General features: G+C 39.9%; 2 long non-coding RNA genes across 3 annotated transcripts; one reads left to right on the top strand and one right to left on the bottom strand.

Annotated features, from left to right (window-relative positions):
• Positions 1-21,860: 21,860 nt before the first annotated feature.
• Positions 21,861-35,416, bottom strand: LOC308189290. 2 transcript variants are annotated; one of them, XR_013946254.1, is made up of 4 exons: positions 34,919-35,416; positions 34,782-34,848; positions 25,145-25,233; positions 21,861-23,868 (listed from the first exon to the last, which is right to left on the bottom strand). It is a non-coding gene; the product is annotated as an uncharacterized lncRNA (long non-coding RNA). The 2 variants fall into 2 exon arrangements; XR_013946255.1 differs by having other exon boundaries at positions 34,782-34,835.
• Positions 35,417-37,920: 2,504 nt separating this feature from the next.
• LOC308189289 lies at positions 37,921-41,365 on the top strand. The gene is made up of 2 exons (XR_013946253.1): positions 37,921-38,972; positions 39,183-41,365. It is a non-coding gene; the product is annotated as an uncharacterized lncRNA (long non-coding RNA).
• The last annotated feature ends 30,724 nt before the right edge of the window (positions 41,366-72,089 follow it).

Genomic DNA, 72,089 nt, shown 5'->3' with positions numbered 1-72,089 from the left:
GCTAGTTCAGTTCATACTCCACCTAGCTCTGATTTAGAGAAAAATATAAGTGGTGAAGTACAATTTTCTGCTATGAGCCATCCATTGCTTGAAATTGGTGTTTTGGGTTGCTCACAAAATAGTATGCATTTCTAGGACACTATTAGAAAAAGAAGTGGATAGTACATATGTTTAATGCTAATCAAAATGGGTTAGTAGAAGTCAGATCTTGTCAGACGTAGTTGCGGAGGTTTTGGTTATTTAGAAGATGTATACAAAACATTGCAGGTCTGCATGAGAAAAGCAGCTGTATTGATAGGGCAGACTTGGATTTTTGCAAGGCAGTTGACTTAATACCACATGACATTTTGATTTCCAGTCCCGCATTACATGGAATTAACAGGTCACACATTACGAGGATTAAGAAGTATCTCACTGACAAATTTCAAAATGTAGTCTTTTAATGGGGAGGTTTCGTTCAATGTAGGGAGCTTTCTCAGCAGAGTCAGAAACAGTCTTCACCTAATACATTTTTGTATTGTTTTCAGCAGACCAGGCCATGAGATAAAATCTTTGCTTTTAAGGCTTGCATATGACACAGTGTATTTTAGCACAGTAAATAAACAAGATATATTACTTCTGCAGTGATTTGATTTGGCTAAATGATCACTGTCCAACAAGCTGCATACTAAATTCATTTTAATGCAGTCAAATGCAAATTAATACCTCTGGGAACCAAAAGCTTGTAGGAATGGGCACTGTCTCAGAAAGCAGAGACTTGGGGAATGACAAAAAAAGCGATTACCCTGAATAATCACCCCTAACATGAGATCTCAGTGCAATGCTGTGGGAAGGACTCAGCACAGTCCTTGCATGTTTCCAAAATACCAAGCACAGTTCTGGTGCTTGCACTTTAAAGAAGATGAGAAAATATTGGAGAAAATCCAAATAGTTTGCAAGTCAAGCACACATCTTGAGATGGCAGGCTTAAAGAGCTGGACATATTTCACTTACTCAAGAAAAGGTTGAGATGGAAAAGATAACAGCAGTGAGCTGTTTCAGTCTTGCTGACAGAAGTACAACTAAATCCAGTGACTGGAAGTTTAAGGTTAGATGTAATCAACCTTGAAATCAGATGCAATTTCCTAGCAGTAAAGGTAATTAAACTCCAAGAGTTTACGAAGGGAGGTGGTGCACTTAACCGTTGCTTGATATTGTCCTAAAAACTGGTTGTCTTTCTTAAATATGGGCTTTACTTTGGTTTCTAGGAGATCTTCTAATGGCCAGAGCAGCTTCAAACAGGGAGGGAAAGGGTCACATCAGGCTAGATCCCCTGGTGATCCCCTGAGCCCAACATCCATTAGAATGACGCATCTGTGCAACTTCTTCCATTATGGTTGAAACAAGATGGCTTGAATTACACCCTGCCCACTCAGACATTTGCAGGTTGGCATTAAGGTAATTGAGTATAATCAAATTCCTTACTCAAGGGCCCCAATTGGCTGCCTACAGAGGTGAGGAAGAATCCCTGCCTGACTCCTCCCAGAGGATATTTGTCCTGATATATTCTGCAGTAGAAGTTTTTACCTTCTGTTGAAGCATGGATTATTCATTTTGCTGTAGCCGGGAAGAGAGTAAACCAATGCAGAAAATTATTTTAGACATCTGATGCTTGAGTCTGAATTCAACCAAGCCCAAGAGCAGTAGAGATTTTTCTAGCTCACATAGGCAAGCATGGTGGATTTTTGAGTGTATTATCTCTGTGATTGTCTGAGCATGTAAGGCCTAATCAGTTCTCAAATATTGCAGAGGTCTCAGATACTGCTTTAGACACAAAACAGTTTGGCTTCTCAAGGACTAAAATACAATGGACTAATGAAAGTAGGTGTCTCAACCTTGAGGTACATATACAACATTTAATAGCCACTGGCACAAAGGACAGCAGACTAGGCAATCTGATGATCTTTCTTGGCCTGAAATTGTGAGGAAATATAAAGCTGTATATAACACAGTAACAGCCCTGACTTTTCCAATGCCCCCAGGAATACCAGGAAGCAGGTGTTCACACCATGAGTCACAATGCCAAACAGACTCTAGTACAACTGGTCGGGGACAGACAGATCTACAAAGAATTAAAAAACAAAGCAACTCCTGCCAAAATTAAAACAACAAACAAAATAATAATAATAATAACAATAATAATAACAATAATAACAATAACAATAATAATAAATAATGTATATGTATATATAACTGAATAAACATAAATTATCTGTTCCTGTATGTACTAATATGACTAGTGATAACTTGTTTTAAACCTCTTATCCAGACAGTCAAAGAAAGAACTGAAAGAAAACCAACTCAGACTGGTGAAACAGGATAGAAAGCACATTTACATGTATCATGCCAGTACATACGCAAATTTCCATGACTTATTATTTCTGAATAATATATTTATAAAATGAGAATGTTGTATTAATCACGAGTAAGTGTAATTAAGAGTGTGACACTGCAAATTATCCGTAAACAAAATGAATAAATGATGGTGTTGTAGATCCCTAAAATGTTTACACCTGGCAGCCTGGAACAACACAATAAGTATAGCTTCATATAATTCTCATCATCACAAGATCATGGATGCCTTTTGTTGCTGGAGGGTAATAGACAAGGACACATTATAGCCTCAGCTCATCAAGATATTCTTCTTCGTTTAGATTTATTACAGGTTTCTCTTAAAATACAGATGTATTTAAGAAATGGGTTCGTCTCCTTGAGTATATGTACAGACTGTAAATGAGGTTTCCCAAACAAATCCTTTGTTGCATAATTCTGTCATTTTTTAATAGCTAGATGGAAAAAAAAAAGTTAGTATAAATGATGTCCCATCATTGTTTATGATGGGACATATAAGAAGCAACCAGCACTATCCCAGACTCAATTTGTAGGGCATCTGGGCAACAAATGAGAAACTGTGCTGGATTTATTATGTTCCTGATACAGAAGAAAAAGAGATTTTAAGAAAGTAATCCAGCAACAACTAACAATAACCTGTAACATATTCTTTCTAGACTTGACATGTGAGACACTGTTCAGGGGGCAGTGAAGTTATTTCTCACTTTATGTAAGAAAGTTATGTTTATGTAAGAGTGCTGCAAAAACTTGATTGTTCTGGAAGAACTCTCATGCTCTCATATCCCAGGGTATGTTATATTAAGTCTTTCAAAATAATCAACTTGACGTTTCAGGTTGTTTTTTTTTTTTAATTATGCCTATTAATGTTACGTAGAAAACTGTTAGCCAAATTCATTGATACTGTGTGTATTTACTGAACATGCATATTTTATCTTACGATATTTTACATTAATAGAAAGAGAAGTATGCTGTGTCCCAGAGAAGCTGCCAACCTAAAATCCTGATCCTGCAGATATTTTCACATCTCCTCTATATTACGCACCAAGAGTACTGCCGTTGACTTCAGCTGAGCCTTTTAAAGGATTTAAAGTTAAGTGTGTGTCTTTTGCTGACTGACAATTTAGCAATTCATACAGACAAACTAATAGAACAAAATATGTAAGTTAAATGATCCTTCATGCTCAGTCACTTAGTTTCCATCTAGATAAAATAAGAAGGTATATGCAATTTACTTTTAAAGTAATTCTTGCTCACCAGATGAAGAGTGCTATATAAAAGCTTCTGTTACTTTAAGATCACTTTTTTTTTTTTCCCAGGCAATTTGTTAAAAAAATGTGCTTTCATCTTCCATGAAATTGTCTTGCATTTATTCAAAATCAGGTAATAACAGAATGGAAATATATGTTATGGTGCAATAACAGGTATGATGGGGAAGGTGACCTGATAGTACCATATATATCCTATGTGTGAAGATTTCCTTCTGTTCACGTGTCTGATATCAGCTATCAGACATTCCTTGCTATTACTGTTCTTCAGTGTTGGATACTAGGGAAAACAAAGACTGAAACCCTAAGGAGGCATGCATTTTTTTTCCCACTTGAAAACTAAGCTCTGAGAAAAAGCTGACAGAGATTTTACATAGTCTGTGGTTCTCATAAATATTCTTCAACATCCTCTGATTTAGAAAAATTCAACAGAAGAAAGTTTAATGGGAGCCCCCTGTTGCATTAAGATTTGCTAGTGCAATCTGGATGGAGCAGCACTACAAAAGAAACAGAGGTCCTGGGAAAATGAGAAGTGTGAACTCTGTCACCATGCTTTTAGGAAAGGAGTCAAGTATGACTTTCCCCAGAGAAGCCTAGTAAGGGAATTTCTGTTACAAGGCACTGATCTTAGGTAAATTGCCAAAGCTGAAGAAGACAAAGAAGACGAAGAAGAAGATGAAGATGAAGAAGATGAAGATGAAGAAGAACAAGAAGAAGAAGAAGGAGGATCAAGTAAGCAGAAGTACTTGAAGTGTAATTGCCTCCTTTCTTCCATCTGTCAATAAAATCAGACTCTTTGCTCTTAAGTAGCTGAGTGCACAAATTACAGCTAGAGGTCTTGTTAACCGTTGTGCTGAAAGGCACTTATGGCTGTCAACCAGAGGGTGTTTAACCTGAATGAACATTAGACCCACCTAAAATCAGTGGTCTGCCAAGAACACTTTCAGGCCCAGTGGAGTATCCAAACCTGTTAGTCAGAACTCACCACTGATCGCAGGGGTGTAATTGCCCCAGATGACCAACAGACCAGAGCAAATACATCATGGGTTCATGGTTTGTCTGGTTGCAGGGTTTATTGCTAGAGGTACAAATGATCTATGTCATCTCTCTCTCTGGAAAACAGCTGGAGCTTAGACCCTCTTTATTTTATTATATCTTAAGGAAGCCAATTATCCTGTGATATATTCATTTAAATTAATTTAAATTATAAATAAGTAAACAGAATTAGACCAAGGATTTGGCCTGACTTGTCAGTTTGGAGGAAACAATGAGACAAGGTCCCCAAATAATAATGCTCCCAGTACTGGTTCATAGTCTTGTGATCATAGTCGTATTAGAAATGCCTAAAATCATCAGAATTAATTTTAAAATGGTCTCTGGAAAGCAGCTGAGCAGTAAGAGAATGAGAGAGAGAGAGAAAAGTGAGGACATTAAAATGGACTGATTAATAAAATATGAATACAGACAAAGCTGTGCAGCTGGGGTTTTACACTAGCATTTAAAAATAGCAATACATATTATTCTACCTCTGGACTTACATCACTTAAAATCTTTTAGAAACATAATAAAATTACCAAAGAGGGACCATTTTGAAAAGCTCCCTAGAGTTACGCGCAATAATTAAAAAGAGGTTCATTGTAAATCCTTCTGTCTAGTTCAACAGTATTATCTGCTTACAGACAGCCCTCAGAGGGTAAAGTCGCAGCCTTGATCTGGCAAAATTATTGCCCGGTGATGATGCATTGTTTGTGCTTACAGTAACTCAGCATGAGCACAGTAACAACGGATCTTATATATGGATGCTACAGTGTTGAAGGAAAAAATATCAACTTCATCATTGATTATATTAATGAGACATTTCTGAAATAGCATTATTTGTCTAAAATGGAGGACAGATCAATTTCAAAAGTCAAGGAGAACAGGCAAGGGAACTTGGAGAGTCAGCTGTACTTCAATTTTCCATGTTAGGAAAAATATTACCATTCTCTAGATTATACAGAGGCATTACAAAATTAAACATAAAAATGAATGAGGGAGCTGAGTAGTTGAAATCAGGTTACCAAGATGATAAAATCACTGCATACATATGTGTTCAGAAGGTCACGATCTTAGGAATAATATGATTCTGTAAAAACAGAGCATAAATTAATATTTTAATTCCTCTGGAAATCTGGAACTGTGTACTTAAAAAAAAAAAAACTGAATTTGAAGTTCTTATTAGTCATCACTGAGGCAAGACGTGTATCTGTGTCTGACATACAAAGAAGCAGATTTTTGAAGCATCATACGACTGTTTCCTGTTGCGCATGCAATATAGAATTACATTTTGGAATAGCATCCACACTAATGCAGAAGGCTGGCACAAACCTGTGCAATTTTCTTTCATTTAAGCCTTCAAGACAGAACTGAAATGATATCTTGATCTCTTCCTCACCCTAGTGTCAAGGAGTGATTTTCATCCTATTCCTTTTTTCCCTGTCCTTTATATTCATGAGCACTTCCTAAATGTGGTGAGAATTCTCCTCTCCTCATGGCGACATTGTACGTGCCAATCTTGCGTGTGTTTTCAAGGGTGAATAAAAATGTGGCCTCTTACCACAGAACTGTAATGAAACAACATATTCGTTTCTGTGAGAGCTGCACAGGCACTTCCATGCTTCTTACAGTTTAGTTTGAATTGTTGCTTTCATTATGAACCTATTAGTTCAGGGCTTTAACAGAGCCAAGCAGCTCTGCTCCGGGCTACTATTTGGCACACAACACCACCAGTACAAGAGTAATGGTTTGTTTGGACAATTTAATAAAATTCAATATCTCAACTGTTGCCAGGCTCAAAGACAAGCAAAAATGCATGTGGATGTTTTCAGATTTTGCAAACTGTATTCAAATTGCACAAAACATCTTTTCCTTTGAAAACTAACTACAGAAAGAAAAGATGAGAGTTCCTAATTGGAGGTAATTGCCTTGCCAGATTAAGCAAAAACTGTATTACAGTATTGGCTGGCATCCTAAAGGGTAAAAATAATGTTCAAAGATAGTACAGTAAACAATTGTAATTACAACAAATTTGGTTTTATGTATCTGCTGATAACTGAATTACCACAATGTGAGCCATCTGACATGGTGAGATGTAATGGTGAATTGCATGCTGTGGTCCTTTGTAAAGTATTTTGAGGTGCGTCAAAGAAAGCAGTTTACACACCTAAGTATGTGTAATTGCTATTGATTAAGAACGAGGTAATTCAGTAGCAAATTAAACTTTTTTTGGTCATTGCAGATCAAGTACCCGTCTTCTAATATACTTATTAAGGCTAAAATGATTTCAAGGGAGAGGAGTTTGAAAACTGTTGCAATATATGCCTAAGAAATATCATATACTTCATACATTTTATTGGAAACATACTTTACATGGGTTTTGTTTGTTTGTTTGTTTGTTTTTTCCTGTGGCAGTAAAGTAACCACAAGACTACTTGTTCAGAGTCAGTCTGAGTTACAGGTGACCAACCAGGTCCTGCTGAGGGCTGATGGGCAGCCCTAAAGAACACGTCTCCTGGGTTCTGGGGCCATCCAGAAGGATCTTGACAAGTCTGAGTGGTGAGCCTGTGCAAACCTCATGAAGTTCAACACGGCCAAGTGCAAGGTCGAAGCAATCCCAAGCCCAAATACAGGCTGAGTAGAGAAAGGATTGAGAGCAGCCCCGTTGAGAAGCTCAATGTGAGCTGGCAACGTGCGCTTGCAGCCCAGAAAGCCAAGCGTATCCTGGGCTGCACCTAAAGAAGCATGGCCAGCAGGGCGAGGGAGGTGATTCTCTCCTCTGCTGTGCTCTTATGAGATTCCACTAGAAGCACTACATTCAGCTCTGGGGTCCCCAGCACAAGAAGGACATGGACCTGTTGGAACAAGTCCAGAGGAGGGTCATGGTGATCATTAAAGGGCTGGAGCACCTCTCTTATGAAGACAGTCTGAGGGAGTTGGGGTTGTTCAGCCTGGAGAAGAGAAGGCTCCAGGGAAACCTTATAGCAGCCTTCCAGCACCTAAAGGAGGCCTGCAAGAAAGCTCGGGAGGGACTTTTTACAATGGCATATAGTGACAGAACAAGGGGTAATGGCTTTAAACTGAAAGAAGTTAGATTTAGATTAGATATTCAGAATAAATTCTTCACTGTGAGAGTGTTGAGGCACTGGCACAGGTTCCCCAGAGAAGCTGTGGATGCCCCATCCCTGGAGCTGTTCAAGGCCAGGTTGGATGAGGTGTTGAGCAACCTGTCCTAGTGCAAGGTGTCCCTGACCATAACAGAGGGGTTGGAACGAGGTGATCTTTTAGGCCTCTTCCAACACAAATAATTATGTGATTCTGTTTCTATAGTCTTTGCTGCACATTGCTGGCATGGCTGTATTGCAGCATACATGGACAAATGCTTTCTCCTGACATCCCCGCAGACAACATGTGGGATGAAGGAAAAGAAACTCCTCCAGCTAAACTTTTTCAAAAACCTGAGCTTCACATCGCTTTGGCATTCACATACAGGCTCCTTTACAAATGCCTGGCAATTACACTCATACCTATTTTTGGAGTTGTCTAACACACTCCAAGAAGCAGCAAGGAATGGAAAAAAAGAAAAAGAAAAAAAAAGAAAAAAAAAGACTACCATGTGTAACTCTCTTTAAAATACAGCACTGTAGTTGCCATATCTTACTACTTCTTGTAAGATAAGTGGTGGCATTCATGAGATTTTTTTTTTTTACAGGCACTGATTCTAGTTATGTTTTTTTCCTCAAACTATATACATTTCCGTTTTTTTGGGGAATGGGAAACCAGGAGGTTGTGGGACAAGAAAAACACCGTTGGACAGAAGATGGAATATTTCAGAAACACTAGTTCTGTGATGCACTTGCCTGGGACAAGCGTATGACCTGAGGAGCAATACATAGTGCTGTAACGTTTCACATGACATGAAGCCCAAAAGGGCTGCTGAAGGATTGTGACTGCACCACAATTTAACAAGGATTGTTGCATTTTGACTATTTCTCCGAAAGGGACAGAGATTCCCCTTAGTTAACACACAATGTGTTGTGCTATCTGTAGACACTTTGTTAATTATTAACACTGTTTGATAGATACCCCTAAAAGTGCATATTTTCAAACCCTATGTTTCAATACAATCAACACAAGTGAATCGACACTTGGAACTACCAGTTGCAGCCTCAGTCTTTTTTTGGCCCTATTAGAACATGTGTTGCAATAGTCCAGATAGGGTCTTCTCCTCTGTAGGGGTCCCACCCCACCATATGATAGAGAAAGGTCCCCCTTTCTCTCTATCATATGATAGAAAAGGACTAACTAGAAAATGGAAGTGAGTCTGTGATGCAGAGGAGGCACTTGGAAGAGATCCTTAATTTTCATGCTGTCTGGGATGATAGCAGAGCTTGGCCAACATTTGCAGTTGTTCTGGGATGTATCACAATGAACAGAGATTAATCATTATTATTCAGCGTCTGCTTCAGTATCCTCAATATCCTATAAAATTCTGTGCTTTACCTAATTGGGCTAGAAGGAGAAACAAACCAATAAATCTGTTTTTATTATGATTATGTTACCAGTCTGGCAGTAAATGAATGTTAAATATAATCCCTGTGAATACTAGATAATCATCTTCCAATCATAAGAGTAGGTATTAAGAAGCAGACTGTGTACAGAGTTGTAGTTCAAAAAGATTCTTTTTCTTAATGTAAGAGCAATTAGAATAGCCATTTATTATTAATCATTAGTGCCACCCATTGCCCTCAGGGCCAGAGGCTGCCAGTGTAGTTGGAGCAATGCCTAGCCCCTTTTGAACGTGGAACAGCAATTGGAAACACATTATACAAATACATATAAAACAAGTTTTTCTTTTCCGGTAAGCTTCCTAGTGGGATGAAATTGGTCAGCTTTAACCCAGTATGCCCTAATTTGTTTGGGATCTTAGAAATGCCCTTCTCATCCATGTCCTAGTGCCCCTGTGGAGACCAGCAGAGAGACAGTGCTACAGTACCCTCTTTGTAAAGGGAGGTGCTGGTTGAAATCCTCCATGGTAGGTTTAGGTCCTGATTTCAGCCAAGAGTTTTTGTTTGTTATGTTTGAGGCATGCTGCTGTGCCCTCATTTTCCCCATCACAGCTGGGGGGGCTGCAAGATGTACGTTTATGGGTACCTTACTTGTATGCCCACCCTGCAGATACTTTTTTACTAATGTTGGGATAGATGCTTTGAGTTGTTTTTGGCACCAGACATCTAGAGATGTATTTTGAAAATGTAAATGTAACTAACAGCCTCGCGAGGTTAGCAGAAAGAATGAAGACTGCAGAAAGAAGACCAACTGCTATTTAGTAGACACCTTGTCTCTGTCCTCACTGGTCCAAACTGAATCACCTGGCAGGAGACCTGCACCGCAGAGATTTGCTGGCACACAGGCAGCTGTACAGCAAGGTGCCCAGTGTCCAGGCAATTGATCTCCACATGCTCCCACCTGCATTCACAAACCAGATACGGGAGGGAATGAACTCACACAATCCAAACAAACAGAAGCCTGTGGGCTAACAACAAGCATCCTCAGTACTCATGACAGAGAAACAACTCTCTATTTTTGACTGGGTCATTATCTTATTTAATATGCATCTTCCCAGACAGGTCAAAGCCATTTTCTGGCTGAATTAGGCAGATGCAGGTGGCTTGTGGTCATCTTATTCTTACTCTTTCTCCATCAAAATTCTTTGAGATAGGGTTCTGTAAGACCCTATTGCTACTTATAAACAGCACCACAAGTAGAACAGATACTGGGATACCAACTAGATAAAAAGAGCAGCCCTGAACAGCCATTTTACATCTATAGCAGAGAAGAAAGAAGTGCTATATTACTATAATAGTTGCATACAAAAACATTACAGCTTGCATATTTAAAACATTTAAATTCAACAACTTTGCATTTCTAACAAAAAAAAAAAAAGAGGGGGGGCGGGATTTGCAGGGCTTCCAATACTGAGATTTCAAGATCAGCATTTTCCAATGGTGAGATTATTGTGAAATTGTTAACACTGATATAAGACAAGATGCCTGATAGTGTTCTAGGCTAAGTTGTATGAAGGGAGGTATAATTATCCGTAACATCGGTGGCTGCCAGCTCAGTTCTGTATGTTCAGTAACTTACTGCATGAAGTGTTTCATTTTAAGAGGCAGGCTGAGGACAAATTAATTATTTAAACAATATATTTTATAATATATACTCAAATCTCAGAATTAAATGTTCTATCTTAACTGTGCATGACTGATTTGTGAGGATTTGTTTTTTCATGACTGCCCTAATTATCATGAGCTTTTTGTTTTTCCGTACAGCTATAACAGAAATAATGATTGATGGGGAAAAGCCCTTAACACTCAACCTTTCAGGACTGTCAAAATTTATGGGCTGATGCTAAGCCTGTACTAGTTTTGTAAAACATTGAGCATATTTTCAGATATAATAAGAAAAAACACAGAGTTGAAGTAAAATATATTAATAACCTGAAAAAGTGAGCATATCAGATAGGTTTTACCTTGTCTGATATATGTAAAATGTAACAATTCAATGGCAGATCAAGCATTACATTTTATTTTTTGCCAGCTGTAAGAATAAAGAGATAAATTACAGTATGAACCCCCCCAAAAACACTCATTCGTAATATTAATGGGTTCTCTGAGAGAGAATCTTTGCAGAAAATGAATGTTAGAAACGATCAGTCATCAAAATGGGGTCATGAAACACAAACCTTCAGAGAAGGGCTCGGTATGCCTCACTCTTACAACAACCTCCCAGGAAACCAGGCTGCTCCAAGTATTTATGTCTGAATTGGTATCTGTTTGCAGGCTTCAGATCAGCGAGGAGGAACTATAGTGCCTTCTTGTTTTTTTTCAGCCCTATCTGGCTGCCACCGTGCTTGAACTGTCAAGGAACAAATGCTCCGACTTCAGCTTGTGTGCTCTCTTCTCCGCTTTCTGACAACGCCTCTCAGGTTCATAGACGTGCCAACTCAATTGTAATGATTGTCACTAAAACTGATGCGCTGAATTAAAGGTGGAGATGTATGTTAAAATTGCTTTCCCTATTCATGAGAAGTGCCAAGCCCCTGAAAGAAATTTCAAAGGAATAAGAGCATCTGTAAGGTGGTATTTTGGGCAAGTACAAATAATTTTTTATATAAAGCAAGCACTTTTCATTCTGATTTTCTCATCAGAGGAGAGCAAGAAACCTGAACTTGCAAACTGACAGAATCTTACCATTAAAACTGTCACAATCAGAAACCTAATAGCTTTGCAGAAAAGCAGTGGGATTGGATTGCATAAAATAGGATCACTCCATTTTTAGTTCGCTATACAAATATATCCAAATATATTCTACATTCATATATTATTTTCTAAGGGTTTATCATTAATAAAGATGTAAGTCAGCAAGCAAAAAACAATGTCTTCAGGAGGAATAGTTTCTCATGAACGGAAAACATTTTATACATGAATATCCATCCCAGGGGTCCAGCACCTTTCGTCAGGAAGAGCTTGTAATTGGTTTCACTATGAAAAGCCTTTGGGATCTCTTTTAAATGAGTTTTAGTGGGTAGCCTCTATCAATCCAAGTTTCCCTAAAGTACAATTTTCAACCCCTCTGTTTCTTTCGAAGGGTTTGTTTATTAGAGACAGAGAGAAGGAGGGAGGGAGAGAGAGACAGAAGAAGGTATAGCAATTAATGCTGTTTAAATAAATGTCAGTTCCAGCTGACTTAACCTACACCGAGGGACAATTCTTTTCAGAAGGTTACTTTTGCTATATGCAAATTTCAGAGCCTAATTTTATGAGATCATGTCTGGAAATATTTCCCTAAAATTCTGTAACTAATACCTCACTATCCATAGCTCATCTGTAGTCACATCCCTCCTCAGCACCTCCTGACTAGAAGTCTGTTTGGTCTCGTACTTGTCCAGCAATGTAACCACTACTATGAGCTGGTATGGCATCTGACTGGCAATAAGCTCTTGATCAGTTGGGAGGCAATTTATCTGAGATGTATTTTAGGCTCAGGACTTTGTTTTTCCAACAGTTCAGTAGTTGTCTGCCCTGGTGTCCAGGCAGAAATTTGGATAAGCGTGGCTCTAGTCCAGAGGAGTCTTTAAGGAGTGTTTGAGCTAAAGGCTTCCCTTGTGTAGTACCCATGGTTTAAACTTCCTCTGAGATAGCTCAGCCCAAACCCCAGCACTCCTTGGAGAAGAACCTATATGTGTCTTGCTGCCTGGCCAGCACTGGCCCAAGCTGGAAAGGCCACACTGTAGCCTAGGCTGCCAGCAAATACCCTGAATTTAGCTCTGAAGCAGAGCACAGCTGCACTGAACCAAGGCTGGGCTACAGCCAGCCGCAAAGGAAAGAGCAGGGCTAACACAGCTCAGTGGGATTACGCCTACTCTCAGATCCTGGCCTCTGTGGTGACTACATAAGTATCCTTTCCGGAACCAGAGTTTTTTCTTAACGGAGAAAATGATCAAAAAGCTGGTGCTGTGGTTGTTATGCACTGACAGCACTGCAATGGGTACTCTAAGCCCTTGTCCACAACCATGCTAGAAGTCTTCCATCAACTGGAGACTGAAACAATGCTGATTTCTATTGGATCCAGACACACCAGACGACTTTAGGTAAATCAATGAATGTTTCAAAATAGATGCAGTACTTCACTTTCTTGCATTTAGTACATCCAGCTGAAGTCAGTGGAAGCTGAATTAACTCATGTATTTTTAAATGACTTATCACGCATTTACTCCATGAAGTGCATCTTCTACTGCTCTGTCCCATGGAGGTACAGCACAATGAGGACAGCACTCAGAAAAGAAGGTGGGTGTCCAAACTTCCCATTGCCTTTTATCACTACCAAATATGTCTGGGCTACGATGTTACCCATACAAGTTAATGCAGTGCCACTGATTTCAACTGGTCTATGTTGAGTTACCTAAGGCTAAGGTGTATAGGATGTAAGGATAAATGAGCAATTGTCTGCATGTAATTTTTAATTGAAATGTTAATGCAATCTCCTGTGTGGCAGACAACATTTAAATCAGATTTTCTTCAAATTTGCTGTTGCTGGAAACATATACCAAAATAAAAAACAAACAAAAAAAAACAAAGCAAAAAAAAAAACACCACCACCACCACCAAAACCACAAACAAGATCTTGAATCTTAACTCGGATAGGAAAATTCACAGACCGTTCTCTTTAATTAATTTAAACATCACTAATTTAAACCTCTAAGCTCTCTTGAGTAATTCCGGTAATAGCACTTAAAAATAATGCTCCTGTGAAAAGCTCTGCTAATTCAGAAAATGATCAGAATTAATGTTGCTCATTTCACACAGAAAAAGAAGATTGTCTGCATTGTGGCACATGCAGAAAGTTCTACTCTATTAGAAAATAAGATCATAAATAAGAGCATTAATACTGGCTGAAACAAACTAGGTATTTAAATATTGAGTAGTGGGTCTTATGAAAGCCTGAAGGGATTGGATTGAAAAAATAAAAGATGTGTACCCACAATGGGAGTGAAAACTATCCTTCATGATTTTAGTGGATAACTAGTTGAGTAGCAACCACTTGCACATTTTATCATTGCTATAAATACTTTTTTAATTTTTATTAAATTGATGCCATAATGGCCAAAATTCTCTTCCTAACATGACAAGCAGCTGCTGGCCAACTTGGATTTTTACTCTCTTCAAATTTCTCACAGATCAGCTTCCAGGTAGCTCTGATTTAATCCTACCCACTGTAAATGCCTCTGCCTTTGGACCAGTAAGCAGAAGTGCTTTTTATTTAACCTACCAAGTGTTTTTTTTCCTATCAAATGCCGTTGTGTGGCTCTGTTTCATTGAGACCCCACATGAATACAGTTTCTGCAAGAGCAACGCCATGCAAAGGAGAGCTAAAGCATTATAAATTTTTCTTGCAGTGACCAATGAAATACTGAAAGCATGTCTTTCAAGAGAAGCCCATACTCTTTTGCCTTGACGTGAGTTCAGCATATGCAGTGTAACTGACCTGATGATGCTTTGGATTCTCTTATCAAAGGTCTGTTGTTCTTCCCAGGGTATAATACAATTTCATTGGTGCATCGGGAAGAACCATTCAGGCAAAGAGCCAGCCTGTAGGCATGTATGATTAGATGTTCTTGGCTGATTGTCAATGCTATTTGTTTGTGAAATTAAATATATAGATTTACATCTGGAAGAAGGATTGCCTATGAGTGTACTTAATAAATGCAACCAGCTAGTTACATGACATTTCAGTTGCACATACTCAAAATACTAAGTATGCTATTAAAATATCCCTCAGCTAGATTCACACACACAAAAAGAAAAAAAAAAAAAAGAAAAAAGAAAGAACATTAATTGTTTCACAAGTTGGTTTGATATGAAACAAGATGTATAAAAATAACTTCTGCAGCATTGTAACTACCTGTTGCCTATTACAACCATGCAAACTCAGCCAAGGCACATCCTTCCTTCTTGCATGACACTTGTTTTTGTCCCCGGTCTTTTAGGGGCTGGTAACATGGGTTTATTCCTTGGTTTTACTTACAAGTCATCACCACCACAACCATGATCAGCGCTGTTCATTTGTTCTCTATTTATTTCTTTTCATGGGCTCCTGATATTTATTAGCAACCTAGAAAGAGCCTAGACTACACCATGGAGAAAGTATCACAGATAGGAAGAAAGTAGGTGGGATTCCGGAGGGAAGAGCAAGATGGCTAATGTAATTTATCTCTAGCTTTAAGTGTGTAAATATGGTATACAGGCTACCTGTCTGGCACTTCTTCCATAACTTAAAAATCAAAATAAAATTCTGACCTTTACTTGTTTCTGTAGAAATCAGCAAGAAGTCATAAAGGCATATGTGTATGTATGTGTGACACTTTCTTTTTTCAACCTATTTACATTCACATGTAGTGGTGAAAAAATAACATTTGAAAAGAAAAAACAAGGTCTGGGGTTGTTATTGCTTTAACATATTGCAGCATTCTTCTCACTTTCTTCATTTACTTCTGGAATTGATTTTTGTTTTGCTTTTCTTTCCAATATTAACTACAAAAAATAGATGCTATGGGGGAAGCAAGATAAACAGGAAGAACTCTGATTTTTTTCCTCACTTAGACTACCAAGATTACATTTCTATTGGTTTGCATTTGAAATGTGTAGGTTTTCAAGGGCTTCTCAGAGCAAAGAAACAATAAACAACAACAAAGTAAGTATCTTTCCAAAGCACTTAGTTGCAAATGGGATGTGAGTAAAGAATTAGTGTTCAATTTAGATTTAAATCTCAGAATGAAAAAGTAATAAAAATTTTCTCTTTTAAGTATATTTATATTTATATCTTGCCAAGAACTTAGGTCCAACTAAACAAATTCTGACACTAGATTCACAGTTGATTTAGACTGATGCTGATCTATTGCCCTTTATTTAAAACAAAGCCAGCTGAGATCCTGGAAAGATGAATAATATATGCTTGCCTTGTTGTATTATGAGATTACATGTGACCTAGCACTCACAGATTATGTTTAGATATTAATTTTTGAAAGCTTTACCTGGAACCTAACCTTTCCTGATTTGCACCTGATTAATTCCAAGTCTGACACTGAAAAAATTTCCTAGGCAAAATTCCCATTAACATTTTCAGTTAGCTCTGAGATAGTATTTAAGAGTTTGGATACAAATTTGCAGAGGCGTTTAGGTAATTAAAGACGTAGTTAGGCACCAAGTATGATTCCCAAAAATGCCTACACAGGATCTGGGGCTAATTCACATTGGAAAGTAATGAGATGTAGGCATCAAACAGACCTGATGTTTTTGAAACCCCACTGGGCACTTCCATGCAATAGTAGGTGCCTAACTGCCTTCAGAGTTTTTACTGTTATCCTTCCATCTGGAATTACTTTAAAATATGGCTCTTGGGCTAAGAGAGAAGAAAGAGTGAGTTGTAATTTTATAAAAACAGATAAAAGAAATGAAAAAATAAAATAAAAAATAATAAAAATAGATGGGCCAAGCCATAAATATGTGCTATGTAACTTCTGGATGTTCACATTTTAAACTACTATCTAAGCAAAATCTCATGAGCTGTGAGGCCAGGAGGGTATAATATATAACTAACAGAATAGATTACCTACCTCTACAAGACTGTTTATAAGAACGCATTTGATTTGTCTTGGCATTTGAAATATATTTATAGCACATGAGCTCCTTTTTCATTGCAAGCTGAGTACAACTATGTGAGCTATTACATTTTTCTCCTGCTGAAATCCAGAGAAATGAAATTGCTGCCTTGAGCCATGTTTTGAACTACTAACCACTGTCACTTGAACCTAGCAAAGCTTTAAAACTTACACTGCAAGACCTCTCCCGAAACTACAATATCCATCCCACAACCCACTCTAAGCCTCTGAGTCATCTGCTGATGTGAACAGACTTTTTTTCAGGTTGCCCAAGGTATTTGCCTTTCAAGTCAGATCATCGCTGAGTTCATAGCATGTTGACCTTACCTGAGTACAAAGTAGATCCCTAATTAGTATTTAAAAGAAGTGCTAGTGTGCCTGAAATATTTACGTGCCACAACGATATACGTGAAACAGCCCCAAGTATAAGGATCTGACAGATGAATCTTCTTGTGTCTCTGTGCAATGAGATAAACAAGTCTTAGCCTTTCAGGTTTTTTAATCGAACAAATAAAATCAAGAGAGATTTCTTTCATTCTGTAATTGTATGTATGTCAGTGCCATGCCTTCCCCAGTTCATTTGTTGTGATTTATATTTTCAGAAAGCGTATGGTTGTGCTGCATGAGAAATGTCTCTGATGAACTGAATTCTCTGACTGCAGTAATTCTATATGAGCTCAGTGTCTTAATCTGCTGATGATTTCTTGTTTTTGTAAAACCACTGCGTACAGCCACTGCATTATTTATAGTAATTAATTTTGGTCTCATCCTGCAAGTTCTTCATTGTGTGAGAATTGCCAGAAAACACTTTTTTTTTCTTTTTTTTTTTTTTTCAGAGAGTAAGACAAAATAATAAACCGCAGTCAAGTCTCTATTTAAAGATACTGCTATAGGTCAAACTCTGCTTTAGTTGTGTAAGTTTGGATAAAGCATCATGAAGTTCAGAGGATAAAGGAATAACTTCTAACATTTCAACAAGACTCCTGTAAGCACTAGCATTAATATACCAAATTGACTGAAAATACAAGGTGGCTGGAAGTCTACTGCTTTTATCTGCAGATATCTCTGATGAAGGTTAATGAAGGACTTTCAAGGAGGAGGTAAGAAAAGCAGAGTACAAGGACTAAAGGAGCAGAGGTGAGCCTGAGTTAATTGGCTGGGAAACTATCAAAGCTGGGCTCTGGAAAAGTATACTGTAACTGCAGTGTTAATACTGTGTGCTGGCAACAGATGGCCAGCAGCCAGTACTTGTGTAGCAAATTAGTGAAAACCAACTAAACTCACCTGTGGCCAGATCATAACTGGAAAAGGGTCAGCAGCACGGTACCTACTGTAGCAGGGCACCCATAACCACTTCAAATCAGAAGCCTTCTCAAAAGTAACTAAAAATGAGATTCAGGGTGTCAGGATTAAGGCAATTGCAGGCAAGGTGTTAGAAGCAAAATGTGTCCCAAGAACATAGCACATTGTATGTGAATTTTCTTTATGTAGAGATGCAGAAGAGCTAACATACCAGATTGTCTACTTTCCTCTGAACACAGCACTGCTCTTCACCCATCCTTCCCAACCTTAGGTACTGGGCAATCAGCATTAATTTAAGCACATCAAGCAATGAGATGTGTAGCTTTTCCATTGCAGGACTCCATTCCTAGCCTTCCAGACCTCTATAAAAGGAAACATTTTAATATATATGCCAAACTAATGCAGCATGTGATTTTGGTAGTGTGCCACTTTGTTTCTCAAATTGACAAGAATTATTTTTGAATTCAAAAAAAAAAAAAAAAAAGGAAGAAGAAGGAAAACCCATGTGTAAAATGCAGTTTGAAGACAACGTTTTACTTAGGGGAAAGCTCATCTTACAGGTCAGTATGGAAAAGTATCTGCCTGCACCAAGTACTTGTTTGGAATTGGAATGACTGTCTTCCCCTGCCTTTGAATTTTAAAGGTGACAGCAGCAAATAACCCACTTCATATGTTTAGCTTTGGCATCATTATATTGCTGAAGGTAGAAAAAAATGACAACATTGGAAACAGAAGGTTGCAGGCACAGCCCATTCTGTTAAGTATACTGTGCTGGGAGATTTTTGGCTTATCTAATAAGACCTTACATTCATCTTAATGGTCTTAAAAAAGATGTGCAGGTGGTGGGTTGTGTTTTCTTTAATGGAAGGAAGGAGAAACAGGGCACAAAGGATGCCCCTGGGAGACCACCATCCAGTAATGTTAGAGAGGAAGAAATGGTACATCCATAACCCTTGTGATGGAAGGGAGTGGCTGATCCTGACACAGAGGGAAAAGCAGAGATACCTGCAGGGCTTGCGTCAGAAAGATATGCTGTTGTAGGAAGTCCTGAAAATGGGGACAGTGAAGCATGGCACACCAGCTTTGGGGGGTGGTAGGTAGTCTCTTGTGGCTGCAGGAGGAACAAGGTCCTTTTGGATCTGCTTTACATGAGGCACTTGCTTGTCTCCTAGCAGTTCAGTTCTGGTTTTGTACAGCTCACTGTGCACAATTCTGCATAGTCACCAATGGTCACATTAGCCAGGGACCACGTGTTGTGTACAGAAGCTCTCTCAGTCACAGGCACGCAAGCCAGGCAGTCTTGCCGTTTTTCCATGCAGCTACTGTTACAAGATCCCAAAACACATGAGTTATTTACTCATTATTGGCTGCCCAGTCACAGGCATGGTGCTTTCCAAATAACACGACACCAACCCCTCCCTGCAGAACATATGATCCAAAATAGGAAAGATCTAGTTGGAACAGGGGTAAGGGATACCAAATACAAGCAAAGGGCTCAAGGCAATTAGCAGCCATCACTCTCTTAAAATACTTTTGCTACTGTTGTCATGACACAGCAAGTTTCCGTTCTCCCATTGCCTTCATATCACATCACCATTCAGTTCAGCCTTCCACCTGCTGGAAATCCCAATTACAGCTTTTCATACAGCTCAGACAGTGTTTTTATTTCTCATCAAGATAAACACAAAGATCCTGCAGTAATAATGTGTCTTTTCCATGAAAGCTCGTGCATAATACCAGCTGGATGAGAACTTCAGGACTGCTGTACAAGGCAGCCATCTTAATTGTTTATGTGGCAATGACTATCTAAATGACAGATGAGATTTCTTGTTTGATTGAATATCTGTTTATGAATTAGCCTCTCCTTTCTATCTATTAGGAGTTACTACATGAGCAGGTGCCATCCCACAGTGGCCAGTGAGCGAACTGCCTGGCCATGGTTAATGTGTCAGGCAGTGCTCTGTGTATTCACAGAGAATTGCTTCTGTTTGAAAAAAGTTAATGGGCCTCACTGTCTGAAATATGACCGCTTTCTCAGCAGTAGTGGAAAATGTGCTGCAAAATATCTCAGTAAACAGACTGACCTATTCTCCTGGGCAAGATGCTGAGAAAGTGGGTTAAACAATGTGGCTTGTCAGATGTGTTAATAGATGAGCTGTGCTCTCAGTACTGATCCTAAGATGCATACTCAGAGCAGATGTCACTTTTAAAGCCACTAATTGAACATGACTATAGCTGATAGCACTTTCCTACCTCCTCTGCCTACCCTCAAAGACTCTGTCCTGTTTGTTTATTGGAAGTATTCATTCTTCCCCAAAGATTCAGCGGGGACTGCATCTCTCTGCCAACAGGGCCTTTTATGTGGAGCTATTACTCTGCATTTGCCTCTCATACTTGCTTGATCCAGCCAAGTGAATCATCACGTCTGTGCAGCATTTCTCTTAGCAGAGGATGGAGTACAAATCATGACTAACTTTGCATTTGGTTATACAATGCCCCAGGGCCATGAAAGCAACGTAGGGGAGGTCTACATTCAAACCAACTCAGCATATCTGACCTTATATACTACAGTATATACTTTCAGAGCAACAAACTACTCTCGGTAAACTGTTGAACAATTAGTGTTCACAAGGAAATGGACAGAGGGAAAGAGACTTCAAGGAAAATAGCACTGGTTGAAGTGAGACATTTCGGGAAAACATCCCTTCACAAGGCCTGATAACATGAGATAAGGATCTTCCGCACATTGCAGGACTCCAGCCATGAGTTATGACTTCCATATATTTTATATGCAGACCCACCCAGACGTAAGCTCATGCTCCAAGAAACTGCTTAGCACTCAGAACATCAGTGGCAGCCATCAGGATCACAGAAGTTAGTCCTAATAGAAGCTCGTCTGAAATTAAACACTTTAGTTTAAATGTATTTCTAGAAGCAAAAGATAAAATTTGCTTCTACGGACTGATTTTTTCGAGCCTGCTGGAAACTGGCTGACAGTTCTTCCCATGAGGCTTTCATACTGCAGGTAACCCCAGAAACACCACATTTCAGCAAGATGGCTGCCACCAGCAATATGTCTGTAATGTCAACTGCAATTAAAGCCTTGAAAAATAGCATGCAGATTCTCAGCCTTTTATGAATAATGATGAGTACCTTATTGCTCATAGACTCTTGAGCTGAGCACAAACCTCAGGTAATTTTTCATCACCCTGCAATCCTCTGCACCCTCAAATCAATCACAGTTCTGCTGTGGACTTCTAAAAAGGCAGGGCAAGATATCTCAGGACATGAAAAATCTACATGCTCTGCATACACAACAAGGAAGGCACAGCTCATGCTGTAGCTGTAGCATAAAGCAACACAACCTACTTCAGCCCAACTAAAATGCACCCACTGTTGCATGATTTATAACAAAGCAATCTCAGTGGTACTGTTGGAAAAAAGTAAGACGCAAATAAGCTGTTTTTCTGTTAAAAATAAAAAATAAAAGGCTATCTTTCCTCTCTCCTTTCCTTAAAAATAAAATAAAATAAGCTGGAAAGGGTCATTCTCTTTGCATCCTAAACTTCCCTTAAGGCATAAAAAGTCACTCATGGCCTTGCACATATTGAGGACTTATGAAGTAGCCAGCGTGAAATGGGCTTTCACCAACCACTTTCTTGTGGTTTTGGCTGGGATAGAGTTAATTTTCTTCATACAGGCTCATATGATGCTGAGGTTTTGAATTTTGATGAAAATAGTGGTGAGAATACACCAATATTTTTAGTTATTTCAGAGAAGTGCTTACACAGAGCCAAGAACTTTTCTGCTACCCATGTTGCAGAAATCCTTTCCAACCCTTCTCCAGCTTCCTCAGGAGATCTCCAGGCAATGATTCCTGTGCCCCCAGCTTTGCTCAGCTCCCCACACAGAGCTACCCAGGACCCATCCTGTCAGGTGTCCAAGGCTCGGGGGCATACAGGAGGCATCAGAAACAGAGCTCATGTTTTGCCAGCAATCCGTTCAGCCACGAGGCCTTTGGCCATGCAGAGGGAGGTCTCTTACTCTGAGAAGGATTTCCACCCTGGCCTCGTAATGCCCTGCTTCAGAAGCCCCATGCCCACGGAGAGCTGAAGTGCTGCAGGCCTTTGTGCCTCCCAGCAGCAGGGCCCGGTGCTGCCCACACTTCGTGAGGACAGGCAGCCTGTGGCAGAGCTGCTCCTTGGCCTTCGGGCAGCAAAGGATCCTCGTGCTCTCAGCACCTTGCCCTGAGAGAGGCAGGCTGCCCAGCTCTGCCAGCAGAGGTGGATGGCAGGGGGCGGTGAGCCGGGCAGAGCCCAGGGGAGGAGGCCAGGCCTGGCTCCCCCCGTGCTCCCTTCCCAGTGCTGCCACTTTGCCAGCAAAGGCAGCCCAGTGGGGAGGCGGAGGTGGGCAGCCTACGCTGACTGCTCCCACTGCCTGCCCTCACTCAGCCAGGCATCAGGAGTGGGGCAGGATGTCAAATCAGCTGCACGTGGCCAAGCTGCAACACACTGCAGCCACTTTTCCTAGCATCATGGTTTCGGCTAGGATAGAGTTAATTTTCTTTGTGGAGGCATGCATGATGCTGTCATTTGGATTTTTGATGAAAGCAGTGGCGATAACAAACCAAAGTTTTTACTTGTTACAGAGCAGTGCTTATGTAGAACTAAGGACGTTTCTGCTTCTCACGTTGCCCTGCAAGCGAGGAGGCAGGGGGTGCCCAAGGAGCTGGGAGGGGACAGAGCTAGGACAGCTGACCCAGACTGGCCAAAGGGATGCCCCACATCATGTGGCATCATGCTCAGCAATAAGAGCTGGGGAAAAGAAGGAGGAAGTGGCAGGGGGACATTGTGAGTGGCAGTGTTTGTCTTCCAAAGAAACTGTTACACATGAGTCCTGCTTTCCAGGGAGTAGCTGAACATCTGCCTGCTGGTGTGAAGTAGGAAATGAATTCCTTGTTTTACTTTGCTTTGCTTGTGGGTACAGCTTTTACTTTCCCAGTAAGCTGTCTTTATCTCAGCCCCTGAGTTCTTGCACTTTCACTTCTCCAGTTCTCTCCCTCAACCCACCTGGGACAAGTGAGCCAGCAGCTCTGTGGTGCTCACCTGCCTGCTGGGTTAAACCACAATACACATAGCCAGCTCCTTTTCACCAACTGGTAGCTGAGAACTGTCTCACTGGATACGTTAAAAACCCTGTGGCTTCTGTGTGAAACAACACAAAACGCTGGTAGCTGACTTGGAACCATACAAACTAACAGTTACCCACTACTCAAGAAAAAAAAAAAAGAGAGAGAGAAAGAAAGAAAGAAAGAAACCATGTACCATATAAAATGTTATAGCTCTATTTCTGGAAAAAGTAGTTTTAACATTCACATTCATATCTTTTATTGCAAAGCCTCAGTTCACCACTTCAAGCTGAAGCGATAGGCAGAGATACACTATTATGGGTACAGTTTGCTTACTTGCTATGAGACGGACATTTTAGCAAATGCTGTGTTCAGCAGGTAATACTGCTGATCTTTCTTTCCACCCACAATATGTTTAGCTCCAGCAGTAGCAATATGTACTTCAGGTTGCTGATCAGCTCTGGTCTCTGAGAGTCTCCTCTCTCTGAGATTGCCCCTGGAACCGGCACCAATTACAACCAGTAGAACTGAAATGAAGAATACGTTTGTGATACTAACAGGCCCTTAGATTAATGGCTTTGGAGGTGCAGTTTAACAGAGACCACAAGTTAACAATCAGTGTTTGGGTTTATTAACTGAGGGAAGGTTGGGGATCAGTTCCCTAAAGAGTTAATATCTGTTAGGACCTGAGACCCATCTGATGCTGCAGGATTGACAACAGGTACAACCCCCTGCTCTAGGTATCTGGATAGATGAGGAAGATGCATCTGCATATTCCTTGGGAACGGCCACAGAGCAGTGGGAGAGCAGACAGGAATAATAGTTTTTTTCTGCAGCTGAACTACCAGGAGTTTGAGATATTTTTAAATCCTGATGGTGGCCTTTAAGGGTAATGATGGTGACTGTACCATAATTAACATTACTCCAGTCTATTACAGGCTGGACTAAAGCCACTAATTAATTTCACATGACCAACACAACATGGATATCACATCTGGTTACATCAGTAACGTGACAGCCAACAGAAGCCTAAAGATAAAAGGTTCAGTGACATTTTATTTTCTCTCTGAGTTCCTGAAAAAATACAATGATACTAGAATGCAAACATATGAATGAAAGAATTCCAAGTGGTATTTGTGGATTTTTTTCCCCTTTTTTTCCTAGACAAGTGCCATTACTGAAACAGACTGTAAAACGCATGGAATGCTCTTAGGGCCCTCCCTACTTCCCCAAGAGTATGGATGTATTACTGTGTGCACTTACATTGTTAAAATCACCCCACCAGCATGTCATGTTATGGAAAATGTAAGTCTATGGGAAGTATTCAGCTCTGACTCATTATCTGTACCTAACTACGGGATCATGAGCTCAGAAAGAGAGAGCAACTCTCACATCAGCACGAGTAGGATACAGCATTCTTTCCTCTAGTAATTTTATCGTGGGTTTAATGGTTTTGGCTGATTTTTCATCCCAAACATGGTTACTATAAACACTCTAAAGTAACCCAGTTGGTCTCCTACACATTTCTGCACAGAATTCATGAATGAACAAGAGAGCATGGATGACAGAGGCAGGCTTTCTGGCAACGGCCCTGCTAAACAGCTGCCAAATTGCCTTGCTCAGGATGAGGAACAGCAGCACAAAACTACCTAACACCAAGTCTTCATCATGATGCATCAGGAGGTGTCTGCAGTGCTGTTGCTAGGGTACCCTGCTTGCAAAGTGCCATGGTTGAATAAAGTAGGTCAAGAAAATTACCATTGCAACAAGAGTCTATTTGCTACTCTCTAGCCTGCCCCTCACCTGGTGCTGTGCTGCTGTGGGACCCTCCTCACTGCTTGATCTTGCTGAGACCCCAGGCATGTTGCATACTTTCCTGCATAGTGGCCCACCTGCATAGAAAGGACAAGAAATTCTGTTTCAACCTATTTTTTTCCCTAAGAAATAAATAAAACAAAAACGGGGGAGGTTTTGGCAGCCCCACAGGCCAAAGAGCACCCAGATTTCCAAGGTGAGCCTTGCAGGCCGCTGCTGTCTTTTCCCCTTCCATCAGACATCTGCTCTCTGGTAAAGATTCAGAACTAAAAGTATGGATTTAAGGATGGATACATTTCATGTGAAACCCTGATGCAGAAGTCTGTTCAGCCATACATTTGTTTTGTTATTTCTCTTTGTCCTACTAAGGACCTTCTTCACTTCCTGGGAGCACTATTTTCTGTGGATATGCCTGGTCTTTTAACACCATCCATGAGAAAGTCTGGCCCATATTTCTGTGAGAATATAAGCTTCTAACAAGTTAACACTAAGCATCTAACCTAGGAGGCTCCAGATGCCACATATCCACACTATTACAGCCATTCTGCTGCAAGATTTATGAATTGGGTCAATTCATTAAGCGGCTGCCTCATGAATCAGGCAGGATTCAGAACCATGACAACATAACCAAACAGCACCAAGCAAGAACAATCTCTGAAAGGCCCTGTTAGCTAGGAATATGGCACTTCCTTCTCTGCTCACTCTTGAAAGTGGACTTGTTAGGTTGCCTGCATCCACACCATAACAGGGACTTTGGAGAGTAAGGGGTGGACAGTTGCACCAAGGTTTGATTCATTTCTGCTCTTCTCATTTTAAGGACGAAGATATGTTCTCTCTGCTCCTGTACTACTGTTTAGGAAGACTAAGATTAGGCTGTTTGGTCCTTTGGTCCATCTCACAACCTAACCCTTAACCCTACCTGACAAGCCAGCCAAGACTTAACATTGCTAAGCAGATGACCCAATCCATGACGTTAAGAAACTGTTCCTGTCTCCATTCAGTCAACAAAAAGAAAATATTAATAGTTACTTAATTGGTATGACTTAGATAATGCTTGTACAGTACTTACCTACTAATAGAGCTAGGAAGAGCTAAAGGTTTAAAAAATGTTAAATTGGAAAATTGCATGTAAATTAACTCCTATGAAAACAATAAGCCTTTTATGCTTGTACAGTGATGTTTTATTTGTTAGCAGTGTTGCTGTAGTTGAGCCTTTCCATTTCTGTCATAAATGCCAACTGGTTGATGAGAAAGCTATTTACTACGGGTGCTTGTGATACATAGTGGTTATCTTCATCTCAGTAAGGTCCTGGCAGGATAGAGAGGCAGTCATAGGGCCTGTGGTAATAACAAAGCCCAAAGCGAGGAATATAATTACACGGGTATTTTGTCATCCCTTTTTCTTTTCCTTTTTTTTTTTTTTTTTTTTTTTGAGGCCATAGACAATATTGTGGATCTAGCTCTCTTGTTTTCATGACAAAGAGAAACAGATGATACTAGTCAAGTACTTTCTTTGGTGCCCTCCTCTTTATGTACAAAGACTGCACAGGGAGTCCTATGAAAGCAGCAGAAGCAAAATAGAATCAGTCACCATGCTCAGAGATCCCTAAGCCTGCCTTCCCAAAGGGGTTTGTGCTAAATATTGCTGCTTCCATTTCCTCTGACAGATTCTTGCAGTTTTGTTTTCCTCATCTGCTGTTTTTCTCTCCACACAAACATTGTGGAGGGCAGTTTCCAAACTTTCACCTTCGCCACCTGCCTCAGGGGACCCCCATTAGACCTTCAACTCCATTGCTGCCAGGAGGCCAGATGAGCAGTGATTTCCTGGGATCTCTTATCATGACATAGGAGTCTATTGAAGTGCTCCATCTGATTAGCTCAAAACCCCAGGATGTGGTACAGCTGTTCCCTAAAAGCATGTACATAAGTGTAACCAAAGGCTTGGTTCACAGCATTAGGAGCTTTCAGTGTAAAATGAGAACTCCAGCAAAGAAGAAAAAGGATGAGTTTCAAAGTACTAAGTTTACAGCTAGAACAAGAGCCAGACGGTGTCTGTTGTGCTCTGAGACTCTGTCATCTTGTTTTATTTTATCTCACAGTGGTTGTTATTGTCCTTTGATTCTGACAGGACACTGTGCTTTCTTTTTTTTCCCCTCAAGACTTCTATTTGGATTCACTAGACCAGATTTCTTATTTATGTAAAAGTGTTCCTTGTGTCCTGATATTATTTATGTATTTCTTGCCTAGATTTTTTAGTACCTGACAAGAGGACTCCAGGTACTGCTAACTGTTCTTTAGATTTTTCTTTGACAGAAATGCCAGTTCCAGTCAGACCAAACAACCCAACAGTGAAATCAATCTTGTACATATTCTCCCTTTCAACCCTGCCCTGTGCTCAGCTCCTCACGAGGCATACTCATGCCCATCTCCTGAGGATGAAGAGAATTTCTTAAAGACCTGCAAGAAAACAGCACCAGACACTTTTCAGTTTCAAAACACTCCACCACAGGTAGTGCTGCTGACTACAGCTGTTGCAATGGCAAGGACAGCAGGATAATATAGAAGGTGCAGTTGTAATGTATCATTTCTTTTGGCACCCTATACTTTCTTGCTATTCTTTTCAAAGCTAGGTTATTTATCACAACACATCTACTTTGTGCAGTGCTGGTGAGAAATCTCAGTATTCAACAGTCATTTCTAGTCAGCAGTTCTGATCCACCTGCTAGCAGAAGCTTTTGGGGACAGAAGAGAGAGGTCCTATGTTAACAAGGGATTTCAGTAATGAAATTAAACCACAAGAAGTGGAGTCAGTACCAACAAGCAGCACTTCCCACTGCTCTCCAGCCATTCTGCTCCATCACAATTCCAGTGCAAAATAATCTTCAGAAATTCTAGTGAATGTAAGGAATTAAGAAGACAAAATAGTGCTTATAGCCCCAGTGTCTCCACTGGAGACAAAATGAGACCAGAAGAACTTGTCAGAGACAGGAAATGCAATAGCCTTTTTCTGCTGCATGTCCAGAGGAACCTCTGGAGCACAGTGCAAAGAACTTCATGCTGGAAATCAAACCAGCCTTGAAGGGCCTCTATGTAAACAACTTCGTAGCATTAACTAGGGCATGAATAAGACCAACATCTGGAAAGAGTAGAGCTGGGTCAAAGTCCTGCTGATTGCTTCTGGTTTTTCATCTGAGAAACAAGTCTAATCCACTAACTCTAAACTCATCATGTGTAAGAGTTGCCATGGGGACAAGCTGAGATTGTGCCGTTTTAGCATTTCTCTTCCAGATTCCTCAATAAAATGCCTGTGTAGGATTCTAGGCAATAAATATGCATATAAAAACGTTAACATACAAACCAACCCATCAGGTAGCTTCAAAGCTGTGATATACCCTCAGCCTGGCAGACTCAAATATTAGCTACTATTTGTACAGTGGCTGCAGGAGCATTCACTGTCCCCAGACTCCTCTGCCATAAATGCAAAAAGAAAAATATATTTTGGTGAATGGCTTAGGAAAATAGGGCCCTTTCACAGTGGGTCATGACAGGGAAGGAGAGAGCTGTGAAATGTTTAAGAGAAGCTTCTGAACACCTTCTGTAAATCTGTACCTGTGCTTTACTTATGACAGCTTTTCAGCAGACCCAAATTCTTTAGTCTGTAGTGAGAAGACAGAATTGATATAAAGAGCAGCAATTTCAACATCCTGCTGGGCAGGTGGGAGGAAGGGAAGACAATCACCTAGAAGTGTTGCAGTTTCTCAGTGTTCATCCTTTTTTTTTTCCTAACCAGCCTTTAACTGGGAGAAAGGTTACTGGAAGAAAAACAAAACAAAACAAAAACAGGAAAGCAAAATGTAGGAAGAGAAAGGGAAGGGGAGAAAGGTGATAGAGGCAAGGAAACGGGAGAAGCATGCTGCAGTTAACATTAGCTGGTGCAGCCCATGATCCGTGTCCTGTGACAGAGATGCGGCTGGGTGGCAATACAGCAAGCGGCTCTCCCCAGGCACCCATGCTGCTGCTAAATCTGACTCTGCCAGGACTTCAGGTGTAAAGAATGGAGGAAGCTTTTGGGAAAAGTTAATAACATCATCGAGTCAGTGAAAATTCTCCAGGGATACTCTAAGGGAAAATTGTGCCTAATTAGGTTGTTATAGCTTGAAAAATGGCCTGTGTTGATCCTCAAGCCCAGAAACTGAGGGTATGTTCACATGACAGGCTGCAGTGTGGCATAGAGCCACAAAATACACTCAGATTTTCACGGTAACTTTCAGTGTCCTCTACTGCCTTTCAGCACAAAATCTTGTACTGTGTTGTCCTAGCCATGAAGCATGGGTGGCAGCACCTTGAGAACATCTCTGAAGGGCAACCTAATTCATGACACTCCTTGCACTTCTACCCAGTGCTTTCTGATCTGCAGCCACTGTGGAAATGCCCACTCCAGAGTTACACATTGGGGCACTTCTGCTGGTGGCAGAAGCTGATGCAAACCTGCCTTTAAGATTGGGGGTCGGGCAGGGCCTCTTCAGGAAATGCTTTCCACCTGTCCTTCTTCCCAGGTGGTTGGTTCTGAGAATCAATCAAGAAAACCTTCCAAGTAAGAAAGAAGCAGGGTTTATAACTATGCTACTTCATGCATCCTCCTTATCAGCACCCTGATAATGTAATCTTGCAGGTCCATTTAAAAATATCTACATATTAAAAATTGAAAGCTATTTAAATTGTTAAGGTGTGTCTGCATTTCAGGTGAATAAATATTTGGCATTTTTTTGATGGCTGGATAGAATTAGAATACAAAGTATTCTTGGTAAATTGGAGAAACTGCCTGGAAAAACACAAGATGCTTCTCAACAGGGATGAATGCAGTACATTACATCCAGACAGGCACAGTCAACTAGGCTAAAGAATACACCAAACTGGACAGCAAGCTCTAGAATAGCATCTAATAATTAAAATTAGCGATGATGTTTGCATGAGTCAATGTCATTGGGAAGGGAATACATCACCCTGTGTTACAAAGCGTTGCAAAGGAAAAAAAAAAAAAAAAAGGAGTAATATCTGAAAGATGCTCTACTGGTAAGATTACTCAGCCAGTGTGCTATGTCCGGTTTTGTGTAAAACACTTCAAGAGTGATCTGGATCAGGTGGGGACTATGAAAAAGTACACCAGATATCAGAAGTCTAGGAAACATCACCAGTGGACAGTGATTGGACAAATCTGTGGCTAGATGAAAGGAAGCCTTAAAATTTATATAAAAGACAATTGCAAAGGGGAAATGGAAGAACTTGTTGTTGCCTGTGTAGATAAGACTTACTGGGCTTAAACTACAACAAAGAAGATTCGGAGGCAAAATTAGGATATATTTTATGTCACTAAGAATAACAATGGATCTCCATCACTGGAGCCTTTGACCAGGAATTATGGGGTCTTCTGGAGGGTGGGATAAGGAGAAAACACATGTAAACAGGTGTGATATGCTTTTTAAGTCTACATAAGACTCATTAGTATATTTTATTGAGCAGTAATTCTGTCTAAAAGGCTCTTCATTTTGTTTCTGTGTAGAAACATGACAAAGAAAAATGAAGAAACTAGAGACTCAACAAGTTTTCAGATCAAGTGTAGGTCTGTGCCTATAGGTGTTGTAGGATGACAAAAAAGGAGTGAATGTTGCTAGCTGAGTCTTGGCAATCTCCAGGGGGACTGTGTAAGAGTGCAATTACAGCAAGGAGTGAAATACCAGCATGATCTGAACAGGCTCATTATCAATGAAATCTTAAAATGGCAACATCCATTAATAAAATGCACTGTGCAGTCTGAAATTTTAGCATGAATTTAAACTAGCTAGAGGGAAGAAATAGTAAGTAACTAGGCTTCTTTGGTTCAATTTATCCAAGGAGCCAACGTAATCTTTTGACATACGATAAAGCAAGAACATAATTTTTTGCCTTCTTGTGTGTGTGGTATATTTCTTAAGAGATTGGGTCGGTTTGGGTAATAAAGTAATTCAACAGGTGACGTTATTTTAAAGCAACTCCTATCAATCTGAATTTAACAGCTATGTCTGACATCTGTGATTAAGATATATGAGGAGGTAGTGTGGTGAGACTATGAGAAAATACACTGGCACACACTGGAGCTGAAAATAGAATCATAGAATCTTTTAGATTGGAAAAGATCACTAAGATCATCAAGTCCAACTGTTAACCTAACACTGCCAAGCCTGCCATTAAACCACGTCCCTAAGCACCACACCTACATGCCTTTTGAAGACCTCCAGGGATGATGACTCAACCACTTTCCTGGGTATCCTCTTCCAATACTTCACAACCCTTTCAATGAAGATTTTTTTTTCTAATACCCAACCTAAATCTCCCCTGGAGCAACTTAAGGACATTTCCTCTTGTCTAATCACCTGGTTGATATCACACCATTGGCCTCAGCCCATTGGTCCAGATCCCTCTGCAGAGCCCTCCTACCCTCAGGCAAATCAACATTTGCACCCAACTTGTGTTGTCTGTAAACTTACTGAGGGAGCCCTCAATCACCTCATCTAGGTCATTGATAAAGATAATGAAGAGAATTGTCTCCAGTACTGAGCCCTGGGGGCTTGTGACTGGCTGCCAGCTGGATTTAACTCCATTCACCATGACTTTTTGGGCCCAGCCACCCAGCCAGTTTTTAACACAATAAAGTGTGCATCTGTCCAAGCCATGAGCAGCCAGTTTCTCCTGGAGAATGCTGTGGGAAACTATGTCAAAAGCTTTAGTGAAGTCTGAGTAGACAACATCCACTGCCTTCCTCTCATCTCCTGGGCATATCACCTTGTCATACCATAACCCACCCTTGAAAGCTAGTTCCGAGATAAACCAAATACCCTTTAAATTAAGTGAGAGGCTTATATTTGATTATTGAATAGAATATTGAGTATTTAATATTAATGATAATCCAGATATTACCAATAATATATAATTTTTCCTCCATAAACTTGAGTACTGCATAGGTAGAAAGGATAGAAGAATAATAATAGAATTCCTAGTAGCTCCAGTGCCTAAAAACATCAGTGCACAGATCACTAAAACAGCTGTAATTCATGCTAGATACAGCAGCTCGGATCAAGACTTCAGGATGCCAAACTGAGTTTCTGGTTTAGAGATCATGAATCAAGGAATAACAGTACAAGCAGTGTCCGTGATGCCTCACTGAGCTTTCCAGGGTCTACAAGTCAGTTTGATCTAGTGGGGAAGATACATCATGGCTTCACCCACAAAAGCAAAAACATCAATGTACTGTTGGCAGCTCTCCCAGCTACCTTAGCAAGAGAAATTTGTTGCATCCACATGCACTTCAAGTGTTTCCCAGCAGTTTATCATGTTAGACCACATAGGCACAAAACAACACATAGAGCAACTTGCTCAAGACTGAAGCACTGTGCTGATGGCAGAAGGGCTGAGCTGCTGAGAGCAACACCACCAGGTAGCAGCACCATGCACAGCTCCTGAACACAAGCCTAAGCAAGGCAGCACATGCTGGATAAGCATCATTTGTATTGCGAGCCCAGCGGAGTAGGCATTCCCATTTCCTCAGTGTTGGCTCTCCCTGTGTGGCAGCTTTAGCAACAGAAGTGCAGGCAGCCAACATGCTGCCAGTTCTCATGATGCTTTGCACTTTCATTGTCACCAAGCTGCTGTAAATTAATTCTTATTCCTCCTTTTCAACACAACATTTAACTTTCAGAGAAGGAGATTTATTTAAAAAAAAATATCCAAAGTCAACTTTGGTCACAGAAAGCAAAATTTCAATTTGAAGTTCAAAGCCACCTATTAGTGATTGGTACCAAGAGGGAGAAAAACATGCAGCTTTCTGAATTGAGTTCAGAATTCAAATTCAAGGTAAGCTAGCCACATTTATCATAATTACTCTTTGGTGAGCAGATCAAAGCCTATAATTTGGGAATAGCATCCTACAACTATTGTGTGTGCAATCAGACAAATACTGTAGGCAGGGAGCAAGAGACCTGCTTTTCAGTAAATGCTGTATATAAATAAGTAAATAAATCAGGCAAAACATTGTGGCTTTTTTTTAAATCATGTTTTTTTCCATCCTGAGAGATGATTTCATTGAAATTTAGACATGCAGAAGTTCCATTATCGACAGCCACAGTGCTGCCTTTTATGAGCCCTTTTAGAAAATGCTTGTGTCCCCTAGATGTGCAAAATACATTTTCAAAAGCCATTTATGTCCTTGGGAATTGGCTGTGTTAAAAACTTTTGACGATTTGGGTTTAAGGCTAGATTTTCAAAACCTCAGAGCTTAAGTCACATTTTTAAAGGGAAAACTACAATGCCAATCATTGAAACCATTTTTAAAGTTCCATACTTGTTTTCCTAAATCACTCCTGCCTCCTTAAAGAGTCACATGATACTGATGCTCAGATACTTCCAGGAATCATTAAGGGAGTGATCTGAGTCAGTACCTAACATCATGAGGCCAGGACAGGGGCAGTTTTGTTTTGTTCTTGGTGGACACTGGGCAGCTCCATTTTCATACAGCAGTGATAGCACTCCAACCGGTGCTCTCACCAGGAGAGCAGATTGGCAGGCATTTCAAATGCAGAATTATCCTGTGGTTGAGGCAGAGGAGCAGGGCTCCAGAGACCTCATTTCTGTTCTTTGATCAGTCACACCAACCCTGCACGACACCGGGCAAGGCAATTAATAGCTGTATTACAGTTCTTCAGCAAAAACTGCAGGGAAGAGTGTTTCCTTCCTTTCACTTTTCCTCTCTTTTCTGCACAAGGATGGCCAGCTCTGCAAATTGTTTCTTATTGATTGGTACTGTAAGGACCTGATTTCCATTGTGCCCTGCAGTGTTTCCAAAGCGTGAAACAAAGTAATAGCAAAAAAACTTTTTACATTTTCAGGATCTGTTTTTACAGAGTGACCAAGTTCTTTTTAAGTTTGGCTTAGAGATTTCATCATTATAATTTGCTAATACATACCTGAAAAGGACTGTAAGCACTAGGGGAAAAAAAAAAGAAAAAAAAAAGATTTTGCAAACACGATCTGGACAAACACATGGGCGTGAGAGGTTGTTTTTGTGATCAAAGTAATAGCAGTAGCTTTGTTGCACTCATGGGGGTCCAAAGATGTATACAAAGCAAATTTTCTATAGAGAAAATATCTATCATCAGGCCACCCATGTGAACTAGACAGCACAGGTAGGGTACCAAATATACAAGCCTTATTTTTCAAGTATACACAGCTACATGCAGTGCTCAGGATGGGAATTTAGAAGTACCTACAGAAAACTCAGAGGTCAAGCCAGCTGCCCTCCTGCTCTCTTCTCCCTCCACAAAAAGCACCACTATCTGTGCTGAAATACCAGCAAGCGGGCAGATACCAGTCCCCTTCAAACATTTCATCTACGCACATAAAATTAATATATGAATAACTATTGCAGTGGTCAGGGGAAGAGTTAATTTTCATTTTCGCATCCCCACACCACAGCTGACAGCTCCACACTTGAGCTGCAGCAATGGACTGTGACTGCACCACAGTTTCCTTTCAACTTTGCTCACACAAAATGCTGATTATTTGGACAGCTCAACATCAAAGAGGAATAACTTACTGCTGTGCTCCTCGCCATATTGTACCAGCTCTCCTTCCATTGCAGCTTACTCTACTGAAAAGAAAATCTACTCTTATTTTAATTTTCCACATGCTTACAGGAGAGAATCATTGTTGCAGTTATGATTTAATAAACACCTGCTTGGACCTGGGCCAGGATAATAGATGGGTGCCAGGCATAGCAGCAGGATAAGTATAAGAACTTCTATTTTTCAGGCTTAGAAAAAGCTTAATGAAACAGGACATCAAACAACATGTTCCCTTGTTCCTTGTTTGCTTGTAATGAGATAACCCCAGAACAGATTTGCATCCAGAATCACACAGGTGCTTACAATATCCTACCTATCTTTTTGCCCTGGCCCCTGTTAGGAGACATCTCATGCTCGTTGCTGTTCTTTCCAACAGTATTTCAGAGGAGCAAACCATCTGCAGAGACTTTTACTAATGGAAAAGAAACCAAGCAATTTCTAATTGATATGAATACGTGGCCACTACTGTTGGTTAGATTTGAGACTAATTTGACAATGACCTTTTGTCTAATGTTGTTAATTTTGCTTCCTGCAGTTTTTCATTAAAGGAAGATAATGAAAATACAAGCCCTTAGCGTAAGTCATCAAGGACTCCGAGTAGCAATGCAATAGCAAAAGGTAGATCCTTCTTCCCTTCCATTTTTTTTTTTAATTATTTTTTTTATTGTTCATATTTCAGTATGTGCTTAGAAGTGCACAGTTCTGAGAGTGGAAGGTTCAGTTCCCTACTAAATAAATAAATAAATAAATAAATAATAAAGAAGCTGTCACAAGACAACCTATTCGATTTTGTGAGAAGCCACTGCTGTGTTGTCACTGGTGAAATTCAGAGCAGTCTGTAATTGATAGTATTTCTGAATGAAGACAGCATGTGCAAACAGAATGGCATGTGTCTGGAAAGCCAATACTGTCGGCCAGGACTGAGCTGGACCATCAGTGCTGGACATACACAAGAGTTTTCATCACCAGAAAGCTCCAGGATGATCTTCGCTAACAGATTTTTGTAACACCATTGCTGAACCAGAGGATATATGGTTTATTGCTTATTACGGATTCATTTATTTGCACCTTTTAACGCACTGCAGTCTAGCCTGCTGTCAAACAAATGCATTTCACAGGAGTGCCTCATAAGTAATCTGTTCACACATTAGATAGGAAAATTGCAATGGTTTTGAAACAGAAGCAGCTTCATGCTGGATTATCACCACCATAATATGCTTTAAAGACCAAATCATTCTTCAGCAATGCCAGAAAATGTGAGTTTTCTCACTCACACTGTTCACTTGGAAAGAATGAGTTAGCAGAGCCTCTATTTCTCTTTTGAGCACAATCAGTTTTGCCTGTTTTCTGGACCAGGGAATATTTTTTTCTGAGAGCTATGTTTCTCCCCAGTAACACACTAAGGGATCTGGATTATCCTGACAATTTGACTAGAACAATATTGTTGAAAATAAACTGAAATGTTTCAGCTGTCCAACTAGTTTCCGCACTTTATCTGAAGTTCTCGTAAAGGTAAAAACCTAAACTGAAAAAATAACCCCAAAACTGAGAAAATGGCAGAGCTGATTAACACAGCTACCAGCTCATTAAACATGCAACTTCTTATCTTTTTGTTGCTGTTATTTCAGAATTCTGGTTGCCTATAGCAATTCAGCTGGTACCTCAGATACCCTTCTGAGCATGCTGGCAAGAAATAAATAAGACATGAACTGTAACCTTGAGCTGACTAAAGTTTCTATTGTGAAGGAATTTGTAAACCTCTAATACCTGCAACCCAATTTTATTAAACAATTGCATTCATAGCATTCTAAAATATTTACAGGAAAACAACAGCTCTAGAGATCATTGATATTGCCAATTTTGCCAGTAACTTGGATATTGCTCTAAAATTCAGTAAAAACACAATAGGGTAGAAGCAGCTGAAGATCTGCAACTTTGGTCTGAAGATACAGCTTTGTCCCTCAAGAATGGTGTTAAATGACAAGGTGAGTTAGTACTCAAACAAGCACGATAAAACCATTCAGGGTGCAGAGTACAGAAGCATTTTGCATGACCTAACTACTCCCACTGCAGCTAGCAATAAAACTGACAAACTTGGAGCAAAGTTTCAGCAGCTGCTGCACTTTACCTTGCCTATGCTCTTCTTATGGCCTATTATCAATTTTGAGGCTTTTTTTTTCCCTGTATGAAGGTCTTAAGATTATATGATATGATATTGTAGAGTTGTTTGTAGCTTCTGTTGCCTACAAGGTCACCATACAGTATGTCTGTTTCATGGCTGTCAGTGAAGTAAGAGGCTGGACCCCTTGACACAGCACGTATTTCCACTCCAGTGTTCCTAGATACCCAGGGCAATGCCAATATTTTTCAAAATCCTCTCCACAGATGTTATGAACAGAAAGTAATAAACAACACAGTTAGATGTCTAGGATTTCTTAAATATTCTATGGGCAAAATGCTAGACCTTCCTTCCTGATCTACACATCCCACTTAGGCAATGCTTTTGCTGAAATTCATGACAGTTTTGACTGAATAAGGGCAGCAGGATTTGATCCCATGACAATGATATAAAAATCTGAATTCAAAACAAGGTGTGTGCCAACAAAATTCACAGAAACCCCTTGCAGAAGTTTGTCATCATTTTTAAAGGAAGAACAACACGGCAGAGAAACCGACTGTCAGGCACTTTCAGAGACAGTGTTTCCAGTACAACAAATACTTATTTTATATGATGGAGTACAAAGCTATGAATCATCTGGTATGCAAGGTGTAAAATCAAGAAAAAGTAATGAATGTAGACAGTTACATGCTGTATTTCAAACTTCTACCATGTCTATTCGGATTCACTGTTGGAACTAACTCTTGGGTTAGTTTCATCTTCAGTGGGACAACATTTTTTTTTTAAATATACAAGGGACATTTAGTTAAATAATATTGCGAGTTTATTAGCTATGACTTCATTATTTCTATCTGACTTCAAGTATTACAGCAATTAATAGCCATGCAAAACAAGAATGAAGGTGTTTGCTATAACTGATCAAAGCACTGTGCTCTATCCACACCTTATTACCAGTAACTGGTAGTTGCTGTGAAAGAGGAAGGCACAGGAAACCCTAATTATGGAGCAACTACAGAAGGATTGTTTCAGTTTTTACTGGGACAAGGCAATAAAGCTTATAGTCAGCCAGTGCAACCTACAAGCTGCACTAGCTATAAGGTAGAAGCAAGTGACAGAGGCCATGATCAATGCAGTCCAAGATGAGGAGCTAAAGAATTCACAAAGGCATCAGTCCAAAGGATAAAATGGATGGGAACAGGGTTCAAGATCACAGTCATCAAAAAAGGCATCAGAACAGGACAGGTTCCAGGAAAAGAGTGGGAAGAGCAAAAGTGGGTTCACGCAAGTAAATTAGGAACAGATGCCACTAGTGCTAGCAAGGCAGAAAGAATAAGTACTGGCAACAAAGGAACCAGGTTGGATTAAGCAAAGTCAGCAACAAGGGAGAGTAACCAAGAAAACGCACAGAGCTTCCAGCTCTTCTGAAAACTGCCAGAAAGACTTTGCATACACCGCCGCTTAATTGGTGTCTCAGACCCGGGCAGAGTAACCCTCAGGTAGCTGCCTATGGGCAATTTAATTCCTTAAAATCTTAGGAGTTTCCCTTGGTATTTCCTATAGAAAAAAGCATACAGAGAGGCTTTTTTTCTTCTTTTTTTCTTAAAAGGAATTATCTTGTTGCCATCTCCTTGACATTAAAGTGAGCCAAGGCTTCCCTGCATGAGGAGCCTGTGGTGGGAGGCAGAGGAGAGGAGCTCTCTGCTCCTCTCCCATGGTGCTGCCCCTAAGGCAGCCACACCAAAGCCAGGCTGCTGGTCCCACACCATGACCTCAGCAACACGCACAAAGGCACCACGTACATACTGAAGATATAAGAAGATAGACTGAGGCTTCCCAGATGGGTAACGCACATCAAGATCTTATGGCTGTGACTGAGGCAGCTCTTTTTAAAAATCAGGATTGTAATCCAAATGCAGTTTTTAGCATGAAATCTTCCTTTTCTGTTGATTGCAATATTAAATAATCAGTCAAGCATTAGATTCACACCCCAGTGTGCGCTCCTGACACTAGTGAAGTCTTTGCTGGGGATGGACCAGATAGACAGGTACCAAATCAGGATCAGAGGGTTTAATATTTAATTACTGGGGAAAGACAAATAATATAACTATTTCTTCTTCTCTCTGCATGGACGTGCACACATACACGTTTCCCTTCTGGTGAGCAAATATCACACCCTGACTTCGGGCCATCATTTGCCATATGATGTGTGAGAACATTTTGTTGCTCTCTTTTAGGATTTATTGCTGTTTGGAAGAAAATGGAGGTGCAGTGCTGCTGACAAATCTGCTAAGCCAAGTGCTTTGTTCCTCATGAGCAAGTAAGATGAAGTAAAGTGAGCAGAGCGGGAGCTGCAGGCTGAGGCCCTGAATAGATGGTTGTTAAGAAAACTATTCATTTGAGCTTTTGGAGGCATTTCTAATGGGGGCTGCCCTGTGATTCATTGCTTCTCTTCTAATCTCCCTCACCTGTAAGTCACCAATCCGTCTGGCTGGCGGCAAACTGAAGCATAAATCTCATAAGTAACATAACTCTTGTGCTCCCTGGTTTGCCTTGAAGTTGAAGATGTTTTAAAACATATATTTAAAGAATTTTGGAAAGCAGTAAATACAACATACTAAATCATCAGTGGAAAACTTTAAAAAAAAAGTTTCTTTTTTTTTGTGAGAAGATCTGTTCTGTCATAGGCATGCTGAGCATCATCCGAAAGTGAAGCTAGCAGACTGGGAAGAGCAGTTACAGAGACTTTCATCTCTAGAAAGGCAGTGTCAAGAGTTAAGGCCTACAATTATGAGTAGGACTAACCAGAAATTGATTCATGAAGCACACTTTTGTATGTTTATTTGTACGCTGATTTCCCAAAACCCAAATCTTTCAAGAGAACCATTCAGTTTTGATGCATTTTGACAGTCATGGGCAGGTTTCCTTACTCCCTGTTATCTCACTTAGGTTCTTGCTCAAGGCTTGGTGCAGGAACCACTGCGACTGTGTATTTCATGGATTGCTCCAGGCTCTGTGGCAGCTCTACATTGCTCTGGGACTTCCTTGTCTGGAAGCCCTGAAAGCCTGACTGGAAGCAATGTTTGCTTTAGGAGAGCTTCACAAGTCTCCTGTGCATCTACTGAGGGCAAGCACCACAAACCTTCTGCTGATACTCATCTCTTTCCACCCAGAAGCTGCCAGGAAAAATATTTCATTGGACAGTTTGTGCTTGAGCATTTCCACAGGTTTTGCTTGTCTGCTTGCACTTCCCACAGACTGGAAGTTCAGCAATTCAGCCAGGTCAAATGGTGAACTGACACTTTCTCTGATCCACACGCTAACACATCTAATAGGAAGCCCATCTATATACACCGATCATCCAGAAACAACAGTTAACACAATATTTGTTTTTATTCCTGCAGCACAGAAGATGCTACTTCATTGCAGATCAGAGCCAGAAGTCTAACAGAACAAACATTTCTGGTGAAGAATTGCATCATTTCAGTTTGAGAAATGTTACACAACAAAGTAATAATCATGGCCTTCCTGAAAGGACAGTTAGGTAACACATTCATTAAAGCTTAGTTGAAGGAGCCTCTCAGAGATCAAAGACTTCATCTGCAGCATTCAATGATTCCTGCAAAAGCAACATTCAAGACCTCTAGATATTTTTAAATATTGTGCTTTCTTCCTTTTCTGCAAGCAAAAATAGTAAACATACCCAACAGTACCAGCTCTGTTTCACTACATCTCATCTTCAGTCATCTTGGGTTAAATATGCAAATGTTGACCTAAAAATACATAAAACTACATACAGAGATTGAACAAGTAGAAAAAATAATAAACAACAATACTGAAGCATGTGGCTGACACCACAGCAAATATTTCCTGTAAAATTCAAAGACCTGTGAGACTGCACACCTAAGCTCTTTTCAAAGGAACCTAATGTCATTAGACACCAGACTTCACTGATCCTCTTCCTACAGCTTTCATCTATCCCTGCCTGAATAAATAGTAGACCCACCCACTCCTTCCACCCCCACAGGTTTATTTTTTTTTTCCCCTCCAAAATAGCTCATTTTCTGCTGAAACTTAAAAGACTACATATGGTATGAGGTTGATAATGCCCATTCAGCAGTGAATGCCTCCCTTCACTGCTGGCAATGCTATAGGGATACTTTAGATGTAGAGCAAACATAATTTATCAATGGAGACATCCACTTGTCATATTGAAAGGTTGTGAGCACATATATGAGGGAGACAATTTCCAGATCAGCTCTCCCACTATCTCACTGTCCTGGTCCTGCCATATAGCCAGGCTGGCATGAAGGAGCATGTAGGGACAGAGGCTCCCACCCCACCACTGCTTCCCCCTTCTCCCTCTAACCAGGTGGGTGGTGGTGATGACAAAAAGCTCTCATTAACATTTTCACACTTTCTCATACCAGTGGGACAGAGGAGATCAAACATTGAAAGGATAGGCTCTTTCCAGCTTGCCAAGGACCATGGATACATGAGCTATCCCAGATTAACACTTGTCAGCCCTTTCTGCCTGCTAATGGTAGGATTCATGAATGAAACCCTTGGAGGAGAAACCTGGAAGGACTGTGCCTGTTATTTTACAATATTTTTCAGAGAACAAAGATTATTTAAACTAAAACAATCTGTATATGCCACAGCACCAAACACAGATGGCACAAGGGGACTTGACAGCTAGCCATTTAATGAGCTCCCTGATGGTTATCGTGCTAGCTAGGTTATCAGGGACAGGAGTGTCTTGGTAGCTCGGTCAGTACCACTCACACAGCAAAAGGAACAGGAGGGGGATAAAAAGTGAATGGAAATAAGAGAATGAGAACATAGCCAGGGGCATAGAAATAGACCTTTAATGACATGGTCATTATATTAGAAATCTAGATGCTGCTTCAGGCAGCAGTTTGACAACTCATAATAGGAAAAAAAAGAAATAAAGTAATATAACAGAAAGAGAGCCTTTTGAACGAGTGAACAATTTTTTTTTTTCCATTGCTTGAATGGACAAAATAATGTCTATCTGGTAGTTTTCCTGCTAGCTGGAAACATATCCTTTTCTTGTATTACACAGTTCACTGTGGTTCAGTTTTTTCCAGAAACTGAAAGACATATCAGTATCCCATTATTCTAGGTGCAGTAAAAGCACAAAGCAAAGAGATATTGTTGCCCCATAGTGTTAATAGTCTGAGGAGACAAGATAAAGGTTGGAAGAAAAGAATTATTACTTATGAGAGAAATGAGAAAGGGGTATATGTGCGGCTGTAATCACAATTGCAGGTGGTAGGTGCATGTCCTGTTCTCTCTGCTCCGTGGGGAGAAAAAGAGCACTAAATCCATACCTTTGATTAGCCCAGCTTAATAGAGAAACAAAAATGCTGAAAGAAAATAAAACCTTCCTGAAATCACACACAACAGAAGAGTTTATCCTTTACAGAAATACTAAATATAAAATGAAATGCCTCAGACCATACTGCAATCTGGGGAAACAAACAAACAAACAAACAAACAAAAACAGAAATGAAATCTGAGATTTAATCTAGAAATGATTTTTATGCAAGTTTGTTTTTCAGTAGAAGACACTTTAGCAATTTTATTTTAAAATCTGTATTAGCTGCACAGAGAACATCCAACAAACCAGAGGACTAATATTTCATCTCCTGACCTGGGGGCACTTGCCTCAAAAACCAAGGCTTGCAACAAATTTATCTTCACAGATGCCTGAAAACATAACATGTCTCAGCATTTCAACACCTGCTGTGTGTTCCAGCAATGGAAGAGCCATGCAAGGGATGAATGTTGTTTGTTAAAAATAATGCTTCGAGGAAGATGGTTGCAGCTCTGTTAGTTCATTTTCTCTAAGGTAATGCCAGCACTTCCCCCGAGGTACTATCATTCACAGAATAGCTTGAGAAGCCCACATTGCAGAAACCATAACCACTACCCTCTGACAATACTAGAAAGCTGCAAGCATTCTCTTTCTTTTGTCATGTTCCAAAACACAACATAGTAGTAATATCGTGCCCAAAGTGCCATAGGAACTGCCATCATTGCATTGTTAACACTGAAGACTTGTCTCTCTGAAGCCATCCCTCTGGGACATTTCAGTACCACTGTTCTAAAGTGGTTGAATGAAAAACACCTAGTACACGTTCTTAAGGGCCTTCAGGGTTTTTTGTTGTTTGTTTTTTTAAAGAATAAAATAAACTTTTTGAAGGACTCTTGTCCTCTTGTATGCAAACATCCCTGTTAACGTAAAGCAGTACTTTCCATTGCAGCACACAGAAAATGCATATGTACCTGTGTATCTAGTGAATAGGAGTAGGAGGAGTCTAAAGATAGAAAATAATACAGAACGATAAAAGCTGTTGAAAAAGGTGGGAAAGGAAATCCTGGCTGAGAAAATATAGGACATACAAAAACTGAAGAAACACGCTTCTGTTTGTTATGTGAGTAGTAAAAACAGGACTAAGAAATATCCCCATCATGCCTGAGACACACTGAGTGCAACTTTCTTATGTCAAACATGCATTCGATGTTAGCAGGACTCAGTTCCAGGCTGCCCACTAGGATTAAGCACTAAGAAAGACATGATGTGAATCATTCTCCGTATACGTATTCTTTTTCAAAAGACAGATTTTCAACTTTTTTTTTCCCCAGCTAACATTAGATGTTTGCTTGAGCAGCCTACTTTAGTAATATATTTGGTCCAAGCTCCTTTTCATAGTCCAAAGACATACATTTGCCCAGCATATGGTTAAGTTCTGCAGACACCTATGGGGATTATCAACAAAACCTGTGTCAGGTATGGTTGCATCCCAAAGGCAAACACTGAGGACAGCATGACCGGTTATCCTGACTATCCGGAAGCGGCCTCTTTGGTGGCTTATATGGATTTCCCACAGTAGTATCATCACTATACCATGATATAGGGGAAGAAAGGGTGATACGTGTCCAGGTCTTGCCTGAGCAAACAGGGATTCAGCCTGGCTTCTCCCTGACCCACAGTACATACACACCCTCTGCACCAAACACAAATCTAGGGTAAGCATCAAAACTTGGCCAGACAGAACTAAGCCTTTATGCATAATCTGAATCTATAGAAGCTCCAGCACTGCACAACTCCCACCAACAACCATTTTGCTTGCCTTAGGTAAAGATCTCTACCTACACCCACATACAGCAGCAGGACTGAAGGGATTAGATGCGTACACAGTGGAAGAGCCACAGTAAAATCCGTAAATAAAGTACATTGCCTTTCAAAAATCTATTTGAAAACCTGTGTGGGTTTCCTCTCATCTTCTCTCCCCCTCCCCTCTTTCCCCTGTTAGCATGATTGAATGAAAAATAAAATAACAACACAAAATTTCAAACATGTCATTTTGACTGCCTGAAGCACTTTTAACTTATTGTGTATACGGTACAGCTAAAACAGAACCTGATAATGCCAACCAGTCTATCATCGTAGGTTGCACCAGAGGATTAATTGAAGGTTTATGCTGCAGAATGCTATGCTATTCTTACAAACAAAAACCCGTTACCTCAGTTACTGAGGCTGTAAGTTTTTAAGTTCAGTGATTTGCATTTTTCATACACTTTTAATGACTAAGGGGGGAGGGGGTTAGAACAAGCTTTAAGGCACTGTTTTGCAGGTATCATGTTAAGTTTCATGGCAGATTATTTATATCCTCATAAAAAAATAAAGTAGAGGTAAGACTGAAGAACAAACCCCAAATCAGTATCAATGCTGTGTTCATTTTGTTCTCTTTCATCTCTCTCTCTTCACCCCACAGACCTCTTGGCAACCTTTCTTACCTGGATTCATAAAATAAGTTCCCTTTTATCACTTTCAAATTTTGCTTGAAGACTTGTTTTACCTGCAGTGTCTGCTATATATTAATAAACAAAGTCCATGGAAGAGAGAGTTTCTCCCCTTTCTCATTGCAGCTTTTGCTTTTCCTCTTGCAGAGCTTTTTCTCATTCTGTCGATGACCTGAAAACTCTCAGGGACAGGATTCTCTTATTTTGGGAGTTTACACTAGGCTGAAACTATACCCTAATTATGGAGGTTAACAGTGAATGTTATTCATAAAACTGCTGAAATCATGTTGAAATGTAATTCTACGTTTAGTTTTTAGGCAATAACTTTGGAGAAATCTGAATCATACGTTGTTGCTTTTGCTGTGGTTGCTTGCTTCCTTTTTTGATAGTAGACATGGCTCGAAGAGGAGAAAACAAGCCTAACAGAACATTTGTACTTCTGCCTAGGACAGACACAGAATACAGAAAGTCAAATAAAAATGATTTTATATGAGGAGCTGCAAATCAATGCTGTTGCGTGCATTTGAAAGCATATAGTTCTATTTCATAACTTTTGATCTAGGACAAGTCTGTCAACTTTTGAGTGAATTTAATTTGATGCACACTTCAGGAAGAGAGAAGGAAAATATACAAAGCTGTCTGGATTTTGCAGTATTTTGGCCTCAGCTCCCACACCATTCTGTTCTCGTTCCTGCTTTAGGACAGTGGCAATGCAAATTGCAGCTTAGGCTCACTGAATGACACAGATTGCTTGAAATAAGGACAGACAATATGCACCTTTAAAAAACTAAATAGGGTGAAACAGGCCCTTGCCCCTGTTTTTTAGGAAGGAGCTTGGGGGTATTGCAGAAAGTGCTGTGCATGATCACATCCTTGACCTCCCTACACACCACTTTTTGTCTAGTCAACACTTGTCTCTTTACCAAATGTCTCAGTGGATGCAAATCCAGTGACAACACTTGACATCACCTTTTTTCACAAACTGCTCTTTAGCAGCAGTGCTTCTTTGAGACATTGCTGCTTGCAAAGCCCAGGTGTTGAGATCTCCTTAGCTGAGGGGATTTGACTGTGAAACGTTTCCTGAAAAGACAAAGATAATCTGGGTTCTGATCACTGCCAAGGTGAGGCACAAAGCACTGTCTTCATGAAGACCATAGTGGCTACCATCTACCTGTCTCTGGTGGCCACTTCTGAGCGAAGAGACTAAAGACAGGTATAATTCCTGTGTAGGTCCTTCCTGGCCACGGGGATTTGTGGTTGTTCTTGCCTTTCTAAAAGGGAATATCCAGATTTGTTCTCTGATCCAAACAGCTACAATAGGCCCTTCTTGCAGACATGTCTCACTCATCTTCCTGCTGGCCTGCGCTTCCCTGTGAGTCTCCCACATCCCCTGAGCCCTGACTTCATTTGCCTTTGCCCCCCATGACCCCACTGTGCTCTCTGTGCACCTGCACGAGGAGACATCTAACCAGAAGTGGGACAAGTTGGACAGAACCCTCAGGGCTATGCCACACTGCTGTTTTGAGAGTTTTCTGACTGCATACTTTTACTGAGCACCCTTTTTCCCCAAGTATTAACAAATACCCTGGTTTCCTTAATGACTGAAGTTACATTACTCAACTCAGAAAGCTTAGTGCATAAAGGTATTTTCAAGAAATGAGGGAGTAGCCCGCAGGATTTTGTGATAGCCTGTCAGAGTCCTGATGTGGGGAGACCTAAACACTAGGCCCTGAAATAGGAGAGATGGTAGAATAGGAGAGGATGATCTGCTGTGAGGCATCCAGTATGCCAGGTTTCACATAAGAGCAAGTCTCTTCATTTCTCCAAACCCATGTTTGCTTGCAAAGGGGCACAGTTCCTTCTGGAAAGTTCAGCAGTGGGTCACCAGATTAGCTCTGGGGGACCCAGTTTACCAGTGCTGCTAAGCCACTGCAGCAGTGCTTACCCTAGGGGCAGATGCAGTTATGAAGCAACTCAGCTTAAGCCCTGGCAGCCAAAGAACTTCGCCTCTACTCCTGCCATACAGCAGAAGTAGTGGGACCAATCTTCAGCTAGCAAAAATCAACGTCCTCCCATTTATTTCATCAGAGCAGTACTAAACCACAGAATACAGCACTGTTCCTGCCAGTCTGTCACTAACAATCATCTGGCTAAGGAAAATATAATTTCATATTGTTCAGGCTTTTCCAAATAAAACATATGCCATTCTGTTGAAAGAAATTACATCAGTGATTAAATAAATCCTGAACTGCATAGTTATAATCATGTCACTACTGTATAGAAAAATTGAGCACAAGTCCCTGCCAGCTGGTTATTGTATAACCAAAGTACAGTGGGGATTTCCTAACCATTTAGTGTACCACAGGCACAGTTTCCTGGATATATAATAGCAGGTCAAGGGAAAGGCCTGCCTCTTGGGCACAAGAGCACCTGGCTGATATAAGTGAAAATTTTCTAATAAAGCCTGCGTTTAGGACTGGCACCCATCCAGTAAACTGTATTGGTGATGACAGAGCTGGCGACATGGATCACCATTCTCTATGATGTTTCTGTCACAGAATCAATATTCAGAGGTAGCAGAAGAACCATGCAACTTCTTGAGGAGCATTTCCTCAAGATCATCACCACAAAATTAATGAAAGCCATTCCTTTGACATCCATGGCTACTCTGCCATTGGCTTGCTTCATTGAAAGGAAGATCATCAGACAATATAGTTTTTGTCTGGCAGGGCAAAAACTAGTTCCAGAATCTCATTGTGTGGATAAGTGGGACTGGAGTCAGTGCCACCAAGGTTGATTTGATTGCAGGAGCATGTTGGGATCAAGTATTGATCACCTGTTATGGATGATTTGAAGAAAGGAAACAAAAATTTTAATGACTAAAATAATGGTAGGCCAGAGAGGAAGAACAGTAAATAGAAGGGGGGAAGAGGAAAACTCAAAGTGCCCTGATCAGACTAATAGAATTGTGCAGATAAGTGAGTCAGGCAATTAAACATAACAAAATAATAAAATAGGAAGAGAATATGAAATAAGAAAGAGCTGAAAGATTTTTATTTTTAAACAAATGTATTCTGGCAAGGCTGCTTCCTTCTACTCAAGCATCAGCCAGGAGTAACTCTATTGCCATTAGTAAGCAACATGAATGTCAGCAAAAAAATTCAATTTTTCTACCAGTGCAAGCTGTGAGCACATTTTGGCTACTGTATCCCAAAGGAAATTATTCCAACACAGAGGAATAAAAATTAATTTTCAGCCACTATCTATTTTTCTAGTTGCTTATATTATAAAAAGAAACTGTCTCGTTAAAGGGATGGAAGAGAGAACTGAGAATAACTGAGGGATTTAAACTTATTAGTTACTTAAAAAATAGCCATACTAAGGAGAACAGCAGTAGATGCAGAAGAGAATGGATGCATGGTAAATGCATGCGATGCTGTTTCATACTTCCAAAGTTTTTGTCTTTTTACACTAATACAAGGACAATAATGATGTTATCTACGGTATATCAAGAATATCTTGTGTTAAGTGAAAAGAAGTTGACATTAAACACGTGGGTTGAGGGGATGAAGAGAAAAGAGGGAAAGGTGTAAGGTAAAACAGTTATGCAGGAACCAAAAGCCATTTGATATTTATGAAGCTAACAAAATTGTTGGGACTCCTCAGAAAAGACTTATATAGAGAATAAGTTGCAGCACTTCACGTGAGGACACAATAGTATGGGGGCAGCTCAAAGAGGGGGAACATCGTATTTTAACACCACTCCTAGGAAAACGGAAAGGGCAAACCAGGGCTGACAGAACTCACTAGGTCCTGGAAAGCAAAGAGACTACCTCCTCACTAAAATCAGGGCATCATAATGTCTCCTGTCTGCTGCTTCACTCACTAAAACCTCATGAAAAAGAATTTTGATTTTTTTTTTTTATTATGCTACTCATTCCCAGACTGAGGGCAACTGAAAAAGGTATGAGTTGATATAAAAATCTGGCTGGTCTTGTTGATTTACCATGTCAATAGTATTTTCCTCAGTTCCAGATTTGCTAATAACATAAGCAAAGGAAATAGTAAATAATTAAAATACTGAACAACCATGAAAATAATAGTTTCAACTAGATGATGACCTAGTGCCGAAATAATCTTTAATGTATTCTGCAATTCTATTTGAAAGGTTGAAGACTAATGAGGTGAATTGAGCAATTCTTTGGTGTTTAAAGTTAAAGACTCTTTCCAGAATGCCATTATTATTTTAAGGGCAAAATGACATGTTAATCGATGTATTCAAAAAAAGACTGAAGTCATCTGGCAAGCTAGCTAATTCCAGTATAATGCCATAGTTTATTTTCAGAGCAGTATTATGGAATAGACAATATCTACTATAAAGCTATTTGAGCTTTATTGAGCCAGTTCACAAAACCCTTACTGAATACATATAGAAACCTTTTTCATAAATCTCCTGTAAGATTAAGTCAGAGCAACTTTTTCCCAAGTACAAGATCAAAAACAGGAAAAAAAAATCATAGATTTAAGATATAAGAGAGAACTTGGAGCTATAAGCATGAAAGCCAGTCAAAGCCTCCCCAGATATGAAAGGATTGGCTCATACTACACTGTCAGATTCAGAACTGGTGGGAAGTGGAAGAGAAACCAAATACTGTTATGTCTGGAAAGCCCCAAAAGCTGATACACTAGCTATGCCGATTTATCTAGGTGGTGGACTTGCAAGGTGTCAAATGAAAAAATGCCTCTATACTTAAATGTAACAACATTGCAAAAGCAAATACCATTCAGGAGTCTTAAGAGTTCTCAAAGGGTTTTAAATGGCCAAGGTGTCATTTGCAAAAGTTTAGGAGAAGCCAATAATTATATATAACCTCCAATCAAACTTAGTAAGTTGTATGGACATAGCACAGGTTCTCTGTTGTTTCAGATTTCTCCCATACTAAATAAGTCACTCAAAACATTACTCTGAGAGATCTTCTCTCTTACTGTCTTGTTTCACATTCTTATGAAAGCCTCAGAAGGGTGCCAACATGCTCATATTTAGTCTTCTAAATACCTACATAAACCTAATTTATCTTTCTCAAAAAGATTCTTCTCATTTTGTGATCTGAAAGGCTATGAAAAAATAAATATTTAAAGAATATGACTGGTCCTCTCTCCTTAATAAGTAAACAATATCTCATTACCATGCATGGTCTGTTTTTAAATCCCTATTTGTTGTTCTCAAGATTCTCAAGGAAATAAGCAGTAGTCACTCCCTTGTAAGGAAATCTGTAATTAGCTGAGCATGATCCTTCTTTCTGCAAACCAGTCCCTGTCCCAAAGGAGTTTAGTCTAAACGGTCAAGACAAAATAAAATGGATAAAATATTCCTTGAACACAGAATGAATAATCCAGTAGTGTGGAGTAAAATGATATTTGCCACTGTTTCAAAGTTTGCAAAGACCCCATCGGCACAAGGAAGAGGAGATTTCCTCCACAGTTAAACTGTAGAAGCAATTTCTCACTGTAACACAGCACTTCCTGCTCCACTCCCAAAATGTCTGGTGTGTCATGGTACCCTGATGCAACACTAAGAATTTTCTAGAGAGGACAAGCAAGTAATTTTTTCATAGTTTATCACACTGGCATATTTTGGAAGAACTGCTGGTAATCACAACTAAGACAGTAGAGGATAAATTCTTTTCATAAAATAAAAAGTAAACCTGATATTTCATTTGTTCCATTTTCTGATCATACATTTTTTTCTTCTTGTAATAGACTCTGTGGATGCTAGTGGATATAAGTAATGCCTTGCTAGACTGAAAAATAGCAGTTTCTCTCATACCACACAGGTAGAGCAGTATTCAAGTGTCTGCTGTTATTTTTCCTTATGCTTTTATGAGCCTGAGCATACTGTATCAATAGAATATCACAGCAGGTAGAAACAGTGCAAAGCAGTTCTGTATAGAGCTGTTAATATTTGTGAATCTATTCCTTTTTTCCTATTAAAAGAGTCCTGATGATTGTGCTTCACAAGACTTTTTTCATTTACACTTTAAACTCATTAAATTTAATGAATGTTTTAAAGGTCAGATGCACAAAGGGAGCATTTACCACTACAGCACAACGTGAGAAACCTGAAAAATATCAGCAGTAATGAACACAGGCAAGAGACCTCTAATGACATTGCATTATTTAAGGCCATTTCTCCTCACTTTGAGCAGTGTGTTTTGCTGGAAGTACAGCTAAAAGTCTAAAATAAGGCCACATAGCATACACTGCAACTAACCCACTATTAGAGGAAATCTAGAAGGAATAATTCAAATGTCTAAAATAAAAAGTACCGGCAACAAGCACAAAGAGAAATTAGAAAGCAAGTGTGAGTATATATTACCACACAATTATTTTTCCTCTTTTTTTTTGACTATTGATTCCTTTCTTCCTATTCATGACTTATAAATTATTGTGAAAAGACAAAAGAAAGTTAAGTTCAGACCACAATAATGTCATTCTCCAAAGACAATTTGTGACACACTTGGAGGTTTGCTTGGGCTTATGGATTTGTTCCAGCATAGCCTTTCAAGGTATTCACATAAAATTGCACTCTTCAGTTTGAATGTAGGTCTGGCTATATTTTCCACTGTATTTTGCTCTCATATAGAACTTGAACTCCACAGAAGAGACTGTGAAAAATATTTCTGCTTAGCACAAAGCTGGTAAGAACATAGAACACTAGCGACCACCTCTTAGTCAGACAGAAAGGTTACCTGATGACAAATCATCCTCTCAATGGGAACATCAAGGCAAGTGATAACTGGATGAGAATTTAATAAGAAAGAGAGAACTGAAAATATAGTTAGGGAAGGCAGAGGTATAAAGCTTACATTTTTAGCTCTGGGGCAGACAAGGAAAGGAAGGGAATTAAGTTTGACTGGTATCTTTGCTGCAGGGACCAAGACCCTGACCCATCTCCAAAGAACAGTCAAGAGTGCAAGGAAGCTGGTAACAATGAAACAAAAGGATTGCTGCTCTAAAATACACCAAAAAAAAGGCCTTGTAAAAATACAATCTACTCAGGCTGAGGCAAAGCTTATGAACACAGGAGTTTAAAATGGCAGGACTATGATCCAGCAGCCTAAAAAGAGAGCAGATGAAAGAACTTTTATCAAAGCTGCAATACCATCCAAGTCACAAAGATATAAGCCAATGACTTGCAAGCGATAACAAACAAACTAAAAACTGCTGTAGTTGTCTTTGTGCCTTGCCAGGATGAAGCCCCTGATAGTTTCTTTGGTTCCCTTGTTGCATCCTCTACCTATGTTGCCAAACACTACCACTACCAATCAATACGCTCAGCCCTGGTCTTTGAGAATAGGCTTCTGTCAACACCTTACTGATACTACAGACTTTTCTCTGCCCTGCTATGTTGTGAATACACTGCTGAATGCAGTGAGAGAGGACGGAGCACACAGGGACACATCAAGAGCTGTGATGGCATAAAACTTTATTTAGTCAATAAAGACAGAATAAACCTTGCCTGTCTTTAGTCAGGCTAATCTAAGACAAACACTGAAGCTGACCATAACTCACATCAGCCTTTAGTATATTACGTATCATAAAATATAAAACTACATAGTATATTTTATTCATAGTATAAAATAACACTAGAAATAGTTTACATTAAGATAATCACACATTTAATAAAGTCAAGGTAAAACTTAGACCTTAGCATGGCTTTAGGCATTTGATAGGAAATAAAGTGTTCAGAAAATTTTGGAGAAGAGAAATTACAAGTTAAACCTGACCTAGGGTTTCCTATGTAAAAGGCCATAAGCCAGACTGCTAGGCTGACTTGAAGATCCTAGCACATACATTTAGGTCATTAAACAGATCATAACTTGATGTCTGTAACAGCCATTAATTGTATTTAGGCTTAAACAACTCTATATTAGAAATGATAAGAATAAAAGAAGTGCTAGATTCTGCAATGCCATTTCATTCACACTGATGTCATAACTGTACAAACCCTTCCATCTACAAATGCCCCATGGCTTTTCCTGAAGAGTTGCTCTTTGAGTTAAGTCAACAGGAGGAAGAAGAGATTAGTTAGGTGAGGTGAATTGAGCCATAAAAGAACAAGGTAAGTAACTTCTAGTTAACATCCCCAACAGCAGATTACTAACATACTCCTGAATTTAGTTGTTGAACAGCAAGCTTCCATCAGACACTTTTATAAAATCAGAACCTTCCTGATAATAACAAATAAAACAGATCTAATCCTTAGAGTGCAATGTCTGGAACCAAGTATCTTTTAATCTTCTTGATTCTCCTTAGAGCCAGTTCTTTCTTTTCTTCTCTCAGAACCCTCATTATTTACTCAACTTCCACTTTTCCAAAATACTTTTTCCCATCGGAAAGTAGGTTCTGTTATTTTTAAAACCTAACTTCTAGCACTGGAACAATTGCAAAGAGCATAATAGGGCAGGAAGTGATGAAGGTAAACCCATCATTTCTGAAGACCTCAATACGTATAAAAGGAACAACCTTTCCTTTGTTCTTTAAAAATATTTTGTTTGAAACCACTGGGATAAGACAACAGTAAAAGTGGCCACCTAAGATAGTTAAAAATTATATCTACCCCTCAAAGAGGCATATACCTCTTGCTGAGAGTGACATTTTATTTTTTAAACCATGCTTGATAGCAAACTGAAAGGCACTTAATGGGTTTGAAAGTAGCAAATCAAGAAGATAAAAATTAATACAGAGATTAATACAGAGAGCATCCTGGACACAGAATGTGACATCATTCAGCCTGAGGCACCCCAAAAGCCGTCCTTACCCAAGCTTCTTCTGGTGAGGAAATCCCTAACATCTCTTCCCTCACAGCTCAGACAACAGAATCTGAGGTCCTAGAAACTCAACTTATTCAAGATAAAGTTCTTAATACCAGTGAGAAAATATCCTACTTTATACTTTTTCTTAAAAAATAAAGGCTTTATTTTTGTTTTTTTTTTTGTTGTTTGTTTGTTTCACGACTCAACTGTGTTCTGGTTAGATGAAGCTAAACAGCAGTATAGAAAGAGTATGCACCTGTGGCTAAACCAAAGCATTTCTGGCAAAGCTGAAAGCCATGAAAGTATATTGGAGATGACAGTAAAACCTACAGGATTCTAGTAGATATTCAAGGTGATAAATTGCCCCTTATATTGCTTTCATTGCGTTTTTGAGGAATCAATTGCATTTGCAGGCAAAGCTGCTCTCAAAATTTTACTGTGAAAGATCTAAAAGTGCTGAATGAATATTATTATGAATGGATTTAATATACAACGGATTATTACAGGCAATATTACAGAGAAAACAGGAAATAAGTCATTCTTTCTTGGAAACTTCAGAAGTCTTCAGTGACAAGCTTATCTACAAGAATGATGTAACCTTTTAAAATGATAAAAACATAGAATGCGAAGAATTTAAATAAATTTGAATGTTCTAATTAGAGTTCTCTCACATCTCTGTCTTTTACAACTTCTCAGAAGTTGTAAAAACACTTGCATAACAGAGCATACGCAGAATGTCAGCACTGTGCAATGGTAAGGTCAGTGTGGCAGTACACACACTGATGATGAACCTGCTAGATCCTCTTTTCTGGGCAGAATGTTTTCTGAACTGGTAGGATGCTCTGGATCAGAAGCTGCCATTTTGTGCTTCAGCTTAATGTCAGACGTTCCGCAGGGAAGAAGCTGTCTTCAGTCTTTCTAAGAAAAGACTGACGTAACAAAAAGCATGCAAGAATCTCTGGTTGTTTTACAGTTGGCAGGCAAGGTTATCATTTTAGCTACTGGATCCAAGTGGTTTCTGCCTCTTGTCTCAGTGATTCCTCCTGACCTGATAAGCCTTCAGTGTTTTAATTGGAAATAGCTAAATCTTTCCTGACTAGGGATAAAAACCTTTATTTTCCTGAGAATTTTTCCTCTTAATTTTCATTGACTCACTGAATACCTGCTAAGCACCCAAGGAGTTGCTTTAACTGCTTTTAAAACCATTACTGTCTTCTTGTGCATCTGCAGCCAGGAGTTTGGTTGCTGGACCTGGCTCAGTTTGTACTAAAGCGTGAATCTTCCTATGCTTCCTACCTATACTTCAAGGGTTTTCAATGCTGAATTAGACCTTTGTGACTAATACATGAACTGATTCACTTTTCTCATCCACTCAGACACTCACCTCTTTTTGAAGAGGATCCTTAGGCTATCCCAGTGACAAAAATTTGCCATGATTTTCTCAGTGAAGATGCTAAACATCCAAAGCACAAAACTGTCACTATCTATCAAAAAAATATTACCCAAGGAAGGAAGAGAAGGAGAGAAATCAGATGAAAGACTTTTTTTTCTGTCTTTTGGGGGACAAAAAAAGTGCACGACTGCAGCATAGATGCAAGATTGCACTTTACAGACAGTGCAGTGTGAAACTCTGACTCTCTAATGCGTCATTACTTTGACAGAATCTGACACAAGATTTGACCACATATTGCTTCTAGGCTATTTCAAAGTATGATGAAAATCTGGTTGAAAAAAAAAAAATCTCACAAAGAAGAAACAGCTTCTCTTTTGCAGCCTTCTTTTCCCCTACTGTTTAATTTACTTGAAGATCTTTTTAATTTTTTTAAAACCTTATGTGCCTTTCCTGTGCTCATTCACCACTTTGGCAATCCAGGTTTCTTCTGAAACTCTAACCATCTATTGAAACGCCCCATTCACAGCCACTCTGATAATTCGTATTTAACAAGGAATAATAGGAAAAGTTCTACCATGCCTCATGCAGAGAGTTAATAAACTCTTTATTAGGTGTGAAGAATGATCTGAGGGCATGGGTTTAGATGGGATGGCACCAACACAGGGAAAGCATTTCTACAGCTACACATGTGCCTTTGGGAACTCTGTATCTATTCCAGGGATGCAAGATTTGTCCTTTTCTCTTTAGTAAGTTAAAGGCAAACATTGAGTGGCCATAACTGACACCGTTGTGGGGAAGTGCACATCTGCTTCTGAGGCTGTGCTTCTAGTCATCATGCTTCTGATCAGGCATTAATTTCTAACATTTGATCAATGTTGATCATCTATCACTAGTCAATCTGAAAAGTGTTCTCTCTTCTTAACACGTCTACATCTTCCATATCCTCAGTCTGGCAGAGTAATATCCATATTGTTAATACAATCTTTATACTGATAAGCACTTAAACAGGTAAGTACATATCCACTTTTTCCCCACACCAGTGCAACACACCATGAGGAGCAGCTGTGCACTCAGAGGACAAATACAGGTGTCACTTCTGTGCATCAGTTTTTGATGCACAGGAACCCAAAGGGCCAGGCAGGACCTAACGTTCTAAAACATTTCAATGCTCAAAACATTCGAACAGAACATGAAAAATTGTTCCTCAAACACAAAAATAAAATAAAAAAACACCAACATCCCACAGTCTTTCAGTCTCGGAGACCTCTTGCCTGAATTCTCTCCTGTTTCATCACTGCTGCCCTGCAGGTATGGATTACACAGAAGAGTCCATCTGTGAATTAGAGAGTCGGTAGCTGATCCAAACCGCTATTCACTCCACTGTTCTCCTACCTAATTAATGTGACTCCTCCAGCCACACACAACTATTGCTGTATTTCTGTCCTTGGTGGAATTTAACAGACCTTGCAGTAGCTGCCAAGGAGTTAGAGGCCCACACTGATGCAGGCCAGACTATTCCTAGGGTCCGAAAAGTCTTTTATAACCATCCTCAATGCCCTTGTATGGATTGGGAAAAGGAGAGGGATATCTATCATAGCCATCCTAGCTCCCCATTGGTCATGTATCTTAGCATACCTCATCCTGCACGAGCATATCTGAATGCTTTCAGTGCAACACAACTAAAATAAGTGAGAATGTGCCAACACCAACTGCACACCAACCTTAGCTTTACAGCCAGACTCTCAGTCAGCAACAGACCCGCTGTGGTCCCAGCATGTAAACTACACACCTGAAGAAGATAAATCCATGTAGGAACTGTACATATTCATCATGCCCCCGTATCTTCAAGCTCAGCTTCCACTACCTTTTCTACAGTACCAGCCACTGAAAACAAGGTAGGTTGTGGGAAGGTTGTGAGACAGCGAGCATAGCAAGTGTCACTGAGCTCTTTGGGCACAGTCTAGAAGTGAAAGATACTGTAGAAACTGAGATATATTTGTTATTCAGGAGTGCAGCAGGTTGGGGCAGAGATTCAGTCTTGCCATACTTTTACACAGGGCTTAACCTGTGCAAAAACCTAGTCCAAAATTATCTTTTTTTTTTTTTTGAGAGAGAGAATAGAAAACATCTGAGGGGATGTGGAAAAACGGAAGAGTTTAAGAAAGCCATGTTAATCAATTCTAAGCCATAAAACCATAAAACAAACAAAGGAAAGAGCAAAAACAAGTTCTAATAATGAGATACAGCTTCAATATTTCTCATGCTCAATGCGATGTTCAGAAGCAGAGATTTATCATAGGAAATTTAAAACAATATTTCTAAAACTATTCTTCACTCATTATTGAGAATCAATTTGTTTCCACCAGGGATGACAAACTGTTGTCATTCAAGCCTTTAGAACTTTTCAAAAGAGGAGACATGAGCCAAAGAATGTATGCAGTCTCCGTGACTCCTGCCAAGGGCTCGAAAATTTGATAAAGAGATGTCCTAGGATACAGGAGAAAAAAGTCTTACAGGGTTTTGTTGTCATTCCTGGTATCCAACACACACTATCCACTGCCTGTGTAAATTATCTGGGTAAGTACTTGTTTTCTTAATACAATGTATATTAAAATTTTTCCCAGTGCTGGAGAAGAGCACTCAGACCTCTGAGAAGTTAATGAAACTAAACTTAGTCTTTATCCACAACATAACAGGCTGTGATTTTCCCCTGTGAAATATGTGATATTAAAAATAACATTACCTTGTGTTTAATTAAATGTTTTTAATATGTGGGAGGGGTGACAGCTTGCATTAAAGAGCTCAAAAAATATGACCTTCCTAGGCAACTAACACATGAAAGAGTACAGAGATAAATGTACCTGCAGGGAAAATAAATAAATGAGAAAATATTAAGAGAAATAATTCTAGATCTTAAAAAAGGATGGGTGGAAAGACATGTACTGAGATAGTTATCACACTTTACTGCCTCATACGTTTACTTACTGAGACATGACAAGCATGAAATCTATGAAAATTTAAGTCTTATGATGTATGTTGAAGAGAGTGAAAACATTCATTCCCATTGCATGTTAAGGAAAATATTGGTGACGTCACTTCACAGGGCTCTGATAAGTTCACCCCACCTTTTTGTCACTATTCCAGACAAGAAAATTCTTCTAGATGCTTTTGTTTTCTGTTTCCGTGAGAATAGTTACTTCTCCGTAACCTCATTTTAATAATAGATCATGGGAAACCTGAGCAAATAATTTCTGTGAAATCCTAAATCTGACAGTGCATGTACACCATTTGCAGGATGTGGTGGTCGTCATCATCCCACCCACCCACAGCAGAACAGAAGAATGCCAAAAAGTAGTAAACAAGAAGATAAGAACGTTATAGATTGAGCTAAAAGGGGAGAACAAAGGACAGTTTAACTGAAACCTCCCAGCGGCTCACAGACTATCCCACCTTTCTCATTTAGTCAGGCTGCAAAGCACAGCCCTCTTCAAAATACTCTGTAGGAATAAATAGGCAATTTCAGCTGGGTTGAAGTCAGCGGTATTTCTTCAACAAATAATTCAACCCATCTGTCTTCAAAAGCCTTGTATTCAAACAGCATTCCCACTGCTGGGTATCAATCCCACTATAGGTTAGTTGTTTTAAATCAACAAATTAGGCATGCTGCATAAAGACAGGTGTTGCCATCAGCCCATAAAAACACAAAAGTCACAAAAAGGGCTAAAATTATTATTTAAAACATTTAGTTGCTCTCTTTTTTGAGAGCTTCACTTTTTGCACTTGCTTCTTGAAAGTCATTATTTTTCTGAGCAATCATGAGAGCTCCAAGTTGTTTTTCTTTTCAGGCTGACAGGTAGTGCTCTCATGCAGATCACCTTACTGCTGCTGCTTGGGATTTTGGTCTGAAAGCCTATCAGAAGGCAAAAGCCTCACAGTAAAAGCGTTGAAATCATCAGTACCCTATGAAACATGAAAATCAATTCTGCACAGTGGGCTTGTCTAGCCAGTCCCAGTCAGCATGCGCTTACTCAGAGGAAAAAGTCAGACAATTACATTTAAAGCAGAATATTTAGGAAGACACTCCTCGGAAGCAATCTCCAGGACTACAGAGGATATCCTAACAGCCTAGATATATCTTTTGCCACAAAGAAATGTTGCTTCATAATGTTGAAACTGTGTATGTAGAATCACAGGGAGGAACTGAACATTTAATTAAGGAATGAGATTAAACCATACCCCTGTTTTTCATCCAGCTTTCAGTGCCTAATGAATCCAATAAACACTTTAGATAATGGGGCACCATTAACTAGCTCAGCAGGCTTTCTAGCATGTGTTCAAGATCAGGAGACCTCACTGCCCTTGTTTACTGACAGAAGTCTATGGCACAGCAGGATTTTGGACTAGGTCCTTCTTATCACATGTCACTTTTAAAAAAGTGTTCTTCCCCACCCAGGTCCAACCCCCACTTTTCTAGACTCTATATATTCACACAGAGAGCCAGTCAATGTCCCAAACAGTTTATTTTCTAGATAGAGTAGGTAAAGAAATTAATATTATTACTCAATTTCACAGATGAGGAATTTCAACAGGGAAATTAAGGGACTTGACAGAGGCCAAATGGAAAATCCATGACAGAGCTACAATTGAGCCCAAATATATTGAATCTGGGGCCTTAAATAAAAGCTTATTCTTTGTCTCTATGTTGGTAACAGCTCTACTGTCAGTAGAGCTTACATACAGAAAAAAAGAAATCATTTGTTTTCACTGCTATAGGGGGAAAGGAAAACTACAAAGAAATAAAAAAAGAAAGAAAAAATATTTTCTCTCTAGAGGGATCACAGTCATACTTATTAAGATCTGCCATCTTGACCTAACTCCTAGCAATCTTCTAACTGTTTTGGCACAGAGACAAGAATAATTATCAATAAAATATGTTATAGACAATAAACAGAATTATGTCTCCTAAAACCACATCACTATATGCATTACTGCTATGCTGTTACATACGCACATGCTCTGTTTGAATTCCCAAAGGAGCGAGCAGGATATTTATGAAAGTTAATAGAATTATATTTATCTTATAAATAACCTGCCTCTTGAGTGCTTACTAAGACATCATATACACATAAATCATGGATCTCTATTAATTTAGATTTATAATCAACATTAGGAGCCATGCTTCCAACTAGCTGTAGGCACTCACATATCATGAGCAATCTGTACTGTTAGAGCAGTAACAACAAAATTACAGAAGCCTGCATAGCTTATTTAAATGTATTCATTAAAAAAATAAAAAATGAACATTCAACATTCCAGAGAACTCCCATCCCAGAAATATCAAGAATCCAAATAAATAATAATAATTAAAAAAAAAAAAACTTGCAGAGAAAACCTTACCATCCACCACTTCTCATTTAAAATACATATCTTCAGGTAAAATGGCTCAGATGCATTGGCCAGAGTCTCTCGAGTAGATTATTTGAAACATTATGTGTTAAAACTGAGACCCTGAGCTCTAGCTGAGAACAAGGAGCAGCCTAGTCTGATCATGTTCTGAGACTGAAATGATGCCTCAGGAAATCGGTCTCTTTATGTTTTATCACTATGAGCTGTAAACAGTATCAAAGTGAACACACCCATGACAATGACATCACTAATGACCCAGCCTTCAAAGCTATAGCAAAGCTGCAAATCTTAAATAAAATGTCTGTGATATTCATTCCAAGAACCCGTTAAAAGACACAGATTTAGCTGAAGTTAACTTCTTAACTATCAAACAACAATTCTGATTCTCCATGAGAGGACTGTGTTTGAATAGTCCGTAAGTAGGAGTTTTTGCAATGAAGAAAGACAGATCTTGTCTGGAAATCTTCAGGAATAAGTTAATGCTTTATATTCTAAAGAAGTTTTTTATTAGTACTGCAAAAAATATTATTTCTAATTGCCTCACAGTGTCTCTAAAGGGAATGTTTGACTGTACAACTGGGGCAAATACCATAACTCATAACTCTCTTTCTCATTGCATTTTGCCTTGCCCTGCTTCAGGAATGGTTCCTACCTTGAAGCATCCCCAGCCACCTAAGCCTATACTCCCACCATTGCCTATGCATCGTTCATTCACATCGGCATTCAAATTGAAAGAGAGCTTGTTTTCCAGAAGTGATTTTTGTTTGTTTGTTTTTGTTTGTTTAATATATATATATGTATTAACTTATATAGTCACAGAATCACAGAATCAGAGAATCACCTAGGTTGGAAGAGACCTCCAAGATCACCTAGTCCAACCTCTGACATAACACTAACAAGTCCTCCACTAAACCATATCACTAAGCTCTACATTTAAACATCTTTTCAAGACCTGCACGGATGGTGACTCAACCACTTCCCTGGGCAGCCTATTCCAATGCCTAACAACCCTTTTGGAAAAGAAGTTTTTCCTAATATTCAACCTAAACCTCCCCTGGAGCAACTTTAGACCATTACCCCCAAAAAAGAAGTACTCACACAACCCCTGAGAATCGGCAAGAGCTGTTTATTGCCAGGACATCTTGCAGATAAGCCTGCAGGATGTCCGTGGTGTTTGGTGGCTCCAAGCTAATGCTTGCGATGGAGCCTGAGCAACGAGCAGGGGGCTCGCCGGGCACTCCTGCGACGCTGTTGGTGCTCTCGGATGGCAGAGCACAAAGACATGCCGCAGTAGTGCCGGTTCTCTTCTGGCAGAGGTGGATCCACTTCCATCTGTTCCTCCACATCTGGTGGATCCAGCTCCATGGGCTCCACGGTGTTAGGCAGAAGGGTAAGCCAGTCCTTGCCCGGGACTGCCCAAACGGGATGCCTTCCGTCTGGAATGTTCTCAGGCCAGGGTGCCGAACCAGGGGGTCGTCCAGTCCCACGCCTCGGTCCCATGCCACTGTCGGCTTGATTTTCATGCATGGGTCCGATGGTGCCATCTGGCTTACGGCCATTACTGGGTCCTGCACTGTGTCCCAGACTATGGGCACGCCTGTGCTCCCCGCGGCCGTCTGCCTGATGTTCCCACCTTCGCCCCACGTCACCGTTGCTCCTATGGCAGGGCCCAGGCCCCCTGTCGCTGGGTGTGTGAGGGGCCGGCCTGTTCCCCGCATCGTTGCGGTGCCAATGATACCGCCTGTATGTGTCTGTGGGCTGGGCGCCAGAGGTCCCTCGGGCACTGGTGTCTCTTGTGCCCCCGGCGCCATCCCTCCGCCCACAACACCTCTCCTTCTGCTCAGGTGCATTCCTTCTTGGTGCTTCACCGGGTGGCATTGCTGTCCTCGCACACCAAGGAGGCCTGCCGCTCGCCTTGCTCTCCTAGTCTCCTTCCTGCCACACAAGCTGGCAGTCAGAGGGCCGAGATGCTCAGCGAGTGGTGGGCCAGCTGCAGGGGCCCTGTTTTATAGGGCCCACGGGCAGTGGTGGCCACTGTGGCCTCAGCAAGCCTCTGTGCTGGAGTGGCCCACGCGTGGCCAAAGGCAGCTGTGTTGGGAGCGGCCTGGAAGATGCCCTCACGTGGACAAGGAGGAGGGTTGGGGGGCTGAGGGCCCCTTTTCTGGGGCTGGCTCCCCCGGGCCATTTGGCTTGCCAGAGAGAAAGGCTGCCCCTCGGCCACAGGGACTGCCCTGCACCTCCCATCCTGTGCCCTGGGTTTATTTTTAACACTGGTTTTTAGGTATTTTTTCTATTGAAGTAGGAGTACCAGGCAACTACTAGAATACTGAAGAGACTTAAGGGAGAACAAAATGGTCTCGTGTTGGAAATGAACTACTGGCAGTATTAGTGCTCCCCATTAGTTTTTTTTTACATTTTAAAACCAGTTCAGGTTATTTCCATTAATGAGTGCATCATTACAATTCAGCATGTTTAAATCACAGTGTTGCTGAGGGTTCAAAATTTCATCAATGTTTTGTAAGACAAGACTTCAAAGTAACCTATTGCTCCAGTGACCATATTTTATTTATGGAAAGAAGCAATTTCAAGACATGAAATAACATACAATATTATAAATCATACCGCTTTGCCTTTCAATTTTTATGCAGTGTTTCTCCTCAAAATAATTTCAGACTGGTATAAATGGAAGTCAGCAGTGTTACAGTTAAACCACTACACTGATACAAAAAGCAATGAAAATGGAGACTGTGGCAGAATGGTATCCCTGCCAGTCTGAGGAGACAACTTGACACCAGTCACTGGCCTCAGAATTGTAACTGCAACTCCTGGAGACATAATCAGTCTTGCTTTACACTAAACCAATCCTTTCTCTAAAGTCCAATGAGAAGCCCAGATGCATAATGAGACCCACAATTCCACAAGTGCTCTGTCACTGCTACCCAAAGTTGTTGGCAGAAAGCTATTTTGGATATGTCTATAGAAGCTACGGCCACATCTCACAACCTGGATTCCTCCCAGTACCATAGAGCCATTCAGTCTCCTACTAGCCCAACGTTTTATATTTACAGAATCAAATTCCTGTTCTATTATATTACTATTTTTGTTAAATTTGTAATTCTTCTACAATATTCTTCTACGATATTTATTTAGGTCTTCCCTATCTCTCTCTCTTTTTTTTTTTTAAATAATCCTTGATTTTGTCAAAAAAAAAAAAAGCTTATCTCCTCAGCCCACTAAGTGTTTCCCATCAGTTTACTCAACTGAATGATTTAACTCTCATTCACAGATTTTACTACTCTCTTTCTGTTAAAAGGTGTGCTTCCTCTTAGGTTGTGGAAATGAACAGATTGGATGTTTATTATCTTTAAAAAAAAAAAAAAAAAAGAATTGAAATCAAATCACATATTGCACAGAACTGCAACAAGAACAGTATGGTAGGAATAGCAGTCAGGTCTCTTTTCCATTTCCAATATTTTTCAATTTTCAACTGTTACTGCAGCCACAGTTTTGTTCCCTTTTATTTAGAGAGAAAATTGATGCAAATAAAACTCACAATAAGACCATTTCTGGCATCTGATATCAGTCATTTCCCTTCTGAGAGTAAACAAGGCAGCAGCAAAACCATCTAGCCTGTTGTCCCAACAAAAAACAATCTGTTACTCTCCTTTGTTAATAGTTTGCCACCAGCTGCCTCTTACAGACCAAATACCAAGCAGGTCCCCATCTATCCACTCCGTTAATGCACACAATATTTGCACTTGAAAATGGTAATTTATCTGTTGGTCATATGTGGAATTGTCTCATTTTGCCTATGTACATCTGGCCTTGCACATGTAAAGAAGGGCAAGAGCAATTTTGACAATACAGAATTATAAATTACTCTGAAGAATGATAGCTAGCAATTCAAATTGTTTCCTCCAGAGATGCAACCTCACATTGCCTAGAAGCATTGGCACAGCCTCTGGCAGGGAAGAAAGCACATATCTCCATCCTCCCAAGGCCAGTCTTCACAATTGAAGTATGCAGGTATTTAATAATCCCTTTAGTGACCGAACCAAGTCTCTAAAAGAGCTTTATAAAACCCTAATTCTTCAATAATAAAGCTATCATAATGTACTGCATTTTAGTGGAAGAAAAGAATAAAATGAATTTCAGAACTCTTAATTCCCCCATTTGGGGGGCTTAAAATAAGAAAGCAGTGTGGAATAATAAGAAATATGCTACTGCAAAACTTGATACTCCAGGAAAAATTGAACTTTGCATTGAAAAAAAAAAAAAAAAAAGAAAGAAAAAAAAGAAAAAGTAAACCCACCACCAACAAAAAAACATTAATATGCATATTTCTCATTTAAGCCCTGAAAATCTCAGGGATCTTGCTTAAAAGATCCTAACCAAGATATAAAAAGTTAAAAAGTTCCAGACATTATTGGTAGGATTCAGGTGTCTAGTACAATCTTAGACATCCATAGGAATACCAGAAGCCCTCCAGCTGCCTCTCCAACACCCTCTAGCACCCTGCCCAAAGGTATCTAGTACCTGCTACCTGTGGTGACACAGCTGAATTCTCTGCTTAGGAATGGGAATTTTCAAATACCAGCAGAATATGGGGTGCTATGACTACTCTTCAACTCTTCTGCAAAAGAGAACTAGTTAAGTTTATGTTGGCTATAGTCCAAAGGAGTTAGAAAAGACACCCCCAGGACCTCCAGTGTACTCAGACATCAAGCTCCTTCAAGCAACCTTTCAGGGACTGCAAACAGATATCATCATCAGGTTCCTCATTTCTATTTTCACATTGCAACAGCAGAGCTTGAAAGGACTGGCGCAAGGATGAGCTGCAAAAACTGATACCCAGATTGAGCTATGTTATTGGAAACCTACAAATATGAAACGTGCTGTAGAGAGGCAAGGCAGATTGGGTATTATCTCTCTCTAAAGGATGGAATAAATCAACTGGAAAATGACAACACATTGGTACCCATTACCCAGGATGATTATTTCCCCTGAAGTCAACAAAGGTTGCATCGAAGTGTGACTCACTACAGACCAGAGTAGATTTAAAAATAAAAATAATTTAAAAATACCCAAATGTAATATGAAAATAAACTTTTCTTCCAGTGACAATACTAGTACTTAAGGTCAGGCAGAAATTATTGCGCTAAGTAAATGTCAATATTTTTTAACACCAAAAGGATGCAGAAATGTTTTCACTGCACTAATTTTACTCTCTTCAAGAGGGATTCAGTGTAATATTAGAGAAGGATATCTCCTTCTTCGAATAAAAAGAACTTGCTTCTATTTATAGAATCTCAGTTTTGCATTTCACTTTGATCACAAACACCTTTTCCAGCCACTTATGGAGGCTAAGAAATGACTCAAAGGAAATTTTTGATGTTGATCCTTCGCAGGCTGTCAGTCCACACTGGGGTATTTTGAAAAACGCATGCGTGAGCACAAATGGACATTTGGTTGTGGGTGTGAATATCATTCCTTGCAATGCCTCTCTCCTCTTTTGAAACTATCTGACAAAGGACAGGCGCTCTTAATAATAACTCTTGTTGCCAACATCATTTTACACCTCTTCTATTTCAAGGTATGTACAACACATCACTATTACACTGCTTGATGGATTTCAGAGTGGTTGCACTTTGGAAAAGAGGCCAAAAAAACAAAATCACTTTACTACCTTTCATTTGGATGCCAGAGGATATTTTGAGACATTTTGTAACCAGATAGTCTTAGAGGTTTAAATGAGGGGAAGAAAGAAAATAGATCTTCAATGAAATGTAAGGACTGAAATATCATTCAGGGTACTCTCATGCATCAACCATGCTCATATGCACTGGTGACAGAAAAAAAAGTCATTAAAGAGATAGGCTTGAACTGTCTCATAAAGTCTTTCTTTTTTTTGTCTTTTCTGTCCATACATTTCTGAAAATAATAAAAGGATTTTAACAGGATTTTCACTGTGATTTCAATTCTCTTCAGCTGGATAATTTGTATGACACTCTTTCAAGGCACCCATCAGCTAAATAGCTATAACTTCTGGGTTTTAATGCATCTGAGAACACAATTGCATTCATCACATTTCTTGTTCTAGAAAGTACGAGAAAAATATTTTCATTTGACAAATTAGGCACTGTCTCCTCAAAACAATCTAATATTTATAGACATTCTGACAGACTAATGAGTAGATAGAGACATTTACATCGAAGGACAAGTACTAGTTTCTAGATGAGAGAACAGAGCAATACGATAAAACATTAAAAGAAAGACAAATATGTCATGTAGGTTCTGATTATACCATCTGACTGTGAGGAGAAAATGGAGTAACTTGCTAGCCACATCCTACGCAGACAATTCATCAATAAAAAATGCTGTGAAAGTTTCACCAGAGCTTGAGCAAGTTACATTTTTGGACTCTTGGTATTAGTTATATTTTGTTGTTGCTAATGGAAAGGTACCTTTGAAATGGTCACTGAAAACAATCTGTACATCTTCAAAAATCCAGAATCCCTGGGCGAGGTCAACAGATGCTTTTATTTTAAACAGTAGCAAAAAAAAAAAAGATACCCAATATCTTATCTGTGTGATGATTGGGCATAGTCATCATGAAGTAATAGTTTTCAATTCTTGGAAAAGTAACGAGGGTGGTTAGCAGACTTCCAGAGGGCAGACTTTGGCCTGTTAAGGAGACTGGTTGGTGGAATCCCTTAGGAGGCAGTCCTGGAAGAAGGAGTCCAGGAAGGCTGGGCACTGTTCAAGAAGAAAAGCTGAGAGACTAAGGAGAATCTCTATCCTTTATTGGATGTGAGGGGAAACATAGTGACAAGAGAGGAGGAAAAGGCTGCAGTACTTAATGCCTTCTTTGCCTCAGTCTTTAGCAGCAAAACCAGTTGTTCTGCAGGTACTCATCCCCCTGAGCTGGCAGACAGGGACAGGGAGCAGAATGAAGCCCTCATAATCCATGAAGAAATGGTTAGCAACCTGCCAAACCACTTAGACATATGCAAGTCTACAGGGCTAGATGTGATACACCTGAGGGTATAGAGGGAGCTGGTGGAAGTGCTCACCAAGCCACGTTCCATCATTTACCAGCAGTCCTGGCTTGCAGGGGAGGTCCCAGTTGACCGGCAGCAATCAGACCATCAGGCCCAGTCAGCATGGGTTTATCAAAGGCAGGTCCTGCTTGACAAACCTTATTTCCTACAACAAGGTGACACTCTCAGTGGATGAGGGAAAGGCTGCAGATGTGGTCTACTTAGACTTCAGTAAGACTTTTGACAGTTTCCCACAAGTGTTCTCCTGGAGAAACTGGCTGCTCATGGCTTGAATGGGTGCACGCTTTACTGTGTTAAAAACTGGCTGGGTGGCTGGGCCCAAAGAGTCACAGTGAACGGAGTTAAATCCAGCTGGTGGCTAGTCACAAGTGGTGGCCCCAGGGCTCAGTACTGGGGACAGTTCTCTTCATTATCTTTATCAATGATCTGGATGGGGGATTGAGGGCACCCTCAGTAAGTTTGCAGAAAACACCAAGTTGGATGCAAATGTTGATTTGCCTGAGTGTAGGAGGGCTCTGCAGAGGGATCTGGATAGGCTGGACCAATGGGCTGAGGCCAACTGTATGAGGTTCAACAAGGCCAAGTGTCAGGTCCTGCACTTGGGGCAAAACAACCCCAAACAACACTACAGGCTGGGGGAAGAGTAGCTGGAAAGCTGCCTGACAGAAAGAGACATGGGGGTATTGGTTGATAGCTGGCTGAATATGAGCCAGCAGTGTGCTCATTTGGCCAAGAAGGCCAAAAGCATCCTGGCTTCTACCAGAAATAGTGTGGCCAGCAGCACTAGGGAAGTGATTGTCCCAGCATTAGGGTAGTGATTGGGCCCCTCACTACAATAACGACATCCAGACCCTGGAGCATGTCCAAAGAAAGGCAATGAAGCTGGTGAAGGGTCTGGAGAACAAGTCTTATGAGGAGTGGCTGAAGGAGCAGGGGTTGTTTAGTCTGGAGAAAAGGAGGCTCAGGGGAGACCTTATCACGCTCTACAATTAATTGCCTTAAAGGAGACTACAGCAAGGTGGGAATTGGTCTCTTCTCCCAAACACCAGGTGATAAGACAAGAGGAAACAGCCTAAAGTTGCACCAGGGGAGGTTTAGGTTGGATATTAGGAAAAAATTCTTCACTGAAAGAGTTGTGAAGTATTGGAAGAGGCTACCCAGGGAAGCAGTTGAGTAATCATCCCTGGAGGTCTTCAAAAAACATCTAGATGTAGTGCTTAGTGACATGGTTTAATGGTGGACTTGGTAGTGGTAGGTTAAAGGTTGGACTTGATGATCTTAGAGTTCTTTTCCAACCTAAATGATTCTATGATTCTATGATTTTATTTTGTAGGAGAAATCGGACCTTATTGTTATTCAGTCTTCAGCAGGCTAAGTATTCCATGCCCCTCTCATACACATTTATACTGTCATCATCAACAGGAAAATTGTTATAATGGGGACTGTAAGAAGAGTCCATTTAATTATAGAACAAAACCCAAAAACCTGTCATTGAATCAGTAGTAAATAAATAATGGAATATGCAAAAGTCTGGCAGGGTACTGTGGGAATTAAGGCACCAGTACGCTTATGTGAGAGGTGAGCTAGAGCAAGTTTTTCATTGGCATGTCTTTTATGAACTCTAACAAAGCAAAAATAATTTCATAAAGAATATATTTATAAGATGCCTTGGAGACCCTGGCTGTGAATAAACAGACTTGCTAGGAAGACCATAAAGATAGTAGCTTAGGTATTTGGTCTGCAGGGATCCTGAAGGGTTTTGATGAACACCATAAATAGGAGTTTCTGTCATAGAGATTATTCAGCTGTTTAAAGGCTTTTAAGGAACCTTGTTTATCAAAGACAGAAATCACAGCTTTGTAAGAATGGCTAGCCAATATTAGGACAGATATAAAAATACAACATGGAGGGGTCTTTGAGGACTCTTCTGCAATCCTTACCTGCACTGAGTTGCACTTATTCTTTCAAGGAGGTCACAGTAGGACAAAATAAGAAAACAGTTGTAGATATATGCTTAATAGCACAATAAAGTACTATAGGTGCCTCTCTCTTGGTTTAGGACAACTGGCTTCAGTTTCCTACAACGTGGAGAGAATGAATTAGGAGCATAACTACCCAGATGAGACAGAGCCATTATTCCTTCTTCTTGATTTCTGCTTGGGGGCTAAACAACATACTAAAGCTGTTGCTTAGTTTTCAGCATGTAAGAAGCCCCAAACAAGAAAATAGAACTATTCCCTCAGAGGCATAGCACTTCTTAAACACTTTGCTGAATGTGGGGGGCTATGGAGGTAGAGGTGATGAGAGTGACAGTGGTGGCTGGGTTTGCTAAGGTGATTTGCTTTTACTCCTGCAGTAGAAGGGACATGTATACGGTGCAGTCAGGTCTCAGAGTAGATCAGCACTTTACCACAGTCCAGATATCAGCCTTCTGCTTCCCAGAATAGAAAGTAATTTTATCTCAATGGCAAGATAGGGGATTGCTCATATAACACAAACACACAAGCACATAAAAATAATATAGCAATTATTTACTATCAATTAGCAAGACAGGTATTGCACAGGCAATGCTTTCCCCATGAGTATCACAGGCCAGAAGAACATGGGATATCCTTGAGGGGGACACAGGAGCTAACACCAAACCACCCTTCCACAAGCCTGTGGAACAAGTGTTGTGCTTAGGGACTGATCTGTGCTTTCTACATTTGTTTCCCCCCAAAAAATCCTCCTACAGACTTGTTCTCAAAGTATCCCCAAGAGTCAGTGTCTCTGGAGTTGCCTTTAATGGAGCCCTCACTTTCCTGTAGTAGTGTCTGGGAAGTTTTTCTGGTCTTTATCACAGGCTCACCATACGAACAGCCCCACCATAACTTTTGAGTTACTGGAGTAGTAAGTCCTTTTCTTTTTACTTTTCCCGTAATTTTCTTCAGTAGAGTTTCCTGAAAATAACACAAACATCTTTCAAAGGATTACTAAATTAATACCCAATCTGTCATTATCTATTTAGCTATTTTCCCATACTTTATTCTCTCTTCCTGTTTACATCTAACTCTTATCTTTCTAATATGGCCCTGTGACCTACTTCTCAAGTACAGGCTCTACCACTAGAGCTCCTCTAATTAGACCTTATCTGTTAACTTAGATAGGACTTATGGTAGAATATTCTTAAGCTACTCAAACATCTCTATAGATGACAGAGATAAATTACTGGCTTCCATTTCCATTGGCTCTACAATAGAGTTATCTATGATTAAATTTCCAGGACAGATAAAGCTTGGTATGAGCACCTCCGAGATTTTGCCAATTTAAAATATGAGTGAAAGAGAAAGAGAGTGCAGTATTGCTGAAAAGGAGCAACCTAACCCAGGGACAGCACCCCATCCTGGAGGTAAAATGTTCCAGGAACATAAACTGATATTAGCATCTTCCTCACTCACTGGATCTTTGTAGATAATCTGTATATGATATCCAGGATGCCCCCCACCTGTTAAATTTTGAATTTTGTATCCATGCTGCTGTTGATATAGCTGTGTAGTAAAACAGACTTCAGACTCATGTAAATATTACAGTGAATAAGTTATGGGAGTTATGGTGACTTTCTACAATGGAGGGTGGTGGAGATCTTAGGAAGAGGTAGGACATCATTCTGGGCATAGTCCAGTCCTGCCGTCCCAGCACAGCTAGTCATTACAAAGATGCCACACATACATTAAAGGAGAACATAATGCTAGGCTAAGGGTGATGCAGGTGCTGGCTTCAGCAGTGAGGATTCCCTCCAGCTGCTTCCAAAACTAAAAACTCCTCCAAAGTTAGCCTCCAGCTTTTACTTGATTTTTTCTCTGCGTTTTGAAAAACCACATCTCTACTCTTTTTGTCCAAATTTCATTTTTTTTCAGCTTGATACAATTTTATTTTTACTACATCCATCAAAAGATTGGAAAATTGATCAGAAGACCAAGTCAGAAAAAAGAGATGGCTACAATGAGTCTTGCTGTTCTGTGGACAGAAAAGCTGGCCTTTCTCCAGAGGACGAGGGGTTAAAAAGAAAAAAAAAGAAAAAAAAAAAAAAGGAAAAAAAAAACCACTAAACTGCACAAATAAAAGATACCAAAAATGTAGGGTCTATGGTAAAATATACTGCTGGTAGAGAAAAGATGAGGGCAACCACCTCCTCCTCCTGTTCAAAACCTCATTAGTTCCCAGACGATCAAGTTGTGGAACTGCTTGCATCAGCCTAAAATACTGCCTGTCTAAAGCTATATTTCCAACCCTGATTAACTGGATTAACTGTGAATGCTTTCCTTCCCTCTATCTTTAAGGATTTTCTTGTTTTCTTTTTTACATATTCTCTTGAAACCCAGAAAAAAAATATTGAAATAACAAATATAGTGGAAGTTTAAATCACTTGACTCGAAGTTTTATACATAGTAATGTCTCAACAGAAACTTCACACAATAGTAAATGAGTTTATCCTCAGGATAAACATCAGTTTAAAAAAATTGTCATTTTTCCTTAGACCTACAGGTGTGGTCACCTGGATCACTGTCTTTGTGATTACAAGAGTGTTCTGGAGGGAAAACCTAGTTTCCATGCATTTGGCTTTGTGCCCAGAAGTTATCCCATTTCATCAAAATCTCTGAAGTCAAGACAAATTG

Source organism: Anser brachyrhynchus (genome assembly GCF_964034855.1).
Source record: "Anser brachyrhynchus genome assembly, chromosome: 2".
Classification (NCBI taxonomy): Eukaryota; Metazoa; Chordata; class Aves; order Anseriformes; family Anatidae; genus Anser; species Anser brachyrhynchus.
Note: the sequence above shows the minus strand (reverse complement) of the source record. Positions and strands in the feature narration are given on the sequence as shown.